This window comes from Neurospora crassa, linkage group IV (assembly GCF_000182925.2).
Source record: "Neurospora crassa OR74A linkage group IV, whole genome shotgun sequence".
NCBI lineage: Eukaryota > Fungi > Ascomycota > Sordariomycetes > Sordariales > Sordariaceae > Neurospora > Neurospora crassa.
Window position 1 is genome coordinate 1,056,340 of NC_026504.1, and position 71,426 is coordinate 1,127,765.

Sequence of the window (71,426 nt, forward strand, 5' to 3'; positions counted from 1 at the left end):
TTATAATCCTCAATATAGCGGCCCCCAAAGTAGTCATTAACAAAACTATCAAATAGGCATAGGTAGAAGTGGTAGTTACAATTAAGATAACCGTATAAACCGTAAATACACCCCAACTCGACTATCTAAACAAGAACGTTAACACTAGGTTGGTAACTACCGCCGCGATTTTAGCGGGGTACTTCCCAATCCCCGAGATAGGCGTAAACAGCCGCCGCCTATTAGTAGTAATTGTAGTAGCTAGCGATTTTCGATAGTTATCGGTATTATACCTCCTATTCCCAAGCGTATTCGTATACCCCTTATTATAATTATACCTTCTAATAGTATACTCGCTTCTTCGATAATTAATAAGTCGGAAATATTGGACGTCGGTATAAAATCCTTATATTTTTAAGTTACACCTAGTATCTAGTATTATTAATATTATTAAACTATTTATATAATTATTTCTAATTAATAATATTATTAATTTTAGCGATAAAGCAATTAGCAATACCTTTAGACATGCATTCATCGTCGTAGTCAGCGACACTTTCAGGCATACCTTCGTCGTATTCCGTAATATAGTAATTAGCGACATTCTTAGGCATGCCTTCGTCGCATTTAGCGATAGCTATACTGACGGTAGATTCTATAGTTATATAGAGAGGTAGATCGTCGTTCATATTATTCCTTAATATATTGTTTTTTTTATATAGTGGTTAATAATGATGGTGATGGTAATGATGGTGATGATGCATCTGAGTGGTGCATATCGTGTACGTGGCCCGTGCGCGCAGACTTTGCGATTATATGCGTGTATTATCTTGGCGGTTCAATTGGTAAGACTAAAGTCGCAATTGCCTTTGATATTTGCGATTGTAAGATCCACCCGTGCGTATATACTGACTTTAACTGATTGAAATGAGCAAGAGCCTACAATTATAACTTCCTTTCTGTACTATTTTCACGACTTGGCATATCGTGGCGCCCTACGGTAAAATGTTCTCCGACAGTAAATTGCGAACCAACGGTAAAATGTCGCTTACAGTCTTATAACGGTAATATAATGGTAAAAATCGATTTACCGCTCTACGACGGTAATGCGATTGTAAATAGGCTTCTATATACCCCTAGCTAAGTACGGGTATTATTTTAATAATTTTTAAAATTGACAGTCCTCTTTGCTAAAGAGGCGGGTTTCTACTTCCTCTTTGTAGAACCTTCTATTCAAATAATTATATTGATTATAATTGTGTACGCTATCCAATAGAGTAATAATTATAATAATACTAGTTAAGAATAATTTGTAAAGTAGGAAGTGGATTTAATAATTGTAATTGTAGATTAGTTATTAATAGGAATCTTATTGAACGAAGTAGCTTAGAATTAATTAATAAAGGTAGGGGAAGTCTAATTAGTTAGTTAAAGAAGGAGAAAGTTTAAGAAGGGGAGGAAGTTTGAGAAGGGGAGGATATTCAAGAAGAGGAGGATGCTTAGCAGGTTAATAATTATATATTTATTTAATTATTAAATAAAATCTAAATTATATAATACTTTTCGATTATTAAAATGAAATAGTAATGATAGTAAGTAAACTCAATTATAGTAGTTCTACTACCTTCGAAATAATATAAGTAGGGTAACTATTTGCTTATTTGTTACCTTCCCGTTTATAATCAAAATAGATAGCGGCAGGTCTTTTGCCTAGTAAATAGTCTTGTAAGACTGAATTTGGCGGGGTGTTATTAATAATAAAGGTATTTGTAAGTATATTAAGCGCGTAGGGTATACCGAAATATTTCTAGTAGCTTCTCTTTTTAGTGACCAATTTTAAAACATTAAATAAAATAGCGGGGTAGTATTAATAACGGAAGTTTAATAAATATAGTAATGAGGTTTATAGTATTAATTCGGGTTCCTATTTATAATATTTATATATATATAGTAGGAGTAGTATAAATAGGTCCCGGTCCGGGGGCAGTTAATTATAGGGGCGGGTATTAAGTTATTTATGTTCCTAAGGACTCTAGACGGGACCTAATAAATTAGTAGTCTTAGTAGGGGAGTAGACTCTAATAATACTATTAGACCCTACAGCCGGCTAGCCTTATAATTATTTATTGGTAAATATTTTATTAAATATACTAATACCTTAGTACTAACTTTATTTAATTATTACTACTATTAAATATTTTAAATGATTAAATATTAATATAATTTGCTTTTTGTATAATATAACGTAGTTACTAGTAGCTACATCTATTCTATTTATAACTCTCCCTTTTATAATTAATCTAATTATCATTTATTTATCTAGTTTCTAATTCCTTACCTCCAGTTACCTTTTATATTTAGCTTCCTCTTTATAATTAATTCTACTTTTAATTATATATCCAACTCTCCTTTATTTATTAGACTTTCTCTAATTATTAATAATTAAAACCGCCGACCTTACAATACCTTATTAACGAACTAAGGTATATAAAGGCGACGACCCCCCTTTGTAGGTAGATTATATTATTAATAGACCGCTACCACTTAGGGTTAACTATAGTAGACGCGTACCTTTTCCCCGGATTTACCTATATTAACCTAATTAACTTCAATATTTAAAATTAAAATTATTAAATTTCGCTCTACTAATTGATATTGATTATAATACAGTTATATCTAATACGAGGGCGGTATATAATAATAATAATAATAATCATAATAATAATAATAATAATCATAATAATAATAATAATAATGATCATAATCATAATAATCATAATAATAATAATCATAATAATCATAATCATAATAATAATAATGATCATAATAATAATAATCATAATAATAATAATCATAATAATTATAATAATAATAATAATAATAATAATCATAATAATCATAATAATAATAATCATAATAATAATAATAATAATAATAATAATAATAATAATCATAATAATAATAATAATAATAATAATAATAATAATAATAATAATAATAATAATCATAATAATAATAATAATAATAATAATAATAATAATAATAATAATAATAATAATAATCATAATAATAATAATAATAATAATAATAATAATAATCATAATAATAATAATAATAATAATATTAATAATTACGAGGATATTAATAATGAGGGTGATAATGAGGGTAATAACGAGGGTGATAATAAAGGTAAATTAGTCCTAATCCTTAAATATATTACTTAATTACGAATTAATAGATTTTTATAGGTATTATTAATTAAGATTTTTTAATAGTATAGATATTATACATATTTAGCGTAAATTTGAAAATCTTATGAATATAGACGACGTTCTTCCTATTAGGTTCGACGAAGAATAATTGCAGCTTAATGTCGGATATAATAAGCGGGAGTTTGACCGAGAAATATAAGAACTAGAGATAATTATATTTAAAGAGGATTTTGTAAATGAATAGGTGGCCGAATAGGAAGTGCCCGGAGCAGATATTCTATAAGGTACTATAACCCGTAGCCTTATTTTTAATACGTTGGAATTAATCTACTATTATTACAATCAATACAAATTTTTATCGGATTTTTATTTAGCCGTTGGCTTATATATTGTTATTAATAAGCGTTCTTAAAAGTAATACAATATATAGGTGGAAATTCTAGTCATTTTATATAATTGAAACGCTTATTTCTTTAATATTTTAAAGGTTCCGTAAGGAAGAAATAAGTGTTTCTGTCTAAAGCGGTCCAATACCATTGATTGCGGAGCCGGGGGCCCACTTTCTACCCGATTGGGAGATTCTAGGAGTTCAGCAAAACTCGAGGCCCGTACATTCAACTAAGAAATCGTCTTCCGATATTGCAATTGAAATTGCTCCTCAACCAATGCGTGCATCGAGCTGCAACCAGTCGCAAAAGTTTCGCGGTTTTTTTCTGATTATTTTAATACCTATAATGAATCTTCCTAATAGGTAGTTATTAAGAAAATAGAAAAGTAAAAAGTTGTTACTACCTATATAATTAAAAAAAAAGACTCAACTACCAATCGAGCTGGTAGCTTAACGGAGTGATTTAAGCTTAGATGTAATAATTTACTTCCTTAGGTTGTAAGTTCAATCCCATTTGTGGGCTAAAATTTTATTTTAGAAAATAGAAATTATAGTATAATTAAAAATAATTAGAAAATGAATTAAATAAAATAATATTCTAAAATAAAATGTGATGTGAAAGTAAATAATGGATATAGTACTACAAAAAAGAAAAGACAAAGAAAAAAAAAAAGAAAAAAAAAGAAAAAAAAAAGAAAGGAAAAAGGAAGAAAAAGAAAAAAAAGGTTAATAAAAGTGAATTAAAGAAAGCGAAAAATATAGACATATTAAAAGAAGTTAATAACAAATATATAATAAAAATAAAACCGAAAATTAGTATAAAGGGTAATAGGAAAGGATGTTTTTTATAAGTAAGAAAAAGAAAATATAAAGAAAAAAAATCTTCTATAATGAAAATTTTCTAAAAATATAACTTTTGTTTTTAGAAATAAAGAAGTAATTCTAAGCGTTTCACTGTCTTCGTTGGGTATATAAGGCTCTGCCCAAGGAAAGACTATGTTTAAAATAGTAGACCTATAATTGATATTCAATACCTACTAAAATAGTTAGAGATATTAAAAAATCGTATAATATAACGATTACTATTATTAAATATATATATAGCTAAAGTCCTATTACAAACTTCAAAAATAAAAATAGAATTAGCGAATTAGAAAAAGTAATAGTAATAATAGCAATAGTAATAATAGTAATAGGAATAATAAGAATAATTTAGATAATAAGAATAAGGGGGTAAAGGTAATTCTAATCCTTCTATAATATTTGGACCCCTATATTTTATAGACCTATACTCCCTCTTCCAAACCTTTTTCAATTTGGATACTACTTCGATAGTACTATATATAGGTATAGCGCATTTTATGGACAATCTAATAGAATTGTACTATATACTTTACTAGTTATTATTAATTTAGACTACTTTTGGCGAATATACCTACTTTATTAACAATTTAAAAGATAATAGCAAAGTTATTTTCCCGTCGGATTTTATTTACTTTTATTACTATATAGAGAGCGGTAAATACTATTATTACTTATTTAAAGACAACCCTAACTACTATATTTATATTAACCGTATCAAAGTTGTAGGGAAGAATTTTATATTGGATATCGAGGAGTATACCAGTGAAATTACTATAATTATTAACAAGTATATCGATATTAATATCCCTTTGTTAAATAACGAATTCCCTAATCTTTTAACCTATTTCTAACTTAGCCGATAAATATATTTCGAATAATATGAGTTAATTATATATTTTAATTAAAAATATTAAATTCTTTAGGAATAGGTTAATTAATTTATACCTATTATTATTAATTACTTTAATAACAATATTCTATATAATCCTAATCTACCGGTATAGACGGGAATGAAGGAAAAAAGGCGCTTTAAGAAATATACGATAGAGCCGGATATTAAATAGGAAGATAGGTATTTCTTTATTCGTTATATCCTAAACTAAACTAGCAAAAATAATCTAGATAGGTATTAGATTAATTTATAAGAATTAGCTATAAAGTTGAAAATATTTCCTCTTACTTTTATACTACCACTTTAGGCACAATTAGAAATTAAAGAATTCGGGCGTAAGATTTTCGAGGATTAATAGAATTGAGTTTATAGTAGCTTTAATATTCTCAACTATCTTATATTAATATTTATTAATAAATTTAGTATCTACTATAGTACTTACCGGTTTGTAATAGGAGTATATTAATCGCCGGCTAGGCTATCTTATAATACTCGAACTTAGAATACTAATATATTCCCTATCGTCTTAGGTCCCTATACTTTAAATTTTAATAACGTTATAAAGGCTCTAGGTTGTTTAATACCCTTAAATTAGGGCACAATTATAATATAGGTACAGGGACGGCTAATACTAATATTAGTATTTATATTCTATTATATTAGTAATATACTTTAATAAAATTAAAATGTGAGTGTAGTTAGTATGGTTAGCTATAAATCCTATTGTTTTTATTTTATTAGACCTGACTATATTATTAATTAGTAAAATGTTTTAGAAGGGTTTTGGTTAGAAATTAACTGCTATTATCATTAGTATATGTAGATGAGATACGAGGTCGATATTAATATTATTACTAAAGGTTATTAAGTAATATATAGAATTTAATAGGGAATTAGCTTAAATCGGCCTATATTATTCGATTTAACGTTATCTTTCGATGTAATTCTAATACGGCCTCCCGATTTAGCCTATTCTGAATATAAAGGTATTATAGTTGAAACTTATAAAATGCTTTTAGAAGTTTTTTTGATATTAAAGGTAAGAATTGAGTATAGTTGCACTATACGGTATTGGTTATTTTTAGCCGGTTGGACTTCGTTACTTTTACTTATTTCCTACCTTTTTAATTATATTTTGATCGACTATATTAAATAGTTTATCATAGTACTACTATTATTTGTAATATAGTTTGATAAAGAGTATATTGAATTATATATATAGGAAGCTTGGAAATCCGTTATACAACTAGACCGTGGAGATAATAAGGATAATATAGTAGATGTTCGGTTACTCCTTAGTTTTATTAAAATATTAATTGTTATAGTTTAGAGCAATTGTATATTAATAAATATTAAGAATACTATTTCCGAATATAGTAAAATAGACTATTATATTTTAGCTACGAAAAATTAGTATACTAAACTATACTATACCGCAGTAGAAGCTACCGCTAATAATCCGAAGTCGATAAATGTATTTAGATCCCGTGCCCGGCCAAGTTAATTACTTTCCTAATTACCTTCCTAACTATTATTATAATGATTATTGATATTGGGTATTATGAATATAGTAGTAGTAAGCGGTTTAAATAACGAAGATACTAAGAATATTATAATTAAAGACGAAGAAGGGGGTATAGTAGCTACGATTACTATAGAAGTAATTACCCTTCCTAAACGTATTCGGAAATATATTAAAACAGTACTACGTTCAAATATATATATTAAGGTATACTATACCGACCTTTACAAATATTATAGTCTACCTAATTTATTAAAACGCCCATTCCTTCACAAAGATTCGTCGTCGGGCCCAGACGTATCATAGATCATCCACACCAGAGGTCGTAGTGCCATGGGCCTACATCGAAGCGAGGAAGGAGCGGCGGTTCTATCTATAGTAGTCCAAATACTATTAATTACGGAGCCCAATGTCCCAAAAGGGAAATTCTATCGTCGAGCTAAACTCGAAGCCCGTACGCACAACTAAACTCGCATTTGACATCGCATTCAATCGGTCATGGCTCATTAATATCAATCTGCATCGACATACAAATGGAGTATATTGTGCAGAGTATTTATCTCAACATATCTCCCGTTTTTCGCAAAGATGCAGCTTAAATTGCGGTATTGCAAATAAAATCTTATTAAGTAGCTGCACAACCATTTTACAACTTTGCATACGACCGTAGTTTATATACCGGGCCGGTATATCTCCCGGCAAATTTGGTATTCCGGTAACTCGGTGTACCGGCTATACTACTATTTATATTATCGCCCAATCTACTACTTTCAATTATCACCCCTACTACTACCTTTAATTATTAGTACTAATACTCTTTTATCGCTATAACTATTATGCAATACTAAGAATTATCTAAAATTATTAATATCTATTAATTTAAAGCCTTTAAATAATTACACAACTGTTTATACTATTATTAGTAAAGTATATTCAATCGCACAATACTATTTATTACTTCCTCGTTTACGGGCCCTACTGTAGAAGGTACAATACTACTACCAATAACCGCTACTCTAAATTATCCTACTACCTTCCATCTTTCAATACCAATAAAGTAATTGCAATACTATTTACTTACTATCAACCCCACTACAAACTCGACCATCAACCAGACTAATGGAAATTTCTAGCACCTATTAGCTCCCTCCCAGAAGGGTATAAGAACCTCGCCTCCCCCTGCTTCTTTCAACTATCGAACTCTCTCCTCTTTAATATATTTAATACTTCACATCTAAGATCAACCTCAATACTTAATCTCAAATATTTTTTACTATCGAAATAATTTCAACTTCAATACCATCCCGCAGTAGCTTAGGCTTAACTATTCACCTATTAATAATATCGCTTCCCAAAGTAACTATTCGCTACTAAAACTAAACGCCGCATAAGCGGTTTGGAACCGGGTTAGTCCCCTCCTCCTATCTCCCCTCCTATCTACTACTAATATTATTACAATAAAATATTTCGGTATCTTTCATTGCCCGGCAAAATATATCGGTTATTAAATAGAATTGAAGAGGTATATAAATATTTATTAGTAAGTCCCCCCCCCCCCCCCCCTCCTTCCTTCCTCCTAAACACCTATCTAACCATTTACTAATACTTAACTTATATAAATTTATCTACCTTCTTAATTTTATTAACCTAATATCCTTATACTATTACTTCCTAATATCGATATCCGACATCGCTACTATCCTACCCCACGGAATACCCAATTAGCAATACGTAGGCTTTCAGGACGAAGCTAGAAGGGTAAAATAATTAACCTCACTCACCCACCTCGGAAACAAGTTATTAATTTGGACTAGGATGATACCTATAAGAGCAATTGGGGTATAGTAATAAGATTAACGACTCCCATTAGAATTACAATTCGCATTTAAAGTTAAATATTTTATTATTCAATTAACTTATCTTTCAATTATTCAATTAATTTATCTTTCAATTATTTAATTATATAAAATAGAAGCAATTCGGAAGTATAGGATATATAAAAAAGTCAAACTAATATAAACTTTTATTAGTAAAAGAGATCCTAGTAGTTATATAGTAATATACGATACTTATTGTAATAAGACGGTAAATTAATATTTTAAATCTATTCTATTAACCTTTCCCTTCCTATTAACCAACTAATTAACCGGTATTATTTACTTAATAGTAAATCCTTCAAAATGTATAAATCCTACTATAAACCTAGTATACCACATCGATCCACTACTTGCAAGTAAATAGTACCCCTAAGGGTTAAAATCCGAACTATAGGGGGTTGTGGGTACGATTTAAATTATACTAGTTAGCTATATAGCTAGTACTTGAGAATAATTAATATTTCCTTTATTATTTAGAACTAGACTCTTAAGCAAAAACGACAATCCTAAGCCTCGACTATTCGAACATTGGCCTCCAATACGCTATCCACCCTTATTAGCAACAAAAAACTTCCCAATAATATTCTATTATCCTCTCTAAACGAAGCCTATATATAGCGTACCCAACGTCCCCTAATCCTATAAGTATTCCTCAATACCGCCTATAAACCGCCTTAAACTCTAGTATTTTAATTTCAAATTCTAGTATTTTAAGGTCCAGTATTTCAAGGTCCGGTATTTTAGCGCCTAAATCCCCGTTAACGTCTTAACAACAAAAATATTAATATTTCTACTCAAGAATTATTGGAAGTTCAATAAGGCTAATAATAATAGGAAATTAGAATATTTAGCCCTTATACAGTTATAAAATAAGAATTTGAAGTAAGAGGATAATAACCGCAGTAATAGTAAATTATCTAACTATAGCCTAAATAACTATAGCCCAAATAATAACCGCCGGGGCAATAACTACTAGGGCAATACTAGCAACTATAATTTCTTGAATAATAATAATAGCAATAAGCCGAATATCCACAATAACGACTTCTTAAACAGCGGGCTAAAGAATCTCTCTAGGGATAAAGCTTAATAGAAACCGAATTTTAAAATAACTAGGCTATTATTATAAACGTTTAGAAGTAAGTAAAATAATGTATCGATAAATAACCTACCTAATTACTAATTATACGCCCTATTTAAGAAGTTTAATAACCCCCCCAATAACTATTAATTTAGTAGCCAAAATCTTACCGGTTTAAAATATATAAGCCTAAGTTTCAATAAATTAAGGATAAAGTTATATAATTATTATTGAAAGCTCCTAAGATTTTAAAACGAGGCAAATATTTATAAGTATAATTAAACATTTACAATCCCCTTACTTTTAATAATTAACTTTATTATTTATAGGATAATAAGGAAACTATTTAAGCGCATGCCGAATTAAAAGATATTCAACGTAATTACCGTCAACAAAAACGCAAATAAAAAGAGGTTTTACTAACGCCTTCTTTAACTACCCTCATTATACAATAATACCCAAGTCTCTAAAAGACAGACCTATCGCAATTTTTCGTATACTGGATATACAATTTACCCCGCTATACTCGCAATCGCCGTCCAGATGGTACACCTTATTGCATTATCTATATCCCTCTCTCTAACGCCAATATTTAGTTTCAAATAAAGATCTATGTTCGTTGCCATCAAGAATAGCCTCGTTAAGAATATATTGATCCGGTATATAGGGAATTAAATGAATACCCTAATTATAAGTAAAACTTACTAATTTAATCCGGTAATATCGCTTAAAATATTCCCAATAACAACAATATACCGTATTTTATCTATCTAGTATATTATTAACTATGCTACCCCGTTGACCGCGACCCCGTTACTAACTTTTATATTATATATATATACAACAATCCCAACTACAATATCCATAATAAAACTAAAGTCTATATTTATTACAAACAAGAATATCCCCGGCGGGATTTCTTTAATAGGTATAATATTGAATATAACTATTACCGGTTATACTAGGACTAAATTAACGAAAATAATAATTAGGATAACAATAAATAATATATTTACAACTTTACAAATAACGACAACAATTTCTTCGAAGAATTCGGTATTAGAAATCCTGCCTACCTTCCTAGAATAAAGAATCCTCTTAACACTCTAAATACTATATTTAATATCGATAATTATATTATTAATTATAGTACTATCAAAACCCCTAAATTATAATTATAGCCACTAGGTCCCTAACTACTAAAAAGAGGCCGGCTACTAGGTATAAGAAGACCTTTACGTAAACGTACCCTTGGTATGCAGTTCTTTAGTATAAGTAATATTAAGTACGAACCTAACCTGGTATTTAACAGTAATATAATTGCCCGAACTATTCCCGAAGCCAATTATTAAATAAATCTAACTTTTTATAAAAAGCTCGATATAGTAATTTAATAATATTATTAATATTATAAAGAAAAGTAATTTGATATAATAATTAATAGGGAAGGTATATATAATTAGTATCGCCGAGCCGATTCTAAATTATAACCCAACGACCCCTTCCTTTATAGTGCCGAAAATCAAATAGACTTTGGTACTTACAATAATAATAATCTAATATTTTAATTGCTACAGTTTAATCCCGTTAAAGAGATACTTATCTCGAGGGTCCATATCTTTGTTGGTAAGTTTTTCTTTCCTTTCCTTTCCTAAACTCATAACTAATATTGCCAAATATTTATACCTTTGGTAGTGCACAGCGTAAATATCGAAGCTATTGTATCAATTTTCTTCGAGACGTTTCGTATATTTATTATCAACTGCCCAAATTACTATAAGAAATCGATATTATCTTAGTCAAAATACAAAACGTTTATAATTAACGCTATATCATTAACCGAATTCAAAGAGATTTTAAAGTTAACCGTTGTAAAATCGAGTAATAGTTTCGCTTTTTGAAAGAACACTACCCTAGATATACCGATATTAATATTATTCAAGACCGCCTTAATCAACTACCGGAAGATAGGGATATACTCAATAATATTACTATTATACCGGCCGACGATATTGATATTAAGGACCTTAATAAAAACGATCAAGTATAATTACAAGAAATTTTTAATAAAATTAAAGAACTTAAAATCGCTATGGCGCTAAATCTTATAGGGGGGTTAATAAATAATATTAACTAATTAAGAGCCCAACTTCGTGGAGATGTAATACCGGATCCCAACTTTACCCTAGTATAGGTTGCAAATATACTAGATAACCAGCCGCCCGGAGATTAATAACCCGGTAGTCAGCCACCCAGTAGTCAAACACCCGGTAGTTAAACACCCAGTAATTAAATACTAATCTTTAGTCTAGCTCCCGCTCCGGCTCCGGCTTCGTCTCTAAACCCTAATCCTTCTATTATTTAAATCCTAGCGCCTAAACCTCTATCCCCCAGTTAACCTCCAATACCCCTACTAGCAAAACCTCGTATCTATATTCAATAAGGACCTCTTCGAAGTTAGCTTATTAACGAATTTCGCCGTAACCAGCCTATTATATCTTGGGCCTTCCCAACCCTCTTTCCCTACGGTACGGCTAAATACTTTACCCTTCGGCTAAGAGTAGTAAAATTTAATAATTAGGTTCAATATATAATAAGGTAGCATAATAACCGTTTTACTCGATATAAGCGGTTCCAATACGTGGCATTTAATTCTATAATACGTAGCTAAGTTAATGGTAAGAGTGTATACTACGTAGATTACCCTAGGTTCGATCCTAAAACGTTCGCCAATCTATAGCGCTTTGAGGATTATTTCGAAGCTCGCAGTAAAGAAGCTATTACTCTTACTAACTCTATTATTCAATTTACTAATATACTTCGAGGTACCCGGTTATATTAGATCTAGAAATTTTATAAACTCGCTTTATATATCAATTTCTTAAGTATACCAGCTATATTTATAATATTTAATATAGCTAATCTTTATTAGGATAGTTTAGTAAAGTATATATTAAACTACAAATTATAATTAGAGTTTAATAATAATAAACGTCGGGCAATTTCTCGAAGAAATATTCTTACTAACCCCTATATCGCTACCTACTATTTTTATAAGAAATTTAAACTCTTTAAAGAATATTTCCTTATCCCTAAATTCAAATTTAATAATTATTAGTAGAGGTTAGAGTTCCAGGCTCGAAGAACTAGCTATACCTATAGCGTTTATTAGGTAAATAATATTAATACCCTTAATTTCGCTAATCCAATAGTACGATAGGAATTTACTAAATTATAGGGCTACTATATTACTATATATAATCCAATACTTTACCGTATTAAATAGCCAAAAGAAATATACTTTAGCCTAGATAAGGACCCAGAAGGCGCTCCTCGTACCTAATATATAGAAGTTCCAGTTGCAACTTAGGATACCAATATCCAAATTGCTACCCAATATATAAATATTCCAGCTGTAACCCAATATACCAATATTGTAGAACCCGATAATCTTCAAGCCGATAACTCCTAGGCTCAAGCTATTAATTTATAAGCCTACATTGATAATTCACAAGTCTGAATTTAAGATCTTTAGGGTTAGAGTAAAAATCTAGATATTAATATTCTACTTAATAATACCCCGCCCGGAAACTAAAAAACTTAATATCCGGCTCCGGTTTATAGTCCGGCCCCCCTACCGCTTGCCGCCTAGGTACCTATCTCGGTTCTAAGAGATTATATTAATTGTACTAATATACTAAATCGACCTTATAATTAGATTAAGCTTATATTTAGAGAATTAATAAATATAATTAACTAATTTTAATGATATACTTATAGTAATGCCTACTATCTTCGAATTCGCTAGTAAGTTTGTACTCTTCTAAGTAATTGCTAAATTCTAGATTTTAAATTTTTAATTCCTAAATAGAAAGTCTATTATTTTTATTTCCCCCGTAAATTATATAATAATCCTCTTCTTATAATGTATATCAATCCTAGGTTTTAACTTTTTAATAGTAAGTGGAATAATACTATCCTTAATTAGTATAATCCGGGTATTATACTAGGCTGGATAGCTAATATTAATGTTTAGTTATATATAAGTATAAACGTTGTACTTAATTATATTGTTAAATATATTTCTAAAGTTAAAATTAGGATAAAGAGTTATATAGAAATCGCTACTAAAGTAATTCTTAATATTATAGTAAGGTAACTAATTAAGCAATTTATAGCAAAGTTTATAAATAAACTTATTACTAAGCGTAACTAATCTACTTAAGAAGTCTATTATATTCTTATAGACCTTCCTTTATAGGACAATACTAGAAAAATTATTATAATTAATTACTATCATCGTAATTATCGAAGTATTATTATTATTAATCCTAATATAGATCTTTTTACTAATGAACGGCGGAGACAAAATACCGCCGCTAAAGCCGCCGATACCGCCGCCGCTACCGGTCAAATTAATAATAAAGGAGGAGGTGTTTATATTAATACTACTAACCGTATTCAGTAAATCCAATCCCCCTACTAGAAATATATAAATTAAGAAGAGAGGTATACTAATGTATCATATTTCGAATTTCTTACTACCTTCGACCTTAGACTACAAACTAGACTTCTTATAGACTACGCCAAATTAAAGGTTTTTAATTACTTTCCTATATATAAAGCGGAAGAGAATTAGGCTAATTACGCCCGGGTTAAACTTATGCTTCACTACCCCCACCGCCGGCCGGATGACCTTTATACTATTAATAGTATATAATATAAAACCCTTAAAGAAGTATTTAATATATATTAATAAGAATATGAATATCTAAATAATTATTATAGTAAACTTCCTACTCTAGAACCCGAGGATAACTTTAAGCCTCCTAGTTAAGAAGAGGAAGTAGATAAACTAAATTAGGAAGATATTATAAGAGATATACCGAATTGTATTATTAATAAAGATCTTAATAATATTTTAGGACATCAGCCTATCGACCTTATCTATAATTAGTATAATAATTATATAGCTAGATATTAAGAATTTTTTGGTTAAGCCGGTAATTATTAGAAAGTACGGAAAACTAGTTTTAACCTTCCAAATCCTAAACCTATTATACAACGTATATATAATACTCTTAATCCCGAGTAACGTATAGTATTTAATTTATTCACCAATTATTACCGTATTATTTTTAATAATAAGGCTCCCTAATAGCTACTTCTTTAAATTGATGGTAAAGGCGGCACTAGCAAATCCCATCTTATTCGACTACTTTTTTATAAACTTATTAATATAGTTAGTAACCTTCCTAAACCCATTATTATTACTGCTCCTATTAGTATAGCTACCAATAATATTAACGGCTATACAATCCATTCCCTTTTCAAACTTCCATTTAGTATTGGAACTTTAAATAGTCTTAATAGTATTAAACTTTCTAGTATTTAAAGAGAGTTTAGAAAGTACAAGTATTTTATTATTAATAAAAAGTCTATACTAAATATAAAGAATATATATTTTATTAATAAAAAGCTACAACAAATGTTCCTAGAAAACTAGTATTGACTTTTTAGTAGTACTAATATCCTTCTTCTTAGGGATTTCTTCTAATTACCCCCTATTAGCCAGAAGGTATTATATTACTAAGAACCTCTTCGATTTATTAATAATCCCGATACCTAACTTAAAATAGCCGGAGACAATAATACCAATAGACTTCCTAACGAAATAGAGGAGTAAAAGCGCAAAAAAAAGGAGGGAAAGCTGGATTATATCTAATATATTGGCCGTACTTACTATTTTACTTTCGATTAGAGTATTGAATTTAAGTAAATTATATGCTAATAGGGTAATAACTAGGCTAGATTTCGTAAAGTATTTAAAGGTTTAAAAACCAATACCCCTATTATTCGTTATTAGGAATTATTATTAATTCGTTATAAATAAGTACTATTTATCAATAAACAATTAGATTTTACCGGTACATTACGTATTTATTTAATTAATACTATAATTAATAAGTATAATCTTATCTATTTAGAAGTATTAAATCGCCCAGCATTTGCTATTAAGGCCGCTAATAATCTATAGAGTATTAAAGCTAGTAATTATACTAAGGCTAGCAATTTATACAATAAATTAATTCTAATCATTAGTAATAAAGTTATACTTACAAAAAATCTCTAAATTAAAGGAGGGTTAATTAACGGTTCGATTAGTACGATTATTAATACTATATAGAATACTAATTAATATTATAATATTTAGTAAATTAAAAAACCACTATATCCATAAATATCTACTAACGTTATATCTTACAGCCCCGAAGCCGGCAATCCCCCTTTCATTATTCTAGTATACTTTCCCAACTACCGTAGCCCTCCCTATTTTAAAGACTACCTAGATATCGATATCTACGTTATTCCCGTCTTCCGAGTAACTCGTAAATTTCAACAAAACGCCACTCACTATACCAAAATCCAATTCCTATTAACTATTATATACGCTATTATAATATATAAGTTATAAGGCTAAATGCTAGACCGAATTGTATATAATATTTCTAAGAAAGATTTTGCGGCTAGCTTATCTTATATAGCCGTATTTCGTATTTAGACTTTACAAGGTTTTATATTCAATAAAACCTTCTCTATCGATACATTGCGTATTAAAGTAGATAGGATATATCGCTATTAAGCCCTCAATATTATTAAATAATGTAATTAGTAGTTAGTTCCTAGTTAACTATTACTACTATAAGGTCCCGAACGGACTCCTCTAGCAACTAACCGGGCTCGCCGAATAGGTCCTAGACTGGGTAATATTGGCGAAGATTCTAATGATGCTAATGACGGCCGGCCACCCCGGGGTAGGGGATTAAGGGGTAAATATAGTAAATCTCGTAGTAGATCGTTATTAAAAGTTCGCGGTATTAATATTCTTTTACTTACACCTGCCTCTAGCAGTAAACGTTGTAGTAAACTACTAGGTAGTAGAGCTAGTAGTATAACTCCTTCTAGAAGAGTTAGTTTAGGAAGGCTTCGTAATAAACTTCGTAAAAATACATTTAATAAACCTCTATAATTAAGAGGAGGATAGAACGATGTAGAAATAATATAGATATATTGTAATTATAATTTAACTGTAGCTTCCTTTATATATTTATAATATAATAAAGCACTTATACTGCTCCTTCCCAACTACAATTTTTTTATTTTAATATCTCTCTTTCTTTCTCCTTCCTTATATCTCTATCTTTCTCTCGTATTCAACTTTTTATTCCTTTTATCAATTATCAACTATTAACTATATTAATTATTTTCGAAGATAATAATTTTAAATTCGAATAGTACTTTAATAATATATTAAAAGAAGAAAAAGAACGCTATAATTTACTTACTCTTAAACGCTAACGTACTACTATTAGAGGTTAGGTTAGTACTAAAACGGTATTACCAGCTAAAGATAAACTTCTTTATAAGAAGAAGACTACCGCCGTTAAACTTTATCTCCCTATCCAGCTAAAATAATATATTACTCTCCTTATTAGCTATAATTCAGATTATTCTAATTCGGGATTTAGGTAGCTGAATCTCACTACCGGTTTATATAAAAAAAAAAAAAAAAAAAAAAAAAAAAAGAAAGGAGTTCAACTCGACTTATTCTACGTACCCTAATCGAATACCTTATAGTATACCCTTTTTCAGAACAACCATTAACGGTACCGAGAGATAGTACGTCTTATAGCAGTTTTATATCTCCTATTTCCCCGGAATAGCCTATATACAGTCAATATTAAGATTAGAAGATAAGAAGGATCTAAGAGAGGTTAGTAATATAATAATTAAGCGTTTAAAGAAGAAATAAGGCACAAGCAGGGAGTTGAACGCGCGAGCTCTTTAGACTTACACTAGTAGCAGTTGCGGGCGTCCCCGTAAACCGCTATACTACGGGCGTTCCTATAATACCCCCAGTAGGGTTAGTAATAGTAAAGTAGTTGGAAGTAGACTATATTACTTAATTGGAACGTTCTAGAGACTATTTGCTGTATTTACAATTGAGTTTATAGGCTAAATAATAAAAATCTAATAAGAAGGGTTAAATCTAGTAATATTTTAGTTAGTATTGTACCCTTAAGTTAGGATTAACTGCTAAGAACCTTCCTGTACTTCCCGTCTTAGTATTAGCGCTAAAAAAAATTGGCGGCGATTAATTGGGTATATTTAATTTCTCTTCTTTTTTTTATTCTAATTTAACTTCCAACTTCTCTTCTTTTTTATATTCTAATCTAGCTTTTCACATACTAAGAACATTAGGGTTAGGGTTAACTATTAGGGTTAGGGTTAGCTCCGGGGGTGTAGGGGGCTGGTGAGAGGCCCCCGCTTGTGAATGGTTCTCTTGCCTTACTAGGACATTAGGGTTAGGGTTAGTAGCCGGGGGTGCAGGGGGCCGGCGAGGCCCCTGCAAAAAAAGATATTATTTAATATTAAAAATAATAGAATATTTAAATAATTATTTAGTACTTTAAAGTAGTAAGAAATTCTTATTTAATTTAAATATTTAAAATCTTTTATTACTTTAAAGTAGGGTATATCCATGGGCGTTTCACTGTCTTCGTTGGCCACATCAGGCTCCGGCCAAGGAACGACTATTTTTAAATATATTAGCGGAAGAAAAGTATTATAAGTAAATTCCTATAAAATAATTACCTTTAAAAAATCTTAGCGCCCGCTAAGTACAAGTATAGGTACAAGTACAAGCACTAAATACTTAGTACTAGGCACTGGGTACTAGGTATTAGGTATTAGGTACTAGGGTACTAAGTATTAGGATATTAATATATAATATAAGCTACGAATTTAGATATAAAATTAATATTAGGATAATAGCCGATGTTGAATTAAATATATAATTACTTATAATTATTTATTTATTTATTTATTGTCTTATTACGCTAACTAGTTATACTAGTCTACCCAATAGGTATACGGTACTACTTCGTTCGTAATCTAAGGGAAAAACCGTATTATTGAAAATCCGGATGAAAACCCTTAGCTTATCTCTTTCCAACCCTAACCCTAACCCGAACCCTTCGTTCCACCTCACCGTAGGGGGCCCGGGGAGCCGTAGTTGCTTCTTTCGTCTTATCTTCTCTCAGTACGTTATTTCTTAATCCTGGTAGACTTCGTTGCTTCTAATTAGTCCTTTAGACCCCACCCCCTACCTAACGTTTCGGTAGCGTTTCTTTCGTTCTAGAAGCGGGTATTCTTCTTTTATCCTATCTTTAAGGTAGGGATAGGGAAATAGGGTTTTACTTTTATAATTAGAATCTTCGATTTTATTGAGATTAGTAAAATAATGTAATTGGTTAATTATTATATTACCGGACGGGTTCTATCCAAGCGGAACCGTAGCTTTGGAATGGATTTCGGAGGTAGGGTTCCAATTCCTAAACCCTATTAGCGGAGCGGGGAGGCCGGCGCGTCTTCGATTAGGATAAGATTTTTAATACGTGCCCAGTTACGTATACTTAAGGTTTTGGACTAGGGTGGGCCCCCATATTTGATTTTACTGTAAATGCTCTTCTTCTTAAGAGCGTTTAGTGGAGCGCCAGCGGGGAAGATCTTTCATCCAATCCGGCTGAAAAACCGGATGAAAGAGGGGGGGGGAGCGGGATTCGAACCCACGACCTTTCGGATGAAACCGAAAGGGGGCCAAGCTCAGATCTTCCCAACTGAGCTATCCCCCCACTTATAATTATTGAATTGAATAATAAATAATTTAAAAAAAACGGCCGAAACAATTAATAGTAGAGATATTAAACGGTAGATCTTTAAATAAAAGTATATAGTTTATGCTATTCGATTCGTACTATTTAATTTATTTGCTAAAGATATTGAATTAACCGATTAAATTAATTATATTATTAAGGAAGCCCCTAGTCTATTTAATAATTTAATTTACGAAAATAAGAAGTAGCTTAGTACGAAAAAGACTAAACTAATTTATAAGGAAGCGGAATTCAATATCCCCGACTCTACTAACAATATATATATTCGGCCTACTATTATTAGTAAAATAAAGGATATATAGCGAATTTACTACCCTATCGCTGAATTTTATTTGCTATTGTCTATTGCTTTAATATTTAATCTATTTCGTTGTACTTTATTTAGAATATATAATTTAAACTAAAATATCCTTAATATTCTAAGGTTTGTAGCAGATAATATATAGTACAGTAATAGGGTATTATTTATAAATAGGTATATATATTTCTTCTATATAATAGTATATTCCCCTAATAGATCCTTAATTTTATAGACCTATGCCTATTCCTATACTTATCCCCCTACTTATACTTCCATTACTATATTTGCCTCTATATATCTATACTGAGATACCGAACTCCCCGAGTATTAGTTGCTAAATATTAGAATAATTATTAGCGGTATTTATATAGGATCAGATGTTAATATAGGAGTTTAAATACTATATTTAATATAACGTATATATATAATTAGTATAAAGTCGGTATACATTAGTAAATTAGCATAGATATATATACTCTATAAATATACCCGACTATTAATATTACTAAAATAATCCCTAGGAATACGCTTAAATATTTATTATAACCCGAGATTGGGAAAGATAGTTAGCATAGGCTATTATTTGGCCTATATTGATATAGTACCCTTCGATATTATACTTTCGGTATTAGTAATTATATTATATACCGGCGTTCCGGAGCCCCTGGCGCTCCTAGTGCTAGCGATAATAATATTAATCATATTAACTATATTTTTACTTATAAATAGAAGTAGTACAATGAACGCTATATCTTTCTTATACTAATTAAAGTTAAGCCTACTACTTAGATTAATCTTTCGTTTAATTTACTATTTATCGAAGAGGGTAAGCCCCTAATTATTGGCTTACTAGTTTTATTTATAAATAGGGTATATATTATAGATATTTTGAAAGTCTACGAACGCTAAAGATATAGCGGCTAACTTCGTTGGGTGTTAGTGGATTGGAATATTATATAAATATACCTCTAGTTATAGTAGGCTATTTATTATCTTTATCTTTTTACCTTTAATATATTAATAGTAAGAAGGATTTATGGTTGGGTTGGATATTTATAGTATATTTAATTGCTTTATAATTATAGCTTGGAGGTGGTGGTGCATACTAATTAATATTAACGTTTTATAGTATCTAGTTGTCACGATGCCGACCCAAGGGGACTTGGAAAAGACGTAATATTGCACGAAGAGAAGAAGATCGGAAGAGAGCAGCGAAAACTCTACTCTCAGACTATATATATAAGCCAAGTGGAGGTATGACTAATAGGACGGCTGGGCTTCGGTACCGGAACGCTAAGGGTGCCAAATTATTATTATATAGTACCGTAATAGTACTTAGGCCCCTAAAACGTAATTAACTTTAATTATAAATAAAATAAGCCCTTAGGGGCCCTATATTCCCTCGCTAATATAATAGCGTTATAGTCGTAGGGCGCCAAAGTATATTTAGATCCGTACGCCGCTTACCGGGACTCGTTACCCCTAATAGTAGTTATAGTAGTAGAGCGCCCTTAAAACGGTAGCGCGCTAGTCCTAATCCGTTCCTAGTAATATAGAGCCCGCGCGTTGTACGTACCTCTTACTTCCCTCTTCTCCCTCTTATCCCCCTCCCTCCTCCTCCTCTCCTTCGTTCCTTCTTCACCCTAATAATAACTATACTCTATTACTTCTTCTTTTATTAGTATATCGTTATTAAAACCCCTTTACTTTATTTTTAAAGAAGTATTGCTTTTATATTATTACTATAAATAGAGCTAGAACTTTTAAGAAAAAAGTTATATATTATACTATTAAAATAGTTAAGGGTTGTATTACTACCTAAGAAGCTACTTTAATGACTCTTATACTTAATTTAGGTTGTATACCCTACTTATGTTATTATAATTTTAATATTAAGATTAATAGTACCGAGCCGTTGAAGATTTAGTGCCTTCTTCCCTTCGGTAAGAAGAAGAAGTACTACTGCTACTACGTCCTTAAGGATAATTGCGACCCTATAAATTATTTTATTATATTCTAATTTTAGTGTATTATTAATGAAATAAGGCTGTTGTACTAATAATTAGCGACTATTCCGACGCTACTTCTTTAATTACTTAGGCCGCCTCTTTTTAAGAGAAGGAGGACGGTAAATTTATTTGGAATAAGGCGATTTATGTAGCTATTACTACTGAAACGAAGAAATTATTTAAGAACTTTACTACTATTAAGGAGGATATTCGTAGCGATTATAATTTAATTAGTACTAAGAAAGCGATTAAGAAAATTATAAATAATAGAAGGAGTGCCGGTGGAGTGTTGCTAGGGTTATAATATTGAAATACTAATAATATATTAGCGTATTGAAGTATAAATTGCTATTAATTTGCGTTATAATATATTAGTAATTATTAGCGGCCTGCGCCCCGCTTATAATACGCTTACGAGAAAGTACTATACTTAGGCCGAGGATATAAAACTTTGTTTACTAGAGGGTAATATTAGCTTTATTTAGTAGTCTATAGCTAAATTCTAATTCCGTTCTAATATTGAGGCGGAGGTTTCTTGTATAGCTTCTACTATTAAGGACCCTACCCCTGAGAATATAGAGGAGTTTATTGGCTAGATTATATTTAATTATCCTACTTAGGCTTGAAATTTAGCGGTTCTGTTCTATTTATAGTACTTTACTATATTAGTTCCGAAGTAGTAGTATTATAGAGATAGGAATTTGGGTTTTAGGGTTTTAATTATAGAAATTAATTAAAGTAATTATATTGAAGTACTTTAATAATAGTAATAGAAAGGTAGTAAAGCCGTAGTAATTCGTTATTAAATATACTAAAAATAATATTATTTCTTTGTAAAAAACGTAAGGTCTATATAGAAAAGAAAATTATTAAGAATAACTGTAAGAGAAAATTATAAGGTTCCTTAAGTTAAGGGTAGGGCGGCTTTAGTTACGTAGCCGGAGGCTCCTTCGGCGAATAGTATTATTCTAAGGTTCCTCTAGTATTCTAATTCCGTCCTACTATAATTGGGGGCCGGGCTTCTTTAAGTTTCGATAATAGAAGTCTTCGATATTGCTAATATTTATTTAAAAGTCCTTAGTTAGGCGCTAATTAGGATAGTAGGGTTTTAACTATTTAATCTTATATTTTAAATTACTATCCTTATCCTAATGAGAATTTATAATATATTCGAAATACTACTCCTCTTCCTTAGGGTTAATAAAAGAAGCGACGACATTATAGGTTTGTTAATTTAAAATGTTATTAAATATATTCTAGCCTAAGAGGCCCTCTTAGTAGGGGCGGACGAGGGAGATATAGAAAACCGGAAAAACCTTATACGAAGCGTCTATAATAATAGTAATAACTTAGGAATATACCTTTTTAATAGTAAAAAGGCCTGCCCACTTATTAGAAAGCTTAGCGACGGGGCTACCCTAATTCTAGTACCTTATACTAACCTAAACCTTATTACTTACTTTATACCTAAGTATATCTAACCTATATATATTAGCGTAATATTAGTAATATTCTTAGGCCTCCTCTATAAATAACCGGACCCTAGCGGTAATTCTATCCACCTACTCTTTAATACTATACGTATCCAATAGCTCCTAATATTACGCTAATAACATCGGGCCGGCCCTATAGCGTAATAGTTTAGTACCTATCCTAAGGTATTATTTATAGTTAGCGAAAAATAGGGAGAGGCTAGTAGTCTTAAAAATGTAATTATTAGTTGTAAATTCTATTAAAAGCAGCTACTATAATTAATTATCCTAATAATAGGAATAGAAGGTATAGAAGTACTATTTAATATAAGTATTAATAATCTCCGTTTGGCCGTTAATTTCGGGGTAAGTAGAGGAGGAAAATTTCTACTAAACGCCTAATAAGCGGCAGAACTCCTATTAAAAAGTAATAACGAATTAGGTACCCCGGTTGGAAATAATAGAATCGGGCGTATTATAAAAGCGGTAGACTTCGCGTAAGAAGGTTATAGTAATCGCCCTAACTAATAGGCTATATATACCGACGTAATAGTGTATCTTTATAAAACGATCAATAATAACCATTATATAGGTATAGGTATAGTTACTTACTTTTATTACTAGGAGGGGGCTAATAAAGTCGATAGAAATATTGGACTAATTGCGAAATAATACTAGTATTAGTTCGAGTAAGCTAGGAGGTAAAAGGCGGAAATTCTTTGTTCGTATATAGAGATAGCAACTTTGGATAAAGGTAGCGACGTTTTAGAAGAGGTTCGGCTACGTATATATCCGCTGCACGAAGTTGTAAATTTTAAACCGCTTAAGGTGTTCCTCCGGAGTAGAAGTATAAGTATATTGTAGAACCTATAGCCGGGCTTTAGGGTAAAGGGGAATAAAAATCCTACTTTTAATTAGGATCCTATTATAAGCTACTTTATAATTGGTTATAATAGTATTAATAATTTTTCGGAGCCGTTTTGGGAATGCGCTGCAACCGGGGTCCTAGAGCGCCGCAAGGGCTATTAGAAATTCTAGCGAAGCTAAATAAGCTATATTAATATAATTATTAATAAGGGATTCGACGTTGAAAATAAGGAGTCTCGCTAGCGTCGGCTTATTTAAATCCTTACTTAAGCCTTATCCTACAGCCTAATTCTCTTCCAATAAGAGGGTATATATATAATTAATAATATAATTATCGCCTATATTCTATTTATTAGCCGGGGTACTACTGGGGAGGCGTAAAAGCATATTAAGGATAGTAGTATATATTCCGGGGTAATAGGTAATTTTAAAATAAAAATCGTTAAGGAATTCAAACTACTAAACCTACTACTAATTAAGGAGTTTAATAAAAATAAAGTACTATAAGCTCTTATAGTCTATAATAACCTCTACCGGGTCTTTAGTATTTTAGAATTCGGAGCGCTATTCTTCGAAAGCTTTAATAATAGCAAATAATTCTTTATTATAAATTTTATAATTATATTCGGCCGGAAAATATTTAGAGGAGAAGAAGGCGATAGGGTACTATTTCCCTTCCTTATTGATTTAAAATAGTACGCTCCTAAAAATCTAATCTAATATATCTACTTCGAGGACTATTTTCTAATTAGGGTTATAGTAGGCGAATACTAGTACTAAAGTAAAAGCGGCCTTAAGTTATTCAAATGCGGCTATAGCCGCTAGAATTAGGGGTAAAGCTTATTTATCTTTTAATATAAATATAGTAAAGAGTTAAGCAATCTTCGAAAAACCTTTAATAAAATAGTAGTAAAAATTCGCGAATTTAATAAAGCGTTAGAAATCCTTAAGTATTTTAGGGGCGCCCTAATTAAATATAGCACTTACTTTCTCCGGGTCTATACGGAGGCCCTCCTTAGAGATAATTAAATTTAAATATTTTATTTCGTACTTATAAAATTCGTATTTTCGAATATCTATAATAAAGCCGGCTTTATATAGGCGGGAAACAATATCCTCGAGGTAGTACTTATATTCCGCCTTCATTTCGCTATAAATAAAAACATCGTTTAAGTAAGTAGTAGTATATTTATTAAGGACGTTAAAAAGTATATAATTAATATAGTACTAGAAGGAAACGGGGGCGCCCGTTATACTAAAGTTTACAACGAGGTATTCGAAAAGTCCGAACTTAGTAATAAAAGCAATCTTCTACTTATCTCCGGAGGCAATCCGTAGCTGATTAAAGGCTATTATTATATTAAATTTGTTAAATTACTTCGCCTTCTAGAAGGCGTCGATTATTTCCCTAATAAGGGGGATAAGGTACTTATTTTTAATAGTAGCGTTATTTAATCCCCGGTAATTAATATAGATATAAACGCCTCCGTCCGGCTTTTTAATAAATAAAATTAGAATAGTAGCGGGGGAGGAGTTCGGGCGGATAAACTTAGTAGTAAAATAATCGTCTAAATACTTACGGATAGTACAGAATTCTTCTTAGGATATAGGGTAAAAACGGTAGTAAGGGGGAGTCTAGCCCGGAATTAAATCGATTTTATAATTAAAGGGGCGGTATAGAGGTATTATTTTGGTAATATTAGGGTTAAAGGCTTTCTACTTCTTTTAGAGGTATTTGGGGAGGGCTATAAAAATCTTTTACTAGATCGGTAGCAATTTACTATTAATATACTTCTAAATATCCTCCGCTAAAATAATTCGGAATTATAATTATTCTACTACCTAATCCCTATAATTAATAATTAGCTAGGAGAGGGGTTATACGGTCGGCTATCCTTAGAGGATTGCTTAAAGTATAATTTTATTAAAGTAATAGAGGAGTTAGTTAAGGTCGGTTAAATCGCTAAATCCGGAACTAGGAGCTTTACTTGCCTACTCCTTTATAAAGCAATATAGTTAGTCTAATATATAATAATAGATTTCTATATTAGGCTCTTTATATAAGAGGATAAAATTAATAGTAAATAGAATACGAATAAAAATATCCTAAGGCTAAATATAGCTACTTAAGTATAATCCGTTAAGAGGAAGAGGATTATTTGTAATTAAGGAATAAGTATATAACGATTTTAGTTTTAAAGTAGGTCGGGATTTATTATAGGGGATAAGTATTATAAATCCTATAGTAGTTAAGAGGTTTATTATAATAAGTATCGGATCCGGGGCGGCGTACTAAGCGGGGTCGGGTTAGGGCGGCGCCTCTATAATAGTAAAATTTAGTAATTCTATAGACTTAATAGATTAATTAATCGCCAGGTTATACTTCTTTAATTAAGGAAGGCCGAAAATTACATCCGGGCCGCCGAGCGGCTAAATAAATAAAGCGAAGCAATCTATAAATAAATTAATAGAATATAATAAAATATAAATATATAAAATTTCGCCTCCCTCCTAACTATTAACTAATTAAAGGGTATAGGGCTAAGAGAGGAATATTATAAGAATATTATAATAGTATATAAAAGTAGAATTAATAAAACTTATTAGGGAGTAGCCGGAATTAATTATAATAAAATAAAGGATTAATAAATTAGTACTAAAATAAAGCGAATTCGAAAAGGAAAAATTAGTATTAGGTCTTATAGAATATAAATACAAATCCTCCAAATCCTTCGAATTAAACTTCTAACGGCGATTTCTACCGGAGGTTAGGCTTTTCCCATCTCTTAAAGGGAGGTTAAGACAATAGTAAAGCTTATAAATTTCAATTTACCCTTCACTATATATACTATTATATAATAATTAGGAACGCTACAATATATATATAAATTAAGCTTCTAGTATTTATCCTTCTCAATTTAGAAGATAAAACCTTTCTAGGGGGCACTAACCTTTCTAAAGACTATAGGGTTATTAATATCTATAGAAGGAGGGGGGTACAATAGTATTAAAAAGCTACTACTTTAGTACCGGTAGTTATTAATATTATTAATTATAACCCGGAGGAATTCGACTTACGTAGCGAAGTTGTTGGCTGCTAAGCGGACTATAATATTAATTAAAGCGTTTTGGAAGGGGCTATTAATTTTAAATTTAAATATATTGATGCAACAACGGCCGTCGAACTTATATTAATCGGCTAATTTAATAAAGGTAGTAATAAAGCTAACAAATAATATATTACCCTATTTAAAACGGTCTATCTCCTATACTACTTTAATATAGACGTCTAAAGTAATATAATAGGAATTAAAGTAAGTAAGAATATTTTAGAAATCGGAGAGTCCGGTTAGCTAGGTTGAAGCGTTATAAAAATTAAGTATAATAATATCGATTTTAATCTAAATATAAGTATAAATATTATTAGAAAGGTATTGGGAAATATAAAGGATATAGTCGGTTAGAGTTAAGTAAGTAGCGAAATTGAATACGAATTTAACGATTAATTAGGACTATTAATTAATATACTCTTCTTAGCGCTTAAATAGTAATATTTTAATGCTACTAAAAATAGAGGGTTTAGCGCTTCGTAGACGGGTAGTAATAAAGGTATATATAATATATTAGACCTAATATACTAGTGCTATAGTACCGCCATTCGGGTATTAGGCACGGTTTTTAACTTCAGCGAGCCGCTATTATACCTATTAAACTTACGCAATTATAATAGTAGCCTCTACTATAGCCCTAATAAAATCCTACTATATTTAGGAAGTAGCTATAAAGTTTCGGGTTGTAGCGCTCTAAATTTAATTAACTATTTGCTAAGTTTTTAAAGCCTCCTACTAAGTAATATAAAATTCGCTATATACCCTACTAAAGTATTCTTTAATAACTATAAGGTAGAGTTGGAGTTGGATAAGAACGTTAGGGTCCGCCTTTAAAATAGAGGCGAAGCTAGAAAGGTCCTTAGGGATATTCTTAACCGCTTTATAAATAAAAGGGAAGGTATTAAAGCGGAAAAGGGTACGGGTAGTTACTTTGCGGGCGGGTACTATACTAGAAGTAGGCGTAGCTATATTTAAGGAGTTTGTAGAGTTATTTATAATTTAATACGGGGTTGCGGTATAGGAATGGTTGGTAGTATAGGGTAGGAATTAAAGTACTAAAATTATTAGGGCTAAGTTAATTATATAGTCGGGGTCGTCCTATAAGTAATATAATAGTAATATAACGTATACGTAGCGTTGGAATAATAGGTCTAGGGGTTTCCTAGGGGGTAGTCGTAGTAGGGTAGGGTTAGATTGTAGGTATAATATAATTCGGTTAGGATAGAGTAAAGTCGGTACCGATTCTAAAGTAAGTCGAAGCGAAATAATTTTAATCGTCGGGCTATCGATTAGTAAAAACAGTATAATATACTATTATAATACCGACCTAAGGGGATTTGGAAAAGACGTAATATTGTACGAAGAGAAGAAGATCGGAAGAGAGTAGCGAAAACTCTACTCTCAAACTATATATATAAGCTAAGTGGAGGTATAATTAATAGGACGGCTGGGCTTCGGTGCCGGAACGCTGAGGGTGCTAAGTTATTGTTATGTGGTGCCGTGACACTAGTAATAGAATTAATTAATATATATTATTTATTTAATATATAATACCCCTTCTACTAATAATTAAATTCCTTTATATTGTTGGATTGTAATATAAATAAATAGTATATAGTGACTAATAGTAATTTATATATTAGAAGTCTATTTGTGTATGTATTTTGTGTATTAGAAGTCTATGTGTGTATGTACTAACCCCTAAATAGATGTATTAACTATAGAGTTTTAAACTATAGTATTATATTAATTATATTGTATTGCTTATATTAATATATAAGTTAGTGTATAAGAATTACTTAAATAATTAATAACGAATTGACTATAGTTTTAAATTAGAGTATCTTATTTATTGTATTTCGCTTATTGCATTTCGTTTATTATATTGTAATTATTGTATTATAGTTATTGTATTATATAATTACATTACTTAAATTAATGTACAAGCGCTAAATTGATTAAATAGTTCTAAGCTAGGGCATTATATCGCATTGCTCAATTGTATTGTTTAATTGTATTATTATAAGTTGAATCGTCTATTATAGTATTTTATTTATTGTTTATTAGGCCGGGGCGTAGCGCCGGTCGCCCGGTAGCGCGGGTACTAGGCCGGATATAAGTATAAGCGCAGGTGTTAGGGTTGGGCGTTAGGCTGGGTATTGGATAGTGTGGTAGATTGTGTACGGGTGGGCGGTAGGGTGGGCGGTAGGTAGAGGTAGATTCGTAGATAAATGTACGTTTATACACCTCGCTCGCGACTTCCCTTGATGATTTTTCTATTTATTAGGACTAAGTTAGAATCTTTACGCCCGTTTGGGAAAGTGCGATGTTAATTTACTATAAGAGATTAATTTACTATAAGAGGTTAATTTACCGTATAGATTTATAGACGGTTTATGTACGGTAAGCTGGATTGTATAGTAATGGGTGCAACTTACGGTCGGCTGACGGTAAGCTGATGGTATCCGGCTCTGGGGGTTCCGCAAGTAAGTTTTGTACTTATAAATAATAGTAACTATTAGTTTTTAAAAGTTCGTTATTAAAATTAGTAAAGAATTCGGAGAAGAATCTATTATCCTTCCATTTTATTTTAGTAAGGTTATTAAGGGTTTGATTTTAGGTGTAATAGGTATTAATAATTTATTAGATTTATTCAAGTAGTTCGATTGGGTCTTTATTATTAGAGAGGGTATAGGTAATCCAATAACCCTCTAACTACTATTATTTATCGGTTAGTAAAGTATTAATTATTTCAATTTACGTAGTATCGGAATTAGTACGTAGATTGGTTTTAAAGTTTGTATTGTACATTTTAATTAGTTTGTTATAATAGAAGAGAAAGGTAGTAGGCTTACTATTCTACTGAGGGAGTTCGAGTAGTATCTATTAATATAATTTACTAAAGTCGTTATTGGAGTCCTTATTAGTACTGTCGTCGGCTTTGGACTTCCCTTTATCCTTGCCGCTACTATTAGAGAAGTCCTACTTAGTAGGATATATAAATTTAAATTTAAGGGTAGGTTGGAAATAAATAGAGAAAGGGATTATAGACTTAACCTTCCCCTTTAGTTTAGGATTTACTTATAGAGTTTGGAGTAGATTGCCGAGTAGGCCGGTAGTATTGGAGGGGGCTCTAGTACTCTTGACTGCTAGAGAATTGTAGGAAATTTCTATATTATTATTAATATTATTATTATTATTCGGTATAAAATAAGAGACTATTCTAATACTAATATACGCTACGTTATTAACTATAGGCAATCCTTCCTTCTAATAGTTAATTAATAAGAATAATAAAACTTAATGTAAGGGGATAGTAGAGCGATATGTAGGTGCTGGCCTTATGTGGGTATATTAAGGTTCTACGAAGAAAGAAAGAATAAAACGCTACCCTCCGGGTTGTTCGAGTGCTAGAGTTTAAATAGTTGTGTATTTTAGTAACCGTGTACTCTGGTGGCTGCCTTGTGGCTTGAGGCAGTTAGAGAATACTTTAGAAGACCGGGTGCCGGAGGCTGTATTGCCGTGGTCTGAGTTAGCTGGAGTAGTCTTACGCGGGCTACTATTTTAATACTTAAGTCTAGCCAGCTAGAGCCAGATGCCTTGTCGGGCGCCAGTCCCATGACAGTACCGTAGCTCGAGTTAGCTAGAGCAGTCCCAACGCGGGCTACCGTCTTAGCACTCAAGTCTGGCCAGTCAGAGCCAGATGCCTTGTCGGGTGCCAGTCCTATAATAAGTAAACTCAAAGTAGTAATTTAGAGGGATTAGAGATTGAAGTAAGTGAGGATATGTAAATTATCATTAAGGAGAGTAATAGACTCTCTTACTATGGTGATATGAGTAAGTTAAACCCGTGGATTAGGTCGTTGGACACACAGTGCCCACGAAGCTTTGGCTTTGGTGGTCTGTGTAAGATACCTGACAGGGAGGTAAAACTTTAGCTCGCAACCGCAGTATACACTAGGACTTAAAATAGGATATGTATAATAAATAAATAGACTGCCCTCTTACCTGCCCTCAACTCTAGTAGGTACCGGGCCGGTACTACCGGCTAGTAAAGGTTTCTATTAACCTTTATTAACCACCTTTACAAAGGCGCCTATTTATGGATAGAATAGAGCTTTCTAGAAGCCTTGTAGCTACCTATTTAAGGATAGCTGTAGGGCCGCCTCTAGCCCACTCCTTCCTAGGCTATCGCTTTCTATATAGAATACTAATATAATAGTCTTCTTTAGGACTCCTTCTAATAACCCGTACTAAAAATATTAATAAGAAAATATATACTAAGATAATTAGTACCCTTATTTTCTTAAAGAAAAAGGAGGAAAGAGTATTAGCGTTTAATTAGAATAAACCTACTACCCTCAAGTAGAGTTTCCCTAACGTGTAGATAGTATTCTTATAAAAATTTAGGAAAAATTAGGGGCCACCCGGGGATTGAACCCGGGACCTCTCGCAACGATGCTCAGGATTGAACCCTAAGCGAGAATCATACCACTAGACCAGCGGCCCTCTGATTTGTGGAATCTTGCACAGAAACTCAGTATCTATATACCCACCCGTAATAGGGTACCGTCACAATAACCGTTCTCCAACGTTTCAACTACATCATGTCCCTGTGTGGAAGTATACATACCTACCTAGGATCATAGGTTTCCAATTGTAATACCATATAACTAATCTTAGGCAGGAAGTTACTATTAGTTGCATCATTGCAGACCGGAGGAGTGCACGTGCCCAGGCACTCGGGGTCCATTGGGAGCAACTCGGAAACAGGCGTGCGTGCCTGCCAAGCAGGCCAAGATGAGATGGACGGGGACCCCTGCTGTGTCGTCGGTACCTGCTTTGCATAACACGCCACCAGCAAGCTACCGGAAGTCAAGGATCCGGGATCTGCTGATTCGAGCTACCCCTTTTCCCCATTCTATATATTCTTTTATTCGTGTGTAGCCGCACGTTCTATTGTTGACATTCCGCTGCATGCATCGCACGGGTTTGGAAAGATGGACGCAGCTTTGGATATTCTCGATCCTCTTGTGCTGGACAGACTATACGCATACCTGTTGCCAGCCGACGATAGCGCGCTGGGCAATGGCTTCGACAACAGCACGTCTGCATTTTCAAAATCGCCATTGCAAACTTCTTGCGAGTCGGCATGGCCACGGGACAACATTCTTCGACAATGCGCTTCCATCCTGTTGATCACCCAGGTCGGTGCTACGCTCCTATACTGGGTGTTTAGCGCCTTCTCGTACTATTTTATCTTTGACCGCCGTCTCGAGTACCACCCGCGCTTCCTCCAGAACCAGGTACGCCAAGAGATCATCTCATCCATGACCGCCGTGCCTTGGATCAACATCATGACCCTGCCATTTTTCCTGGCGGAGGTGCGCGGAAAGAGCTTGCTCTACACTCGCGTGGACGAGTATGGCTGGGCATGGATGGCCATCTCAACAGTGCTCTTCATGATCTGGAATGACCTCATGATTTACTGGATTCATCGGCTTGAGCACCACCCCAGTGTCTACAAGTACATTCACAAGCCACACCACAAGTGGATTGGTAGGCGCACACCCCCTGGACGGAATCCCAGCGTTTTCCAGCTAACACGACATAGTGCCGACTCCGTGGGCAGCTCTGGCTTTTCACCCACTCGATGGATATGTTCAGTCCCTCCCTTATCAGTGAGTTTCTCCTGTCCTCTGGGCTCCATTGTGGGCGACCTTTTAACGTGTTGATAGTGTGTTTGTCTTTATTTGTCCGGTGCAAAAGTACTTGTATATGGTTCTTTTCGTTCTGGTGCAGGTGTGGACAATTCTCATCCATGATGGTGACATGATCTCGGGCCACTGGCTTGAAAAGTATATCAACAGCCCGGCCCACCACACACTGCATCACATGTATTTCACCGTCAATTACGGGCAGTATTTTACATGGGCCGACAACTACTTCCAGTCGCATCGGGCGCCTCGTCCTGATTTGGATCCGCTTCATGATGCACTCAAGGTTATGAGAGAGAAGGGGCTGGTAGACGAAAAGGGAAATCCAATTCCCCAGAAGAACAAGAAGGACGAGTAGATATAGTGTGACGGCTGACGGACGCTGAGGATCATCAGTAATGGATGAGGTTGTACATGCGATTGTTGTGTTAAAGCGTTGAGAGGCGAGAGGACTCACGTACCATTTCCTAGAAAACGCCTGCCGCCCTTACACAAAACATACAACTGCTACCTCTACTAGTGGAGCTAGCTAACTATAATGTTTAAACACTATTACACGAAAGTACGGTACTTTCCTTACCTCTATCTTTTAAGTAGCCACCTACCTGATGTGGATGTCTCATCTGCTGTGCTTTATCATTGATCAGATACTGGAAACCTTGCCCTAACCCTAACCCATAAAGCTGCAGGCGGCGCTTGCTTGCAACTCTGAACACCAGCACCTGCACAGTACGGTCCGTAGGTATACAGGGCACCGACTGACACCGTCATTCATTTAACTGATCAGCACTGTTGTTGTATACAAGCATTCAGATGCATCCTTGATGGGTCTGATATAACCTAACACGCGCAGCTCCCTGCACGTCTCCGGCCATGCCACGACAACTGCCCTGGAAAGTTATACCAAGTCAAAAAAAGACTGCTGCTGCTCCCGCCTCAGAACCCAGCGCAACATCACCTTCGGCTCGCGCCGCGCAGTCATCAAGCAAAGCGAAGCTGAAGCTGAGCACGAGCGCAGATGGGCTCAAAATTGTACCTGGCCATACAGCACGAGGCTCAGACACTAGCCGTCGTCCACATCTGCCCCGGTTCCCATCGACATCGCCGCCACCTGAGCCTCCGAGAGAGGAGTTTATGATTGAAGGCCTTCGCTACGATGATAGGTATCGCATGGTGGAGGACGAGTTTCTCTCCGTAGCCGGCGAGTTTACTCGCCATTTGCACGCCGCCGAGTACCAGCGGCTGAGGAACCTTGCGAGTTCCAGGAATGCTGAGACCATTGATGATATCTCACGTCCTGTCACGGGCGCACCAACGAGTGCTGTAAAACGAAGGCATGCCAGACTTGAAACGGCTGCCAGACAACAGAGAGGTTTAGCCAAGGTCTTAGGGAAACGGGTTGATCACAACTCGGACCCCGAAGACAAGCCCTGGACAGGCACCTCGCTGCAGGGCCTAATGGATAGCCCAAGGAAGAAGAAGGTCCCGTTACACCGCTCATTGAGTTCCCTGAGCGCTTCAGCTGGGTTCCGAGCCGCAACCCGTTCGAATCCGTCACTGGAACTGGCCGTGCATATGCAAGGGAGACTAGGCAACCGAAAGCCACCAAGTGAAGACAAGGGCGACGACAGCGAGGATGATGACTCGGCTTTGGATGGGCACACATCGTGGTCCCCAAAGCTCCATAGGGCTCGAGTTACCGAAATGCCGTCAGTCTCAATGCTCTCTGCCCGGAATACCACCGAAAGTAGACCATCTCAGACATCGGCGCATGCTTCGCGCGCCTCCAGTGATCAAGGCACGCGGTTAGACAGGACTTCGCATCCCATTGCTCCTTCTCCTAAACAAACCAACAGGCTCAACAAGCAGGAAACTTCTAGCGACCAGGATGAAGAGGAAGACGACGCTGATTTGTTCTCTCGAGTTCGTTCCCGCAGGGCAGCCCAGCGACGAAGACCCGGCTCTCCGGTTATCAAAATCGAGGTCAAGACGGAGGACAGCCAAAGTGCCACCTCATTGCACGAGATACCGTTTCTCTAAATCACCAGTGGATCTGATGACTGCGGTGCCAGGTATCAGCCACATTATTCCCCGGGTTGAAGCATGATCAGAAGATTTCCAAGTCTTACCGGCCAAAGTATTCGCCAAACTTTAGAGCTTCCTCGACGAGCAGAATTGGCGAAATCTTGACCATGGAAGGCGACAGCCTTGCGCTCTGTCACGAACCGAGCAAGCTCGTCCATGCCAGCGCTGCCCAAGGCGCTGAGTGACTTCCTCTTTACCTTAGTACCAAGAGTGGGGGTGAGGTGAGTTACGGTGGTGCCCTCGGAGAGAAGGTTCTTGTACGAGATTTCGGCATTCTTGCCGTGCTCGCAGTGCTCGAAAGCCTCCAATGGGGGGGCTTTCACCCTGGCTTCCAGGTAGAGGGGTAATGGGAATACTGCAGAGGACGATCAAGTCGGTATTGGCTCCATGGAACAGCAAAATATGTCCACCCTTTCCATTCGCAGGGCTTGATAAGTTGCACCTTAGCGGCCTGGAAGCTTCTTTTATCAGATCACTCAGCTTCTTTGTTGAAGGCAACAAGGGGGGGGTTTTCATAGACGCCTCTGTGATGCACAAACTTGAGCTTCACGGGGTTCACCCTGGTATAGTCTGCAGTGAGCAGTTTCCTCCTACCAGTCAGGACGGGTGCCTGATTCCTTCTCTAAAAAAGTACATGGCATTAAACCCACCTCCTCGAGCTGTTGTCCGAAACGAAATGGGTTCATCGTCCGCAGGTTTGATAGGAGATGCCCATGATGCAGGCTATGGATGATATTGCGTGAGCAAGTTATGTTCAATTCAAGATTGTTGCCCAGTATGAGTAATGCAAATAGGGCTCAGGATTACGGCCTATTGCTTTCAACTCAATGCGAACCGGTGCCAATCCGGTACCTTGTCGGAGGACACGAACGGCTGTTAAGTAAGGGTGTAAGAGGGGTGTAAGAGGGGCTGTTGTCTGGGCCTCCAGAAGTCAACCGAGGAAGTGTACTCACAGACCGCTTAGCCGTCTTACCAAGCCAGCAAGGTATGCGTTGTCATTCAGAGCGTCTGGGGAGCAAATGTCGCGTTCTATAGGCGTGCGCATCATTGAGCATTGTTATGAGCAGGTGATGTGAGACGCGGAGTGAATATGTGATTGCGTATAGTGGTGATTGGAGTAGGGAGCCCATCATGGCCTCTAACGGTAATCAATACGTGAGAATAGGCCAAGATGCATTTATCAAGAGTCGAGACTGCCCGCGAAGCTGACATCGGGTAATTAGTTGTCGACGAGAAAGATCGGGGAACAATGACCTCTTGAACTGAGTAACGGTTACGTGGGACAGCTGGCACCATGTATCATTCATTGACCTATACCATATTACGGAGGATATTGATGGAAGCAAATGCCAAATTCATCATGAAATCCCTCTAAATCTTCTGCAATTTGTTACTGAGAATCATAAATACCATGCATGCCTTGTGTCTCGAGATTGCCTGGTAGTATCCCCCTGATTGAGCTCAAATTGGGCTTTGCGAAAGGCTTGGTCCTGGCCCCGGGAAAGGGGCGGAGAGGGGGGATATAACGGGAAATGATGAATGACTCAACGCCCCTTCGCTTCCAGCGCTTCTACTGTTGCGGACTAATTCAACCTTCCATCATGTTGGATCCGTGATTCATAAGGCAGGAGCATGTTTCGACACTCGATTGGTTTTCTGGCGCTTATCTCGTCCTCTCTAACTTTACGTCAACCTTGCTCATTGTCCCGTCACCTAGCACTGTCATGAGTGCGATCTGGCACATCAGAAAAGTGTATGCCGATAGAAAACAGGGAAACTTGAAGGTTTGGTCGAAAACTCTGACTTGCTTTCTACTCGAGGTGTGTGTACTTCGTGCACCATAAAAAGACCGCTTGAATTACGCCCAAGATTTCCGCCTATATCCACTTCACATCTGCCTTCCTCTTGGAATAATGGAATCCCTTGGGTCCCTTGGTAAGGTACCCCCACACACCGCTGATCAGTCGAGCCGTTAACCAGGCAACTCATTGATGTACTGAAGATGTTTTCCACCGTACGGTTTGTGTGCATGTCCCACAGCATAGCCCTGACCTTCCGAAGCCTCGGATATCAATGGGGATGGCTGGAACGAGGCAGGACTTGTGGTGGCTGGAGAGAAGGCCGAGGGTGATACCGTCTGTCCGTGTAACTCTGAACGCAAAGACCATGGGCGGTCGGTCTGGGGGTCGAGTTCACTGATAATCGGGGACGCATGTAGATCTTCCGAGTTCCCCTTTGGCGAGATTGGCGACTTGGACTCCTTTCCTAGCATATCATCGGCCGTGTTCGCAGACCCGTCGGCACCAGACGGGCTGTGTCCATCCTCTGCTCTTCGTCGGCGGACTACAAAGAAGATGGCAAGGCCCACCAGTGCCAAAATAACCGAAGCAACGCTAACTATGCCCACAATGGCACCGGTACTGAGGTTCGAGGAGTCATCGGTCGAGGAAGCTGTTGTGGGTCTAGGTGGAACAGCAGATGGAGCAGACGTGGAAGAGCCCGTACCAGCCGTGAAGGTTGCCTGGGAGCTTGCTGAATCTGGAGAGGAGGTGATTGTCTGGACTGAGGTGGTCCTGGGCTTGTGGTATACCAAGGATGGGTCGGATACGAGCCAGTTGAGGCTGCTCTCGTCCAGATGTGAAGGAAGTTTGACGACATTGGGGATGATGCTGGCAGTGAAGGTTTGGAAGGCAGCGGAGACGTCGGTGTTGGGACAAACTTTGTCCTTGTCACATTTGGCTGGGGGTTTCGTGATGTAATCCGGATAGTCGTTGTTCTGGATGCACGGCATCCACTTGAAGTCATCGTCACAGTAGATAAGGCCGGACCAGACAGAGGCATCATAGAACTTTTGAGGGCAAATGGGATCTTCATAATCTTTGTCTGTGCAACCAGCGACGTAGGTGGTGAAGAAGTCTGCATCGAAACATGCACCTTCCTCGAGGCACATGTCGCCGAGCTGGCAGCACCCGACGTGGCCAAGAGCCGCATTTCCACAGGCGACATAGTGGTTTGGAAGGGCGATGGTCTTCGAAGAAGTCTTCCTGTAACAGGTGCCGTTGCTGATGTTCGGGTCAAAGCCGTCGATGGGGCCGCCAAGGTCGCGAGGAAGAAGGCGAAGGCTGACCATTGCAATCCAGGCAGTTGCCCCTGGGTACTCTGTGATGCAGTGGTAAGCAGGGCCGGCAGAACGAGGGGGACTGCTGTGAAAGATAGCAGGAGCGCAAATGAAAAATGGTCGGAGATCCGGGTAAGGTCGAGGAGATTGGCGAGGATTGATGGGGCTCGTCAATCTGGGCCGACAGCAACTTGAGTTCGATTAGTTCTGTCAAGCGTTGCAATTTCACGCCACCATAGGTACTCTAGAGATCCAGTATTGCAGTGAAAACGGAAAGAACGTGCGAGGAAGGAAACAAGGGAAGTGAGGGAGGTGGACAAAAGGACACATTGGGCAGGCGAGGCCTAGAAGAAAAGGCGGCCAGACTGGACTGAAGGGGGCCTCCTTCCCTGAGCGCCTGAATGTGCTTGCTTGATTGAAAGTTTGATGAAGGGTGATCATGCAAATTGCCGTCTGTTCCATCATGTTGTCCACCTAAACCTCCACGTTTCCACCTTGACGTCCCTTGTCTGTTCGCCTCGCCCGCTCGCCGCCCCCAGCGGACCTCGCCGCCAGTCAATCTTCAAGCACCTTTGGTCCCATGCGACAGTACACACTGCCAGCTCATGGCCTGAGTGCGTACAGTACGACCGCCTAGGATAACACACTGCTGCGCTCCAGGCTTGTTGACTGAACAAATGTTGAGGTCGATGCGGGTTTCCGTTCTGGAGAGGAAAGAGCCGCAAGAAACGAACGATGGTGGTGAACGGGTGGCCTCCATCCTTTGCCATCCGTCATCCCCGGGTTGCCGACTGGTACCCGTGCCCGACCAGTTGCCGAGACAGCAGCAATTTCAACACCAAACCTTACTCGGCAGCCTAAGGTCGCGTGTACAACCCATATGGGATAAAAAGAAGGGATGAAATTGATGAGCAAAAACTGCCATTAGAAGTCTGTCTCGCCAGTGTTTTCCACCGCCTTGGGGACGCACTCAGCTGGTCTCTGCGGCATATTCACTATTCGACCAATTTGGCTGCCACAAATGCTTCGTCAGGCAGACCTCTTCGTCTCGGTCTTCGCATCGCTTCTGATAAGTGCAAATGCCCATCATCAGGTTATCCATCCCGCTGCCATTCTTCACCTGTTGTGCGTCATGCTGCTGAGTCTTTGTGACAAGTACTGGCAAGTCATGCTCGTCCAAGGGGTGCTGATGGGCTTTGCAATGGGTGCAGCATTCAAAGAGTTTGACAAGAAGCGATCAGCCGCACTGAGAGTGGTGGTTTCCGGATCCTCTGTTGGCGATATCGTCATCCCCATTGCTTTGTCCCCGCTGCTCAACAACTCCAGCTTCGGGTGGTCCGTAGGCATCACAGCCCAGGCTTCCTCGTCATGCCTTTCATGCTCTTCCCTTGCATGGCCGTCAAGGCCCGTCTGCCCCCGAGAGATACGAACTTCTATATCCCGGCCGCTTGCAAGGCAACCAGATGCATTCTCCTTATCGCATCTCCGTTCTTCATCTTCATTGGTATGTTCACTCCGCTCTTCTTTATACTCACGCCGAAACACCTGCTCGCTATCCTGAGCGCCGCCTCGACGTTTAGCCGTGTCATCCCTGGTATCTCGGCCGACAAGTACGGACGACTCAACCTTTACGCCCTTGAGGCCATCTTCACGAGGGTCATTATCTTCTGCACGAACTCGGCTGTAAGTGGCGCAGCGCTTAGTGTCTATTCGGTCGTGTTTGATTTAGGTTCGGATCTGGCACTATTATCTCCGGGGCATCGGCCGCCTTCCCCATGAGCACCAAGAGCCAGCAAGACATAGGAACCTTTATGGAAATGGGCATGGCCATCAGCGCGCTTGGAGACCTGATCGGTCCGCAACATCGGCCAACATGAGGGCTTCTCGACGTGTCCATGTTTCGTGGTGCCATCTGTTTGCTAGAAGGTTTTGTTGCACTTACGACCAAGCTGGCCACTCCTGAAGGCATTGTGGGCAAGGTCTGAATTGTTGTCATGGGCCACGGCTGTGAGCGCACCATGGATGCACATACACTGGTGTTGGGATCTGTGACGCAGTTAGATCCTGATATCAATAGCCACATATCGTGTTTCACTCAGTCGATTGCCTTATATCGAGAAGACAAGAATCACGGCTTGCTGGTGCAAAGCTTGACATGGCAACATAGGGCGGCGTAGTGGAGTTTTATTTTTTATTCTTTTGTAAGGCTGCACACAATGTTGATCTGATGATCTGCGTCCGTGACGTGACTGGTCAATTGCGGGGTTGCGGTTTGGCGTTCCCACACTCAAACGCCTGTGCAGTCTTGGCGGACGTGTGCGTGTACACACACACACAACTTTTTGGCAAAACGGACCATCGACAAAATTTCATTTGCTTATATCTCTACCAAACGAGGAGATGAAAGAGAACCGACTTGAGATTTAGAATTAGAGTACTTAAAATTATCAAGAGAAAAGTTTTTTCTATAGGATAATTGAATTCCTTCATCTTCGTCTTTCGTTTCAGTAGTCCATTTTGCCAAAAAGTTGTGTGTGTGTGTACACGCACACGTCCGCCAAGACTGCACAGGCGTTTGAGTGTGGGAACGATCAGGAACCCGGCGAGCTTGATATCCACTGTTCCAGGAGAGAACCCCACCCCACTGAAATTCACTGGCGTGGCGTGTGCTTCACACGTTACTCCACCAGTAGCAGTTTGCGGTTTCCCCAGATTGAATAAATATACTATGGACTATCTTCAACTTCAAAAAAAGTCTGAGCCTTTGGACCCGGGAATATTTGAGTCCCGAGACAGTAGACCAAAGGAAGAAGCAACAATCGTCCCGACATCAATATCAGCACCGTTTTTCATGAGCTGCATGCAGACGGGCTGATTTTGGCCGACATTGTTTAATTTTGGTTTCCCGGCTTATGTGTGTCTCACAACTGCACCAAAACGTCTCGACGACAAACCGAATACCCAAGGGGTGCGGGCAGAGCTGGAGACGAAAAGGGGACACACCGGAGGTCAAGCGGCGGCTTCTGCTCATCCGAAATGGCTCGCCGAACCACAAGAGGCATAAAGAAGAGCTACGTTGAGGCACCTATTGTTTTCGATGATGAGGACGAGCCAATCCCCGTCACATCCAAGGACTCCGACGATGAGGATTTCACTGCCCCGGAGCCCGCTCAGGAGGAAGAGGATGACAAGGATGAAGAAGCCGACATGGCCGATCCTACCAGTGAAGAAGACGAGGCCGAGGACGATGAAGATGATGGCGATGCTGACGGTAAAAAGAACGATGCGTCCTCCCATCCCAAAAAACACCGTAATACGGGCGCTGGCATGATTCAGAGCCGCAAAGGCTTCCATGACATTCCCCATTACCCCCTCGAGACACGCATTGTGACCCGTGTCTACGCAGGTCCCTTGAGGCGATATGCGCGGTATAGTGCCCTGCGCGACTCCATGTACGGGCCCGAGTACAACCGCATCAAGATCATATGGGACTTGGAGATACGATGGGCCGAATTTCCCGCTTTGCCACCCAGGTACTTGCCTCATGAACCCCAGGGCATCTGTCCCAGCCCATGGCTCGCGCCTGCCTTCGAGCGTACACAGGAACAAAATGCTGCTCGATGGTACAATAACTACTACGCCAAGAGTCCCAAGGTACAGCAATGCCATTTGCTTTCTAGTCATGAGGGGGAGCATCTAATTCCTCAAGCCGGAGGTGATCTTGTTACCTTCATTGGACCCTGGGATCGCCAGGGAGAGTTCCGGTTTGCCCAGGGCCAGAGTTTAACGATAACGGCTTCTGGTCTCCCAACGAGCACATCCGAAGACCAAGACGAAAGATCAACAGGCTGGATGCTCGACATTGGAAGTATTCCGCTTGCCATGGGCTGGGCTCCATCTCTTGTCAATGCCAAGCAAGTTCTCGCCATCGCAAGCATACCCTTCGCGGATCAAGAACCTAGGCGACAAGAAGACGGTGCAGATAAGCACCAAGACCCCAGTGCTATGGCTGAAGGCTGCGTCCAGCTTTGGGAGTTCACACCAAAAGAGGCAGGTAAAACGCTGGCTCGACCTTCCACCACCCCAGCGCGGCTGATCAGGACATTGTGTTTCAGCTGGGGCCGGCCAAAGCGACTGCAGTGGTGCCCCGTGCCTTTTGAGTCAGTCGGTAGTTATGGGCTACTAGCTATACTTACAGGAGATGGAAAGGCCCGGGTTATTGACGTCAAGAAGGCTGAAGACGGGAGCGCTCCCGTTTACGGTAAGTCAGACGTAGTTAAATGTTTCCTCCATCCGATATTCTGAGGACCTCCTGGCTAATAGAACGCTTATTTAGAATGGGTACAATCGCCTGTTGTCACCCTTGGTATCGATGATGACTACAACAACAAGGTGACTTGTCTAAGCTGGGTGAATATCAACCGCATCGCCCTCGGTCACTCGGATGGGTCTGTCACACTGTGGTCCATTTTTCCCCGAAAGATGCTACAAAGAGTCGGAGTACACACCACGTATGTGATCGATATATGCTCAGCCTACCCGTCAAATCCCTACTTGGTCGCCTCGATTCCCGTCGGCGGATGTGCAACCTTGACCGACCTGTCGCAGCCAAGCTCCGAACTCACATACTTCCCTGTTCCCGCTATCAGCTTCCAGCCGAACATGCTTTGCTGGAACGAGTCCATGCAGGGTTTCATGGCTCTCTACCCATCATCCACGCCCAACACGACGATTGCGTTCCTACACCATCGCTTCTTTTGCCAGGCTCGTAGTATCTGCACGGGTCCGAACACTATCACTTGCATTTCTGCCGGAGCTACGCACCCGTTTGTGCTGGCCGGCTGTGCAGATGGCTCGCTATTCTCTTGCAACGCTCTGCAGAAGCTCTTCAAGCAGAAGGGGGAGCCTTTACAAAAAATCAAGGTAATGGAACACGAATACAGGCCGATTAGACGTCCTGAACTTCAGGAAAAAGATAGCAGTCGTCCCGTCAGAGGCGCGGTCCGGATCTTGCAAGGTTTCCTACCGGAGCCCAATGACGATCCCAGGACGGAGAAGCGCAAGGAGCTGGACCGGAAGAAAAAGCTAGAAAGAATGAAAACGGCGTCTGGAAAGAAAAAGGGCCGACCAAGGAAGAATGGAGGCACCGTAGAGGATCTAGATCGGGAGGCCGAGCTCGACGACAAGCTTGCATCGCGCGTGGTCACCCATGAGCCGCTGACCAGGCTAACGACGATTGTCTGGAACCCGAACATGCAATACAGCTGCTGGGCGGCGTGTGCAATGGCTTCGGGTATTATCAAGGTGATGGATCTTGGAGTGCAGTAAACTAAGGATCCGTTGACTATGGCGAGCCACGGAGGGAGTAATGCCCAATATACCAAAGCGGGAAATGACTATCAAATGATCCAAAGCGAAGCATGATTACTCTACGACAATCCACCGGACGGCGAAATAGGGTAAGCACATGGACTGAATAATACGTGTCAAGCTCAAAGTTAACCCTGATACATAACAGCGCCAAGTGTACCAATGTAACAAGTCGCTTCTTGTTACATTGGTCAATTGACCTCATTTGCCCCGAGCAGCATCAGTTTCGAAAAAAAATGATTAAGTCAATCACTTTATCCATCCATCCATCGATCTATTTATCTATCTGTCTATCTATCTCCACACACTCTACCTTCTAGTATGCAGTCAACATGCCATAGTACTTGTATCAGGTCTCAGCAGGTGCCTCCCAAGACGGCGTGATGGTAGTCGAAAGCCTTGGCCATACCATGTAAATGAGTGGCTGCCGCCAGAACGACAAACACATGGAAGATCTGATGGGAGCTACCCCAAATGTCAAAACGACCGGGATACCGACATTCAGGCCATCGAACCTGGTGTTTGCTCTAGTCAGAACCCGGCAGTAAGGATAAAGAGATATAAGAGTTGAGGACTTACAGCATACAGGAGGGCGCCGAAGATATACATGGCTCCTTGAAGCATGACCCATCTGAGTCCCATGAGCTCATCTAGTTGGGTGAAGGAGGTGAAGGTCAAGGCGTGCAAGATGGGGACGACTCCGGATGCGCCGAGACCGACGAACATCATGGCACGGTAAGGGCGCCAGGCGGGAGTGCGAAAGTGTTCAAACCAGGAGATGGTGATGCACCCAAGACCCAAGAGACAGATCTGTAAGCATAGGATGTTTTGTTAACACCAGTTTGACAAGTGTATCATTCTCTTTTCAACTTACCATGCTCAGGTAAAAAGTCAACAAGGCAGGATAGCAAAAGAAGCCATAGTACATGGTTGGCACATAGCTCCCGACAATGAGAAAGACGATTCCAGTGTAATCCAGCTTGTTTCCCCACTTGGCCACCTCGGGGCTGTGGTTGGACAGGGTATGGTACGTAGCGCTCATACCCAGGCAGCAGAAAGCGCCCAAGAAGAAACAGGTGAAGACGAGGACGTCCGACTCGGAGGCGGACGCATATCTTGGGGCAACGGCATTGTAGAGAAAGAAGCCGCCAAAGGTGAACGAGATAGCGCCTAGGAGATGAGTCCAGATGTTGACAAACTCATTGTGCAGGTAGAAGATGGACCAGAAGGATTTCTGAAAGCTGTTGGAGGTGCGGCGGTAGCCCGAGTGGATGAAGTGGTTATCGCGGCGCCAGTGGGGGAGTTCATCCCACAGCACCAGCAGGGCGTCCTCGATCCGGTGTTCGACATCCTTGGCGCTTTCCAAAAGGGAGTCGGCGGCGGAGGAAAAGACTCTGGAGGCGGAAGCGATCGAGGCGGTCGAGGGCCGGCGACGTTCCCGGAGTGAGACGCCAGGCTGCCGAGGGTTGGAGTCCGCGTCTCCGGTTGGCATAGTGCCCTTTTTTTTTTTTTTTTTTTTTTTTTTTTTTTTTTTTTTTTTTTTTTGTTATTCCCCTTAGAGAGTTTGCGTTTTCGCGGTATTCGTTTGGTGTTGGTGTTGTGGCTTGTTTAGAGACAGTGGTTGTCAAGTATCAAGATGTAGATTGATTAGAATCAATTTACTAGTACAGCTATACTTGTAGACAACATTGTATGCACAACTGTCAAAGGCAGATTCCAGCTTTCTGTTGAGCTCATGGTGGTTTTGGTGGGCTGTCATGTTTTCATGATCCTCGACTGTTCTACTATCAGAGATCCGGGTGGAACCTACTTCAAAGCCCATGTGCCCCCACTGGTCCTCCGAACCGTGGTGTTACTCCAGAGGAAGCTTGGAGTAGCCACTACAAGAAACGAGGTAGGTACACTCGGCGACATACATCACTCTTCAAAGCAATGGCGTTACAAGCTTCGTATAATGGAAAAGCTGCTATCAGACTAGGTATGTAGCTAGTAATATTTTACCACTACGAATCACTTGCTTCGAAGGAAGAAGCGCTTGTTGGGAAGAGGTAGCGTTGTTTTGTGTCCGTCGTAATGCATCTTTTTGTTGGGTGAATACTTGCCGTGTCAGGAGTTGAGGCACGGTTCTCCGGAGCTGACAGCTGATTGCCGCCTGGTAATCGCCTGGCACGATGGTGCTTGGGCGCTGTACAGTAGTGTGGAGGTAGGAACGCATATCGGGTAAATACGACTTCACTGAAAACCAACACACTCTCCGACGAAGTGAAAGAGGAAGGATCGATTCAATGGAAGCGATTGATATCTGCCCTCCTGCCTAAAATGTCCCTCATAGCATGGATGCAACTTTCATCATATGATGTCACCTTTTACGAAACCTGACCCTTTTTCCTCTCGCCAGCTCATCCTCCCGCATCGATGGTTCAGGTCCTTCGCAGCCCCTCTACCATAGACAAAAACCGCCCATTTAGCGTCAAGCGGACAACGCTCCGTCGCCGTTCCCTATCTACTCATCTAACTACCACCTGTTCAACTGCTCCTCAAATGAATGGACCAGGTGTGCCATTGGCCTCGAGCTTGTCAATGCAAGTGCATAAATCCATTCACTACCGATACATGTCACATTTCTTGCCTCGTCGCCCAAACATCTGCAGTCAGCTCAAGTGCCGACGGGAGCATGATGTTCCCCAGGTCAAGAGAGGCACAAAAAAACTAACGGAGACACGAGATGATGACCTAAACCAACCCACCATTGTGTTCCCGACAGATTCCCATATGACATCCGAAGGGAAATGACAACCACCGACTCCGGTCATGGCCCGTCCAGATGGATAAGGTCGAGAAGACAACCCACACGGAGTAACCTCATCTCTATTCTTGGAAACCAACCTTGTGTGTTTCTCCGTCTCGACCCTTCTTCAGTATACACCTTCGTTATCACGTTGGCCTGGTTGGTCTGCGTCTGTCCATCCCCCATATTGAGGTGGCGATCTTATGTTCGACAAGGACAAGTGTCCGAGCAAAGTTCAAGGCACCTTCATGTTTGGTTCAGAGATGCCATGCGCCCACAATTACCCAAATTACGAGAGTGCGGAAGACCTACGGATTAGGCGTTGAGACAGTCTGTGTCTACGCGACGAGAGACAGCTGAGGACTGTTCGTGAAAAGCAGACAGACAGGTCGCTGACTCTCACCACTTCACCACCTCGGCATCATCAATTTCTTACAGAGCAAAAGCGCCCCGAATGTGACGCAGTTTTCGTCTCCCAACTCCTGCGACAAATGTTACGGGCCGCCGGGGCTGTGCGCTGCAATATCTACCACCATTCATACATGAATCACGGATGGGAAGCAGCACGTCGCCCACGCCAAGTTGGGTCAGGGTGGGTGAAAACACTATGTCAGTCCTAAAATAGCCCGTCCCCTTGCTCTCATCCACATCTGCGCCTAAATCCCGACCAGAGCATATTTCGGTTGGCCACGGCCTTAAGTCGCCACTCAACCCAAAACTGCATGCGAACGTCGACTTCACGTTGTCAATGTAAGGGTCTGCATGTCCAGCTACGAGTCCGGGCCACGGGTCAAGAGAGCTTGGGACCTTGGGTCCTTGGGTGACGATGCCGGCCGGTCGGGTAAATCAAGCGGTTTATATCACAACCAGGCCTTCAGCACCTGGGATATCATTTATCCCATATTACCTCGATATTGTCGCCACCAAACTTCTATCACCATGTCGCCGTATCGCCACCTCACCCACGTCGTATGCTGTTCCGCCCGCAGGATCGGACGGATCTAATCCAAAATATCGATATCGAAATGCTATTAATATTACTTGGCTTCAAGCGGAGGTTAATGAAGGCGGCAAGCGTTCCTGGCATGCATCGAACGATGAGCAACCGACAATGCCATGCCTATATCAACAAGGCCAAGATCCGTACAGTACTTCGATCACGCTTAGAGTTGTTCTCTACAGACATGGGCTTTGCCCAGATTTGACGAACACCAACAACAACTAGCACCGGCAGTCCTCCCATTCCTCTGCCACCATGGTCGGATCAAGCCTCATTCTGCCACTGCTCGGCTTTGGTGTCGTCCATGCCTTGCCAGCTTCTAAGAAGGTGGAGGAGCGTCAGACCTTCGTAGGAGGTGGCTGGAGCGATTTTCCCGGTGACGGCAACGCCCCTCCAACGTGCTCCATCAACATCCCCATCTGTCAGCAAGCCCCCTGCATCTTCTTCCCCAATCCGGGTGTCATCAGACCCGGTAAAGAAAAACGACAAGTTTTGGGACCCGGCTACAGCGACTTTCATCCCGGTGATGGTGACGAGATCCCTATCTGCGAGATCTCTCTTCCCATCAGCGAACAACCCCCGTGTATCTTCTTCCCAATTCCGGGAGAGATTACGCCAGGAAAGCGATCATTCAGCCTCCCGACGGAGTATGCCACCAATGCCAAGCAAGTGATCCTTCAGCTTGAGAACCAGCTGGTGGCTCTTCAAAACAAGAACAACAAGACGTCTGAGGACATCGCTGATATTCGCGCCATCAATACTGCCCTTAGGTACTTGGCGAATATCGATCAGATCTTCGCACCCCCTGGATCCGAGACTGGCTTCACTCCCGGCAAGCGGTCATTCTTCCTGCCTGGCGATTACGCGACCGACACTAAGAAGGTTATCCTACAACTCGAGAAGCAGTTGATTTCCCTTCAGAACAAAAAGAACAAGACTGATGAAGATTTGGCCGATATCCAAGCCATCAAGTCTGCACTCAAGTATCTAGCCGGTATTGACCAGATCTCTGCACCCCCCGGAACTGAGACTGGTTTCGTCCCCGGAAAGCGTGATGCGCCCTCTGTTGGCGCTTACGCTTCAGTCTGCCCGGGGCTGGAAGGTGCCGAGATTGCTCTCGAGACTCTTTTGCACAAACCCAAGCCAACAGTGCAGGAGTACATCATCATCCAGAAGTTGACCAGCTTCCTTGCCGGATGTGGCATCGCCATCGTCAAATCTCCCGATGGCACATGGACTATCATCAAGCCCTCCGACAAGAAGCGAGGTGTTGTTACCAAAGCCGTTGCCGCTCATCAGCCTGCCGCAGACTTTGACCTTGCCGGATTGGAAAAGTCATAGAGGGATGGAGTTCGATAAGGGGTTATTGCAGAAGAGGCGTGCAACGTTGGTGCCCGCGGGAAAAGAGGTTGCCGGTGAGTCGGACGCAGTGGGCAATGGCGGAGCGCCAATAATAGGAGCGGCTCACAGCAGGTCATGGAAAGGACGGTGTGCCTGTCGGTGTTTACCGCCGATAACCTGGGTGTAGATGGAGAAGAAGACCTTGGCCATCCCTTTCTCGATGTTTCAAGGCCGGAATTTACTACTATCTGTTCCATCCTTTCTTTTCTCAAGTCGGAAAGTTCTACATGTTCCTCGGTTCTTTTTTTTTTTTTTTTTTTTTTTTTTTTTTTTTTTTTTCCTTGTTCTTGAGAGTATCACTAAAGGTTTGATTGATCTCTTACATCCTGACCCAGATCGCTGCGCCTCGAGAGCACGTGCCTCAGCCCCCGTAGACTGTCAAGATCGATCCCATTCCAAGATATCAATCTAGTCCACGACGGTAAGTCTCCGGACCCGAGATGGTCTCCAGCTGATTCCGCGTATACCCCCATTCACCCCTTTCCCGTCATATGAACATTGAAATTTGCGTCAAGTGCCTCATCAATCCAGGAGCATTTGATGTTTATATCCACCCGTCGAATAAGTCAAAGGTTATGTGTTCCAGCAATTCACTCCACTGTCGCCATAAAAAGTCGCAACACGCGCGCTTATAGCCCATGATATATGATCTGACGGCGGTAGTCTCCGAGAATTTGAGGTCAAATTTTATACATGATAATCAATTCTGCGTTCATGCATGAAGCCATGCGATCACAGATGTACACACTCTCGTAGAAACGGAATGCTACAAATTGAGGTGCGGAAGGTCAAGTCAGTGCTATCGTCCGATGGACAGCATTGCCGCAATTCACCAGCCAACCTTACCCAGCAGCTGCTCATGACTGGGAAAAAATAATTCTCCATTGACCGGTAGGCCACATCAGATTACTCAGAGCGCCCTCCTTCGGACGCTCGGAGCATCTTGGCTAATGTATGAAGTGCCATTCCAGTTACGATGATATCCACCAGGAGAGTTGACCGTCCGCATTCGCTCCCGAGCCTTCGAGGAAGACATCGAATGGTTGACCCTGAACATTGAGTCAAGAGACCCAGCAACCTATCTGCTACCTACTCCTACACCACCACACGGTTAATCACATACACGGCTGCTTATCCTACTCAGAGATAATCGGAATCGCCAGCATTCGTTCAGGTTCGCTGCCCGCTTATAGCTACGGCTACCGCCTTTGCTAAGCTGGGTGCCGGTACCTTCCAGGTGAACTTAAACCCTGAAGCCTATACTAACAATGGTAGCGCATAGGATAGAATGTGAATCAGTCACCCGGTGGTGTGACTGCTATGTTCCCTTCCCAGACACGGACCCCCAAAGATGTCTCTTGGCCCGGTCAGGCTCGAGTCAGATGTGATATCAGCTTGATTATCATAGGAAACACTGAACCCGTAATGACGCAGTGTGCATTCTTTCATGCCGAAGACATGCGGCAGAAATTGATGGCCTCTATTGGTATGGTTAAGCTATCATGCTACGTATCCCAAAGCATCTAACCTGACTTGTGTACTTTCATCAGAATAAGTGACGTATAATCCATGCTACGGATACGGATCCGGACACTCGTATGAAAGACGGCATACAGACACGGTTTCCTAGCGCTGGTAGGTCGATGACTACCACCATGAATAGTTATCTGCCTTCACAGAATCGAAACTTAATCTGTCGTGATCATCAACTGCAACTCATGACTCGCCGAGGGAGCACTACTTGCCGTATGCGAACAAAGAGGAGGTTTGGCTTCGGCAGTGATCGTCTATAGTTGTCTCACTTAGCCGACCGATTGAAGGAGTTCTGTCCTGCCCACAGCACATATATGACTTATAACATACCTCTAAGGTATGGCGCTTAAAATCGCTTGTGCCGGACGGGTGCGGTTGACTTGTCGGGCTGGATGAAAACCTGACTTTTGGTAATCATCGTGTCCCCGTAACGTTCCCGTGCCTTTCGGTGCGCCACCTCGGTCATATTTTCCTGCCTCTCTTTGTTCTTGGCTGCAGTGGCAACTGCCGAAATTCGACTGTTGGAGTGGCTGATTGACAAGACCCAAGTCGAACAAGAGTGGCTCTACTTATGTACCCTTCGTCCTTCTTTGTCTTTGTTGGCCTGTTCCGAAAGCCATTGCCAATGGTTCGGACTCTGCCATTAAGGCGAAAGAGCCTCGTTCATCGCGTCACGCGTATTAACCAAGTCTGAGACAGATCATGATCAGCAGAACCGTTCCCACACTCAATCGCCTATACAGTCTTGGCAAGAGGTGTGTGTACGTGCACACACACACACACCGCACTTCTGTATTGTACAACTTCGTCAAAATTTATCATTTCACAACAATTTCTATATTAATTTAAAGTTATTTCAATGTATAAAGTAATTACAATACTAGTAATCAATTAAATCCATCGTAATAATACCTCCCAAAATAATTTTTAATTTAAAATCCACCGGCGTAAAACAATCCTATATTTAAAGCGGCGTACTAATAATCTACTTCGACGAAGATTAAAACTAGGAAAATCCTAGCTCAATAATTCTATAACGCGCCTTATCCCGCCCTAAAAAGAAGAACTATAAAGCTAAGTAGTTTATTAAAATTATTCTTAAGATTATTCTACTTAAGAAGAAGGCTATTCTTATTAAGACTACTATTAAAAAGACCGCCGTTACAAAGGGGAAGGCTACTATATTAAAATTAAAGCTAATTCCAATCCTAGTTCTAAAGCTACTATCGTCCCTCCTAAGCCTGTAATACCTATTAAAATTTCTAATAGTAAAGAGGATTCTAATAATAATAATAAAGTCGAATAATAATTCCCTGTCTACTTTATTCTTAAAAAGCGGACTCTTAATATTTTATTTTATCTATTGGGCGATAATAATAGCGAAATAGCCTCCCCAACTAAATTAACTACCTTAATACTATTAGTCCAACCCTACGCCGCCCGTAATCTAGTCGCTATAATACTACCGCCGCTGTATCCTAAATACCTTAATTTAATATAAGTCCAATTTAATATAGTTAGTTTATATAATTCTTATTAGCCGTATTAAATTACCTGTTATTGAAGAATGTAATTTATTTAAAGAGGTTAAGGTTAAATAAAATAACGGCAAATTCTATAAATAGTAGTTTAGAACGATAATACTTAATAAGATCCTATATATATAGTAAAGTTATATAGAAAATATTATTAGTAATAATATAGCCGTAAAGACAAAATAATTAATTTCTTTATATAATATTATATATATCGCTGCTATTTATAATAACCGCCGCGCCTAGGTTATTATATATAATAAGACTATTCCTAAGAAGGATTTTTATAACAAATATAATAATATTAAATATAAGACCGTTATAAAGTTATACCTCTACTATACTAGCTAATACTACTATTTTACTATATTATTCAAATTTTAATTAACTAACCCGCCCGCTAGTAAAATCCCTACTACCCTATCCTCCTATAGTAGTATACCCTCTACTCCTACCCCCTCTCGTAGTTTAATTAATTCTTTTATTACTTTAACCCTACGAACGGTCGATATACCGTTATTATAAGGGTTATAGATTCTAATTGGTATTAAGAAGTTTAAGCGCGTTATAATAAATATTATATTAATAGAAGTTAAAAAGAATTTAGAAGAAGACCGGTAGCGAAAGGAGTATACGGGGGTAAAGCTATACGGTACTGTATATTAAGAGCTAGTATAAGTATAGGCGTATAGTCTTAATTATAAGTATAAAAATTATAATAAGGCTATTAAGTATTAGATATACTATATTATAAATAGGAGTATAATTTATTATAACCTTAATATTAAAAATATAAGTAAGTAGGTACGCGCTATATCGTTGGGGAAGGCTATAATAATTAACCCGCTATTTAAATTGGTATAAAATATATTAGGTAATAAGATAGTAACCGCTTCTAGTACTAGTAATAATAGTAATAAACGTAAGGGGGGAGGTAACAATCTACCGGTTAATATTAATATTATTAATAATATTAATAGTAGTAATAGCAGTACTAATATAGAGACTATAAATAATCTACTATAAATTACGTTAAGGAAGGACGATTTTAAAGGTTTATACTAATTATACCCTCCTCCCCTATACCTACTATACCGACTATTATACTAATACTTCCCTCCCTACTTTCAATATCCTTAAATCTAACTACTTTATACCGCCGGTAATTCTATTACTAATTCAATAATCGCTAGTAGCTATAATTATAATATAGTAGGTATTTTCCCCCTACTAAATAAAATTGTAATTATTAATTCGTATATATTATTAGAGTATTTTACTATTGTATTTTATAAGTACCCAATTAATTATAAGACTTTTATTATTAGGTATATTGATATTAACCCTCCTCCTATTTCTATAATGATTATAGTATTTATTTAGTTATTAGTACTGCTATTAATTGTATTACCGTTGGTAGTAGGTAAGGAGGATAAAAGTAAGGAGATTGGAGATTCCCTAATAAAAGCCGGAGAATTATTTATATTACGTCCGCCTGTACCTTCGATTTTTAATCTTCGTTCGTTATTACTACCCTCCGCCCCGCTTAATTGGCTAACTAAAAAGATTATTACCAAGTTCTTTAAAATATTCTATAAGTATTATTATATTGGGTTATTAATTAAAATAATATTAATATATAGAGCTCTAATTACTTTAAGGAATGAGTTTTAGAATAAGGAGGCGCCGTCCAATATACTTACGCTTAGAGAGTAGCCGGTAAAGTAGTTTATAAAGTTAGAATTTAATTATAACTTCTATATAGTATTTAGGGACAGTATTAAAGACTTCCTTAAGACCGAATACACAATACTAGCAATATAATTAAACTATAATAAATATACCCTTTAACCCCTATTACCGTAACTTAATTAATTAGTATATACTTTAGACCTGCGATTTAATACTATACTTAAATATAGTATTATTAAAACTCTCGCTTCTATAGTAGGTAGTATTACTATTAGCGGTCCTAGTGAGTGATAATGATATTACAAGTCGATTTATAGTGAAAATGGGGGGTTTTTAGTATTTTAGTATTATTATATAGATAAATACAATTTCTAATACTTTTAGTAATTCTAATATTTCTAATATTTTTAGTATTTTTAGTATATAATTCAATTTAATATATATAAACCTATCTCTCCCTTCTATATTCTCTACCGCCGCCTAAATACAATACCCGTCTCTCTATATTCAATTAATTCGTTAATATATAATTCACTATACTCTTTATTAATATTATTAAATTAATTTATTATTAATTTTACATTTTTAAAATAATTATAGATTTATTATATTCTATACCCTACATCCTACGCTAGTCGTTTAAAAAACGCAATAAAATCGTCGTTTAATATCTTGTTACTGCCCTCGTTATAATATACCCTCTTAAACTATTATTTAAAATTGCTAAAATATATTTCGATAGGGTTAAATTCGGGAGAGTACGGTAGTAAATACTATAATAAAACCCCCTTCTAATTATATATATATTAGAATTCGGTATAGGGGTACCAATTAATATTATTTATTACTAAAATACTATTATAATTAGGAAATGGATTTATTTTAAGGAGTAAGTATTTTACTATTTAATTCTAAACCTTAATTAAGTCTATTGCACCTCTAAATACTAATATATTAAATAGCCTATTTATTATAATAGTTAGGAGGAAGTAATACTATATACTATATATAAATTTATTTAATACTATTATAATAGCGCCGCGAGGTGCCTAACTAATACAATAAGTACTGTCCCTTCAATCTATACCAAACTCATCACAGAATACAAATATTTCTATAATAAATAAAGAGATTTTTAATATCTATTTAATTATTAATATAAGGGATTATTATAATACTTTTATATAAAATCGCTTTTTCTTCTACTTCTCTTATCGAAGGTACCGCCGTACGGTTCCGGTCGAAACGTATATATTATACTCGTTAGCTAGAAAGGTATAAATTTCATCGAAGTATAAATCGGGTTTCAATATAAGGAAGTTTATAACTTTCTTTACAATATTAATTATAGTTAATAAAGTATAGGGAGTAATATAATATATACTATACCTTAAGCGCCTATATAGGAAGTTTTCTAATATTCCAAGAAGCTCGCAATAATAAAAATACTTTATTAATATCTAATAGAATATATTTATATTTCTACGCACTCCTTATACTTACACCAGCAGTCTTAGTAATATTATTAGGATATTTATTATTTACTAGTATTATTATTATTAATACCTTCTAGCGGGTATTAGAGTAATGTACTATATTAATAATAGTTTAAAAGATAATGTAAATATCAAAATAAATAACTGTACGACGTAGAACATTAAAATATCGACTTTTTACACTAGTTTTAGCCAGATTTCGATGTTAAACAATTAAGTTAAGTCGTATAAAGCGATATCAAATAGCCAGATTTATCAAATGCGGTGTGTGTGTGTGCACGCACACACACCTCTTGCCAAGACTGCACAGGCGATTGAGTGTGGGAACGAGGATCACACAATGGAGTTAAGAAACTACTCATCTCGAGTCCGAGACTACTTAAATTATCGAGCTAGTACATGGCTGTCCACCAACTATACTTCAAACGCGTACTACCTCCGAGCCTCGAAACACACCACCATTCCATCTTGTAGTCTTTGAACAAAGACATGAAAGAGGAGCCCAAAGCCATGATTGAGCCACTTCGATCGAGTTTCAATTGTGTTCACTTTCCCGTCTCACGGCTCGGTGGCTTCAGCCTCACTCTACCGTCATCTAGGACGACCGAAGCTCGAAAATGTTATTGTTTATGCCTTACCTTTGCCCTGCCTTAACATCTTGGTAGCTCCGTATATGGGATGTGCAAGTTTCCTCACAGGAATGGCTGCCATTCTCAACCAATATGTTACTGGTTCCGCACAATTTCTTTCCGGAGCCACCTAACACCTCTTTGAACTTGGTACCCAACCGAGGTCGACAATAACGCGCAGAGTACTGCATAGTAGTGTAGTCTGAGTCGGCTGCAGGTGCCGTCTGCTAAGACACGGCGCGGCTGAAGGTGGGCCTTCCTGCCCCCGTTCTCCCGGAGCCTCCGAGACAACGGTAAGCTGCAAGCCTATGTTTGTTTTGTTTCATGGACGGGTACCACGGCCTTGCCTGGCTATATGGTTTTCGCTTTTGTCTAGGAATTCAGTGAACCCTACATGGAAGCCAAGCGTGTCGCTCCATCTGGCGTAGGGGAATCATGTCATTGGTGGGCGTAAAGAATAACAGACACGCAAACACACAATATCTGACCACTGAAACATCATCATATGGTTACTCCATGAGGGTGAACAAACTGAGTGTGCACGTTGCTAACAATCGGTGTAGATACCTAGAGAGTAAGATCACCTCAAACCAATCAGCATCATGTGCTGCAATCAGTTCATGTGTCTTACTATCAACTAAACCACCACAAAACAGCTGAAGTTTCAAAACCAGAACTTAGTGTACGCCTAGTGTAGCTGCTATGCCTCGCTGTCATGCCTCGGTGGGAGAGCTGATATTGCTTGTGCATTGTTGTGCTGCTGACAGGCGGCACAGTCCACACAAAGAGCCTGTGTGCATGGCGCCAGTGCATGTGCTTCCTTATGCCGTGACTACACCTTTTAGCCAGAAGCAAACGGTGAGGAGGTGGAGGAAGAGGCCGAGAAACGGACAACCCGGCACACCCAACTCAACGGCAGCCAGGCCCTTCCGTCCCTTCCCCGCTGTCCATCTAAACTGCACACGACCGGAAACGGTTGAGACTGACTGAAGACAGCCCTCATAAGCCGGGAGCCGAGATAAGAATTCCCCAGGGGAATGGGGGGATGATTGATACGATAGATCACCCAACCCACATCGTCCGGGGTGAAAGAGGCCCTTGCCCGAGTCCATCATGGTCTACTTCCCCAATAACAGCTCTCGTGAGCTCCAGATGGGGATAGATGGAGGGGTGAGACACAGACACAAACATCGTGAGGCCACAGGCCGACGACGACGAAAGCACCAGTAACATCATGGTATCCGCAGTCAGTAAGTTCATGAGACGGGGTCCGAAAGGCTAGACTGCCCTTTGCCTCCTTCACCGCCAAGTGAGGGAGCATTTCCCCTCTTCCTGTGACAGATGATGGGGAGTTAGCGGCCGAGTACCCAGCAGCAGGAGACAGAGCTCCAGCCAATCCTGCTAGATAGGTAGTAGCACCGATGAGATGCGATGGGGTGTTGATGGATCACCGACCGGAGGCTGAGAGCGCGCGACCATTTCTCTCTCTCTTCCCCCCTCTCTTTCCCTCTCGTTCACGCTTCACGGTACGCCCGGGCCAGTGGGGTCGTATGCGAGATGCATCTTGGAATGGACGGTTGGTATGTGGTGTACGTATTGTGGTGGTGGTAGTAGTAGTAGTGATACTGGTGTCGACGATAGTGGTTGGTGGTAGGGTATGTTATCCAGTCCCAGCTTTATGCACGACAACAACTGTTGTTCATGCCGCTTGTCGGCTATCCCACCCAACCATCACTCAGAGTGCCTTCACACCCACGCACGCCCATGACACTGAATTCGCGGAAGGTGCCGCATCACGATTGGTAAACAGCTCCGAGAGGCACGATGAAGCCAGGTGTAGTTGACTACATACTTGGTAAAGTACGTAGCACCCAGCAAGAAGTAGAGATCAGAGAACGGCCGGCAACGACGATGATGGCGATGACGCTGAGACAAGGAAGGGTCCGATCCAGATTGCAGCCAGTGCAGTCTCCCTTATTGACTGGACGAGAGGAGCGAAAACAGACGCCGTCTCATCAATCCCTCTGCCACCGGCCCCAGCCCCAAGCCCTTCCAAAGCCCCAAGATAATGCGCTAATGCAAACACTTAAATAGCTTGACCCATGAACGCGCGGAGCGAGGGCAGTTGCTTTCTTACCCCATTCTCCTGATGCGGTCCAAGCTCCAACTGTAAAACTAACCAATGTACGTCGGCCCAGTTTGCTAGGTTTTGTCGTCCGAGGTATCATATTTTCAGGCGCTTTCCCAGCTTTTCTGGTCTTTCGTCTCGTCTAGACCACTGCCGATCAATGATGTTCAGTGGGATGACCCATTGGGACCCATTGGGACCCATTACATGGGACTCCGAGATCTATGCTATATTAGTAACATGGCGGCAGATGTCGGCGTTTTTTTTCTTTGGTGTGTTTGAGAGATGGTGATCCGTTTCGTCCGTTCCCCTTCCGGAGGTCTCCATCAAATCATGCCGCTCTGGCATGACTGCACAGAACTGCAGTACTGCGTAGCATGTACGGGGAATGCAGGACAGCGTAGCAATACAGTATGAGACCGGTGATCGTAGAGCGACGCCAGAGCGGGAACAATGCCTTGGAGATTGCCCAAACACCGGCAGGACTTGGTGATAATTCCCGGTCCGGTAGCAGAAGCCGCCGCACGTACGGTCCTTCCGAGATGTCGTGACGGACTTCCGGCCGATCAAGTTACTGACACAGCCAAAAGTTTCGACCCAAGTTGACGTGTATGGCTAAAGAGACAGACGTATCTACACTGTGACACTGGGAATGGGAGAGGCGCGATAATGTCCACTTATCTGGGTAACCCATCGGTTGCTGGCGGCTTTGAGGAGTGAGATGTGCGATTTTGCTTGGTAGATTCCAGGTCGAGATGTTCGATACATAATGAGAGCCTGACTTACATATGTAGTATACTGCGTAGTTCTAACTGCTGAAATCAGGTGCTGTTGTTAGCATGAAGCTGGTATCCTCGTAGGCACACTAACACAAAGTACATGTAACTGTTATCGATACTTGTGTAGTGCACACTAGTGGTCTCGATAGACTAAGCCGTGGAGTGTGCTTGTTGCCGATCTCAAGAGCGAAGGTTACACAGCTCCGCAACCGAACACCCGGAAGTCCAAGGAATGCCCGACTGTAGTGCCGACAAACAGCTACGAGCCTACGACGCCGTCAACACGGCGTGGAACTCGGGTACTGAATCAGCTGAAGACAACTGTCCACTGCGCTGCAAACGACCTGCAATGCTGACTCTTGCGGTGAGTATGGGAGTGAGCTAGTGGAGGAGAATGGACGACGGAACAGCTCATCAGCTGTCTATAGTGTACTGATCACAAGGATTGAAGGAGTAGTGAAAGAAAGCTCTTTGTCTGAATGGAGACATGGATGCAAAAGACAACACAATGCCTGATTTGGTAATGAGAAAACAAACACGTTGGCAACTAGCAAAGTCGATTGGCCAGAGACAAGAGCCATTTTCTGAAAGACCTGTGTGAGTGGCTACCGTGAACGCTTCACCGACTTTCTGTGCTGTTGCTGCAACAGCTGCTGGCTTCTGGAGCTTCTTGCTAGCCAGCAGTAGTGCCAGCTGCCAGCCCAAAGTCGATGCAGCAGCAGTAGCTTGTTTGGGCCCAAGCTGGAGGGGTACTGTACTGTAGTGATCTCAGTGGATGGCTTTGGAAGTTGGGCGTTGGAGAAGGCATCAACAAAACTGGAGCCCCTCCCCCTCCCCAGAGATTCTCCGTCTCCGTCCCGGAGGAACGAGACAAGTCGGAAACCGTTGATCGATCAGACCAATGACAGGGGCAATTCTACTTTGTGAGATAGGAGTGGATTCTCACTATGAACCTACTTGGCAGAGTGCCCAGTGGGGTGCTTCTGGAACTCTCTTGCGTTCTTGCTCCTCCATTTCTCGCTCTGTTTCGGCAACCACCTCCAGCTCCTCCTCGGGCTGCGGCTTTGCCCTGCCATTCATTCCATTCTTCCTTCTTGTTTTGTTGTTTTTCTCTTGGGCGGGAATTGGATCGGGGACCCCTGGGTCTTGTTGATGCCCCTGACCTTGTCGTTGTGACAATCAACAGTCCACGATCCACATTCATCAACCAAGAGGCCCAGCCAGAGGAGCCGACCGGCCGGCGTCGGCAGGATGTCTCTTGTGGTTGCTCTTTTTGGGCTATTTTTCGTATCTCAGAATGGGCCATGGAAATGGAGAAAAGTGAAAAACAGAGAAAATGAACCCCACTGTATCATCGTGTTTTTAGTGTACACTAGGCTTGCTCCCCACTGTAAATCCTTCCCGCTTGCCGGCCCACGCCGTCGTGTTCCAGCTCCAGGGCAGAGGTATCAGTCAGAAGCGAGTCTCCACATTTGGGCAACTTTCCGGGCCCCAGACTCAGAGTCTTTTTGTCAAAAGACCGTCCCAGCAATCATTTCCCCCTCGCTTGCGTGCAGTGCCGCCAAGTCAGTGCACACACATGGCCGCACGTACTGTAGTGTAGTGTACTGCGTAGTTAACTGTACGTGGGCACGATCTTGATTTCCCGAACAAGGATATCCACGTCTTGTATCAAGTGTGATGATTTGAATAAAGGTCAATATCACAACGTTGGAAATGAATCTGTTGGTTAGAAACACGCAGATTGACTCCCGGGAATGGCATAGTGGTCGGAGCTCAACAGCCATATTCGTCAAAGATTACCGCGTGGTAGCTTGTAAAGTGCTGAGAGTGATTTGATATTGATAATGTTGGAATGAAGGGGCCATGGGGATCTTCCCAACCACCAAGCCCCTTAGGCATATTGCCCGCTGGATGCACTGTGCCGCAGCAATGATGATGATGATGATGATGGATGACGACCGTCGACCGTCATCACCAGCTCCGGAAATTGATTGTTGTTGATCCCGCTGTAATAAAGAAGTCGGATAAAACGATGGATCGCCCTCCATAGAGGGAGGCATGACTTCCCTATTGGGATGGGTGGATGGAGGGGCAGATGGGACGCTCGTCGTCGAGGATATCACCTGCTTCCTTCCATGCCTTGTTGCCTTGGCCCTGTTTTAGCCTTGGCTTCTGCTTTTGCCTCGTGTGTGTGGGAGTCGGGAAGCCATGATTGTCTGTCTGTATGTACATACCTAGGTATATCGAACCCTTCTTGCAACGATGATGAGGCCCTCGCTTGCCTCCAGCCTTTCCTCTGAATGGAATCCTTTTCCGTCGCCCCTCCCACACTCCCAAATGTCTTCTTGGGTCCAAAGAAAGTAACCCCCTCCAACCAATCATCGGTCTAAATGCAGACAGTCAGCATGTGAAGCAAGCCTCACTTTTCCCTCTAATTCGTCCCTCCCATTTCATCTCAATTCTCGACTTTCTCACAGGCGATCAGGCGCAAAGCCAGGGTGAGAAATGCAGGTGCCCGCCCGCAGCAGCAGCAGCAGCACAGACTCGCACCCCCCCCCCCCCCCCCAACCGCCCACCACACACAACACTTTTTCGTCCCTCTCGTTTTGAGCTCGGGCCCAGGAAACAGAGAACGAAAAAAAAAGCAGGGCGAGGTGGCACCAGCACGAATCAACCAATCACCATCCTTCACATCTCTCAAACAGGTCAATGTCTCATCTCTCTTCTGATGCTCAATCGTCGTCCTCGCTTTCTTGCGGCTTGCTTGCTTGCTTGCTTGCTTGATACCATTCTTCCCAACCACCAACAAAAAACTACCCGAGACTACCGACAGTGAGAGGAGAGACAGAGGGGTCCTTTCTCCTTCCTTCGATTCAGACCCTTTCCGTTTCTGGTCATGGCGACTGGTAGCCGTTTCATTCTATGTATTGCTTCAGTTTAGTTCAAGTCCCCTCTTTTTTCTATTTTTCATTTTTTCTCTGTTTTCGATATCGTGCATGATCCAAGGTTGAGACAACACTCACTCACTCACATACCTGGGATTTCGTTCTACACCTGTTTTGGCTATATCCTGCAACGCTACTGCATAATGCCTACAGGAATGAGGCATCGTTCTTGCTTGATCTTGGTATCCTTTCTCGCACGAGAGAGAGTGTGTGGACATATCATGATGCAGCAAGGCAGATAGACAAGGAAAGAACTGGCAGGCGCCCGCTCGATTGCCATCGGGCGGTACGCATAGGTTCTACCGAGCGGTAACAGGCAGGGGAGTGTGGTAGCCGCATAGGAACTGACTGCCTGGTAGGGTCATGTTAACTCCACATTCGAAGGGCGCAGGGGCAATACAACAAGCGATCATGTGTTGAGACATCTACCATAGTATCGGACTCTCCGAGCCATCCGTCTCGACGTTCATCTGTTTGTTGTCGCTTGCAACGATCTCTCTAGATTAGGTAGCTATGTACCTTGTTTCTTCTGGCAACTGCTGGGCGCTGTTGGAAACGCTGGGAACATCTGATAGTGGAGTGACAGTGGGTGGTGTGGGTATTTGTTAGTGAGTGATTTGTGACCTTGTGAAAGATTGCATGTGTCACTGGATGTAAAAATTCACAAAGTCGTCTGCGTCATGCATGTCGGCGTCCACACGAACCCCTGAATGGGCCAGCCCGGCGCACAACCGGCCCTTTTGACCCACCGGCACTCGTTGCCCGGGTGCCCAGTAAGCCTACGGTACTGGGAGGGCAATTCAGGAGTGCTAAACATTGGCGGAACTCCCGACATGCAACTATCACCAGTGCCATCTCACTGCAAAAGTGCCCAAATCTGTGTGTCCGTCGGTTTGTCTCGACCATCATTTGTATTTCTCTCCTCCCAAGCAACCGAGTTAAGCGCGGTTACAGGAATTAAAGCAGCTCTACTAAGCACCTTTCTTGATCTAGACAACCCATTCCCTATTCACTCTTGTACTATCTTTGTCTTCCCTCCGTTCCAAGCGCACGGAGGTTTTCTCCAAGCAGGAGTGTATGCGAAAAAAAAAAAAAAAAAGGTATTTCGTCTTTGCGCGTCAGAACCTTCTCCAAGGTCGCGCAATAAAAACATGCTCGTGTTCCATCATTTATGTCGTTCATCCGTGTCTTTTCATCAACTCCATCATGACCCAGCAAGAAAAAGGAAAAAAGGAAGAAAGAACATGTGAGAAATCAGAAGCCCACTTGCCAAACCGACTGTGTCGAGATTTTGAATAGATGAACAACGGGAAGTGGTATCATTCAGCAAAAAGAATTGTATGTCGCAAGGAGCCTGCGCCTCAAACTCATAACAACGCTCGCTAAACACCACTCCGTTTCTTTCCCGAACTCCGTTTCTCTATGTCGCGCCAGACGGAAAACAGACTTTCTGCCTGCCGATTAAAAAAAACCAAGAGTGGCCGACAACAGCGCTTATCGAGGCATAAGACGCTGACATGACAAATAAGGGAATGAAAAACACATGTCTTCTGAACCCCAAAATAGAGCGTAACGTTGCGTCGTGAAACCTCCAGATCTTTACATTCCTCCCCCGGGTTTTGTTTTTGTTGCGCCGAAAACGTAAAATGACAAGTTTTCCACCCCAGAAGAAAAGAAAAGGAGGAAAAAAAAAAAAAAAAAAAACATATGCAAATGATAATGGTCGACCAAAAAAAATCGACCCAGTTTTCCTTCCCAACCTTTCCCCGCATGTGAAAAGTGCGGTTGACAAACCCCGAACTCCAAACAGTGTATCGAAAAGCACAGGAGCCATCCCACCCCATCTTCGTATGTGTACAACCACACAATCTCTTTCAATGAAAAACGTACAGCAAAAACGGAAATCATTCCCACTGGGAAAACTTGCCGCTCCTCTTTATCCCGGGCTCCTGGGTATCATAATCCGGACAAAGACCATCATCTATGTGGTGGGATATTAGTTTAATCGAGAAGGAAGAAGTAAAATGAAATATCTCCGGCGTCCGAGTTTGCCATCGGCTGTAGCATGGAGACATGAGAAGCTGAATGAGGTGTAGCCTTCTGGCCAACCCAGAAAACGTATTGCGAAATCTTGCGACCGACTAATAGCAGCCTTGGATATGCGCAAAGAAAGGTACCTGGTGGAAGGGAGCGTGGTGTGAATGCGTATAGTACTTGATCGTTTCCCAAAGGTTCCCAGACGGGTACTTGGATGGCGCATAGTTCGGCTGGACCGGAATGGGCATCATCGGCTGTTGGATAGGCTGTGGGATCGTTGTTGGGTAAGGCTGCTGGAAGTAGTCGTGTTTGTACTGCGTCATCACGTTGGGATTCTCCAAAGGTTCAAAGATCACCGGTTCTCTTCCCTGCAATGGCTGCTGAGGCGGAGGTGTCTTGATCTCGGGAAGATCCGAAACCAAGTCATCATCATCGTCCTCCTCCAGGTCCTCAAGACTCGAGCATGCCGAGGTAAGCGACCCATCATCCGAGGAGCAAGTAGAGCCCTCATCAGACATGGAGTCCGACGAAGAGGGTGACATGGGCGACGGGTATTCCTCGGCGTCAACATATGTAGCTTGTTGCTCAAGTGATGCGGGCGACTGGGTGAACCTGGAGCAAGCAAGAATCCGAGTTCGCAGCTCGGGCAAGGTGATTCTGTGGTCAGGATTGGGCGTAAAAATCCTTCCCAAGATGTCGTTCAGTTCGTCCGACACCGGGAGAATGGTCTTGAGGAAATCCTTGCTTTTAACGAAGGCCCGGTAGGTGGAGTCCTCAAAAGACGCTTGCTTCCATGGGTTACGTCCACAGGTGAGATTCACCAGGATGACTCCAAGGCTCCAAACGTCATTCGGAGCGCAATAATAGAAGGGCCTCCTTGCTGTTTGGTCCAGGCACTCTAAATGAACAAGAAAAGGAGCAAGTCAGTTCGTTGTCCAGGGGGGGATCGGATGGAAGATGAGAAATGAGAACGAGAAATCGCATGGCCAAGATGGGCTAGGGGGAGATTGACATCAGAAAGTTCGCAAAAACTTGAAAACCTACCTGGCGACATGTAAAATGTTGAGCCACACCCGTAGTCCATAGATGTTGCCTGTTGAATTGCGAGGCCGAAATCTGCCAACTTGACAGTTTCGCCGTTGTCAGAGACGAGGATGTTCTCTGGCTTCAAGTCCCGGTGGTAAATTCCACGGCTGTGGCAGTGTCCTACGGCATCCAGGATCTGGAGGAAGACACTCTTGGCGAGCTCATCCTTACCAACATATTGCCCACGTTCGGTGATGTTATAGAACAGATCACCTTCCGGGCAGTACTCCAAGACAACGTAGATGCAGTCATGTTGTTCGATGATCTTGACCATCGAGACTACATTAGGGTGTCCTGAGGCCTGGTGGTGCAAACGTATTTCCTGGCGTTGAAACGTAATCTGGCGAGCATCCAGCGGGGTCCCATCGGGGTTGAACTTGCTGAGGCACTTGACGGCATAGCGAACATTATCCTTCAAGTCGACGGCTGAATAAACCACACCATATGCACCAGACCCCAAGATCCCTGAGAGTTGGAGCGAGTTGGTGATAAACATGCCTAGTCGGTCTTCCGCTGGCATCGGAACATAGTGATGTTGCTGTAGCTGGTGAGGTGGAGGGAAAATATACTGCTGGTCGAATGGTGCTGGTGATGCCGGCGGAGTGAGATATCCAAGCTCTGACACATGATGCATGATCTGTCCTTGCTCCTTGACTCCTGATACTAACTCCTTTCGGGCCTGGTTTAGGTTAAGCCGACGGTGAATGGGCGCAAATTTAAGTCCGGGAAGGAGAAGAAATGATGAAAACAGCAGACAGGAAGAAAACAGAAAGACTGGATTAAATCCTGCTCCTGGTTGGGTATATCCTCAAGAAGACCAAAGAAAATGAAAGTCCGGGTCACGTCCTTTTGCTCCTCTGGAACGGATGGAATGGCACTGGCTCGAGTTTTGTCCTGATGGTTGGCTGTAGATCCTGAACGTCCAGGCTCTGGGTCGCAAACAATCCAAATGTTGACTTCGAGTGAACGGGTCAACGAGTATTGGGCGGAGGAGGTATGTGTTTGTAAGTCGTTGGTTGAAGGTTGTTGAGTTAACAAGGGCGGGATATCATGGGAGTCGTTGACGAAGTTGTTGTAGAAAAGGATAGTCTTCACGGACACTGAGCCTGGAAGAAGGACGGGGGAGTAGGAGGTGAAAAGACGATGCCAAGTGAAGTGAGTGTAGAGAAAGGTGACGATGGTGAAGGAAGCTAATAGCACGAGGCAAGAGCGTAGGTAACAAGATGCGGACCGGAGATCATAGATATTTGACGATACTCTCTTTCACTGGCTGGCGGGCGTGCTTACCCTGCCGCCCCGTTCTCTGTCAAAGGATGGCATGGTGCAATGCGACCCTCTTCGGCTTGCGTGTCTGGGTGGCTTGATTGGTCTCCAAGTGCCCCATGTCAGGCTGGCCATTCATCCACCCGAAGTCGTCCCCAAGACTGTGTGCAAGGGTGGGTGAGTACGAGGATACCGCGGTACATGCAGGGTGCGGTCGGTACGACGGTACGATGGAAGGTACTAAGGCACGGAGGGTGTGAGACTTGGGGGACTCTGTGAGAAGCGCCGAATTACCCACACCCACTCACCTCCCTCTCTCCTCGCTGTCGGTACCCTCTTCTGCCTCTGCCTCTCTATTGCCGGACGCTGTGGCCACCGGTCGGCTCAAACCAGCACATCCTTGCCGTCGAGTCTCATGGGACCACAATGCACCATCCTATTCTTAATCTTGGGTGGATGGCACTAGAGCGGAACGAGCATGGCGGCAGATGGTTTTCAAAAAAAAACAGTACATACACCGCTACTATCTTTTGGTGAGCCGGTGTGTAGTTCTTCTTTGTTTTTCTTACTTTTTGGCACCACCTGGGCGGGAATGAGGGTAGATGAGGTTGAGGGATTAGAGGCGTGTGGGGCGTCTTGGAAGGTCGCGAAGGTCCATGGAGCACCAAGGAATGGGCCTGCCTGCTTGGGGCGTCCGCTAATGCGCAGCAGAGTGAATTGTGACGACGAGCAATAATGAGGACAGGGGTTGTCTGACACAGATCATTCAAACGCCCTGTGTCACTGCCTCTCCATCTTGCCCATGCGGACTAACGTCCAATGCTTGATCATACACACACACCCCATTTTATCCTTGCCATGCGCCCCCAGGCCGTTGATTGCTCATCAAAGAGGCGAATGGGATGTGCAGGATAATGGGATGCTGTCCCTGTCAGAAAAGAGGGGGGTGAGCCGAGCTGCTAGTATGAAGACCAGCACTGAGTGCAAGACGGAAGGATCAGAGCGGCATCCACCGAACCGCATCGTTTCGTTCAACAGGGAGAGGGCGAAAACTGAAAAGCAGAAGAGCCACAGCCCAGCGCGCGTGACAGCGTGTGACGCACTCTGCGATGCCCATTCCCGCTGATGAATGAAGTGTCCTTGTTGCTGAGAGCAATGCTTGGTGGGCCCGTGGCTTTTGCCGATTTTATGTTTTCACCGTTCAGGTGAGGAAAACGTGTTTTATGTCCGTTTACCCACAGGAGACGTTCTTACAGCGGAAACACACGCACACAGCCATGAACGCAGACGCAGACACTTACGGACTGCACGTGAATCTCAGTCCCTGAACGAGACCGCCTGCTTGTTACCTGTCATCCAATGCCTTCCACCCGTAGCCGCGCTGATTCAGTACTCGCCAGCAAGGCATCGTCGCTCGAATAGACCGGAAAACGTGTCGGTATTCATTGTCAACGGGACTGGCGCTTTTTTTTTTTAGTCGTTGAGGTTGATGAGGTACTGTTCAGCAGGCCAAAGCCTGGTTTGATCCGCCTGTCCGTATTGTGAACACTTGTGTATTGATCTAGGATATGTTCCTTAACATAGCTGCAAGCTGGCGTAGGTGGTTCTGGCGGATAAGAAGGATTGAACGGTACTGTTACCGATACGTGTAATGCTGATAGGAAGTGGCAAAAGTTGAACAACGGGAAGGAAGTTTGTGATTGGCATGCGGCATGTTTCTGACGGTTTCTGAAGCCGCAACACAATGCGGCCAAGCGGCTCCAGAATTCCGATGATGTCGGGGCTCGCGGGGGGCTGGTGGAAAAGTGTATGCTGACGAATTCCTCGCCTTCCCATAAGCGACTAGAAAGAAGCCGTACCGTATTGCGCGTCAACTCCTCTCGCTCACCGCAGTCACCTGGACGCCCCAACGCCCCTCTGGCAGGCACCGTTAAAGCAAGATGGGCGGCCTTACGGCGGTCATCATCCATGCCGAGCCTGTTTTGCCCTGTTTGATTCGACCAAGACTTCTTGAGAAGGCTACGGATCCATGCCTGATTGGCCATGCAGCCTTCGCGGCCCTGATTCGAAACCTTGATCCATGGCCATTATGTATCTCGGCTGAAGTGCAAGTGCTGCATTGAGCAGATCGGCTGTGATAACGCCCGCTGAAAGACCAGCATTAATCACTGTTGGACTCGTTAGTGTGCATACCTAACAACAACGTCAGGGCTTTTTGTAAGATTATGAAATATCAGCAAAGTGCATGTAGTGTATACGTAGGCACTGAATGGTACTGGTACCGGCACATCCCGCTACAATGACCGTTTCATGGGAGTTCAGGATAGTGGTGTTGTGCGTGCTTGACACATTGGATGAGCAGGCAGCTCAACTTATTATATGCCTCGTGACTAGTATGGTGTATAGTCTCTTACAGGCATCCCGTCGAAGCAGGGCGAGAGCCAATTCCGATATTTTCGCGCGGAGATGCTCAAGATATCGGACGACTCAGTGGGCGAGGCGTGTGCGTCAAGAGCTCTGTGCTGATACGGAATTTCAGGTAGTGAGGCTCGGGGCTTCCATATTGGGTATAAGTGGTAGGCCAGTCCTGATTTGATGGCTGGACTCGCTCTTGCCTGGTGCTTTGGGCACTACTATGTCTACCTAGGTATTGCTGTATCGAAACGTATGTGGGCCGTCATATGTTGCCAAGTAAGTGGAAAGGGCGAGTCAGGCTCGTCGGGGCATGTCCAAGCTCTGTCAGAGTAGTGTTCTGAAGTCGAGCCAAAGTCGAATCTGACGGAGGGTCTGATGAGAACATGGGTGTAGTGTTTTAGCGCGGCGGATTTTCAGGCTTCCTGGACGGGCCTGAAGTTAGCGCAGTCAGTTGCGGCTGGCTTCCAGAGTTTCCGGAGAGGGGGTAAGATGGGAGGACATGGACCATGGGCTGGTTACAGAAGAGGAGGGTTGCAATTCCTCCATCCATCTATCGATTTGCGGACATTAGACGGCGGGCGGTGGATGGAGATGATCGATGGCCGGAAATGAAGGCAATCAAGTGGAATATTATCGGTTGACACATTGTGACAATGGCGGATTGGAAGTTGGGAGAAGGAACCTAACTGGATTGGTCAACAGAGTCGGGACGGGTGAAGAAGGCTGTGTTGTTTCTCCTCGTCGTCTCAGAGACTGGATCAAGCCTTGCTTGTATTGTGAGTGACGTTGGTGTACCCAAGCGAATGCGAGTCTGAGACCCACTTCTTGTGTGTCACGTGTGCTAGCCATTCTTAGCCTATTTAAGTTAGCTTGGTGGAGGGGTCTTCGGATCTCTCTTCTCTTCCACTCTTTAGCCTACTTTAAACCAATAAGAAATCATCACTTTTTATGGTGGACTATACCGGATTGTTTAATGAAGTATCAATCTTCATTTCTCTAATTTATCTAATCGATCGAACGAAACGAAACGAATTGCTTTTCTTTATTTTTGGAACTTGTTGTTTTGCATGCTGTACAACGTACTAGGAACGTTACCGTAACTAAACTTTTGATACGATATTGATACTATATCCGATATTATATATAATACTCCTATATTTAATTTTATTAAATCTCGATATTCCTTAATAACTTTAGATAACCCCCAATAAGAATAGATAATTAAATTATTAAGCCCGTCTTAAACTTCGTATCCGAATACTATTTAATATTATTGCCGAATATTAAGCTAAACCTCCGACGTACTTTATTGAGAAAAAATAAGACTTCGGACAGAAGACCCACCCTTTAGGTACTTAAATTTTAAAGTATTAGTTTAATATTTTAAATATTAGATAGAAGATAAGATCAATATTACACTTCAGTCTTAGTATTACTAAGTTTATACTCTAAAGATTTAAAGTTATAAAGTAGAAGTACCTTTTTACTTCGTTTAATTTTTTAGTTATTATTAAGTAAAATTTTAGTATAGATAGACCGACCTAAATTGGGAATTCCAATATATATTCAACCCTAATTATTTACTATACGTCGGGGGGTTTTAGCGTTATAATTATAGGGCTTCTATAGTAGCCTCCGTTATAACATTTTAATTCTTTCCTTTCCTTTCTATAAAGTACTTGTAAGACCTCCTTACATATACTAACATTTTGTACGCCGCTAACCTGGAATGGAATAACTAATTATTTAATATTAGGGATATAGAATTCGTAGAGCCTTTAATAATATATAAAGAAATTCCGGAGGGATTGGAAATTATTGAAGATCTTTTAATTAAATTAGGATTATTATTCTTCGGAATAATAATAGTACTAACCTTTATAGAAGTATCCCCGGAAGGAATTATTATTAATATAATTCCTATTAATTTACTAATTACTATTCCTCTTATATTTCTATAAGAAGAAGAAGAGACGGTACTATCGTTACTATTGTCCGATATATTAATATCCTTAAAGGAAAATTCCGCTTTCGTTTTATAATTAAATCCCCCCTTGCTAATTAGAATATAAAGAAATATAGCGAATTTAATATAATTATACTTTGTAGGATGGAGTATTAATAATATTAGTAAATATATTAAGGAGATAGAAGCGACGCTAACTTTAGTAGGAATCGATAATATTAATTAGGATATAATATTTAAGACCCAATTCTAGAGAGGACTAAAGGGCGATATAAAAGTATAGTAGGAAGTAGAATTGGAGGAGAAGGAGAAGTTAGGAAAAGCGAATATTATATAGGCGGCAAGGGTTAAGTAGGAGACGATAAAGATAGATTCTAATATTATATTAAATATTATTAGATTTAGAAAGAAATTTAAAGAGTCTATTAATAATTATTTTAGAAAAGTAGAGAAATTATTTATTAAGGTCAAATTAAAGGAGTTGAGGTTTATTATAGCTAATATAGTATTAAACAGGATAGTAAAAAATAATTAGAAAGTAGCGGGAATTAATAGAGGAATTAAATAGAGGTTGGAAGATAGATTAATAGCGTTGGGATATATATTATTAATAAGTTTGGGTATAAAAGAATTTTTGGCTTTATTTATAGAAATTAAGAAGGTAGTAAGGTTATTGGGGGTAGAGATAGTGGCTTACGAAGAGTTGGATAGTAAGGAGGATGGTATAGTGAAGTTGAAGGATATAGTAAAATTATTTAAATAATTCCCAAATCTTGGGATTGGAGGATATTAATAGTAATTGCAAATACTAATAATTATAGTTTATAATATAAATTTTTATAACCCTAGTAAATAAAATAAATATAATAATAACACGGGCTATAATTCTAATAATAACGAATATAATTCCGGAGTATTGGAGTATAATAATAGCGGTAGTAGAAATTACTAAATACTAACGCTTAGAATATACTATAATAATAGTAATTATAGTAATAGTTAATCCCACCCCCTACTTAAGATTTTTAATTTTTAGGACCCGTAGAAGTTCGGGCTATTACTATATAGGACGTACTAGTATAATAATTGCGCGAACCTATAGGGTAATTATATAAATTCGTAATATCCC

The 71,426-nt window shown here is 40.1% G+C and overlaps 9 protein-coding genes, 1 non-coding gene and 1 pseudogene across 11 annotated transcripts; 5 read left to right on the top strand and 6 right to left on the bottom strand.

Moving 5' to 3' along the window:
* Positions 1–19,423: 19,423 nt before the first annotated feature.
* Positions 19,424–19,510, bottom strand: NCU15148 (annotated as a pseudogene). The gene has a single exon. The product of its transcript is annotated as a tRNA-OTHER (tRNA).
* A 12,220-nt stretch (positions 19,511–31,730) lies between these two features.
* Positions 31,731–31,820, bottom strand: NCU15149. The gene has a single exon. It is a non-coding gene; the product is annotated as a tRNA-Pro (tRNA).
* A 411-nt stretch (positions 31,821–32,231) lies between these two features.
* Positions 32,232–33,691, top strand: NCU04983 (lathosterol oxidase). Its single transcript, XM_953157.3, has 3 exons — positions 32,232–32,870; positions 32,926–32,992; positions 33,050–33,691. The coding sequence occupies exons 1-3, from the start codon at positions 32,312–32,314 to the stop codon at positions 33,384–33,386; spliced, it is 963 nt and encodes a 320-aa protein (XP_958250.2). The 5' UTR covers positions 32,232–32,311; the 3' UTR covers positions 33,387–33,691.
* Positions 33,692–33,766: 75 nt separating this feature from the next.
* NCU04984 (hypothetical protein) lies at positions 33,767–35,068 on the top strand (the record flags this gene model as incomplete). The annotated part of the gene is made up of 2 exons (XM_953158.2): positions 33,767–34,737; positions 34,885–35,068. Exons 1-2 carry the CDS (start codon positions 33,902–33,904, stop codon positions 35,066–35,068), a joined length of 1,020 nt encoding a protein of 339 aa, XP_958251.1. The 5' UTR covers positions 33,767–33,901.
* Positions 35,069–35,070: 2 nt separating this feature from the next.
* Positions 35,071–36,179, top strand: NCU16750 (hypothetical protein). Its single transcript, XM_011396065.1, has one exon. The coding sequence runs from the start codon at positions 35,421–35,423 to the stop codon at positions 35,844–35,846; it is 426 nt and encodes a 141-aa protein (XP_011394367.1). The 5' UTR covers positions 35,071–35,420; the 3' UTR covers positions 35,847–36,179.
* Positions 36,180–36,403: 224 nt separating this feature from the next.
* Positions 36,404–38,311, bottom strand: NCU16751 (hypothetical protein). Its single transcript, XM_011396066.1, has one exon. The coding sequence runs from the start codon at positions 38,241–38,243 to the stop codon at positions 37,086–37,088; it is 1,158 nt and encodes a 385-aa protein (XP_011394368.1). The 5' UTR covers positions 38,244–38,311; the 3' UTR covers positions 36,404–37,085.
* A 1,036-nt stretch (positions 38,312–39,347) lies between these two features.
* Positions 39,348–40,200, bottom strand: NCU11067 (hypothetical protein; the record flags this gene model as incomplete). The annotated part of the gene is made up of 3 exons (XM_001728220.2): positions 39,348–39,937; positions 40,039–40,078; positions 40,174–40,200. 3 exons carry the CDS (start codon positions 40,198–40,200, stop codon positions 39,348–39,350), a joined length of 657 nt encoding a protein of 218 aa, XP_001728272.2.
* Positions 40,201–40,968: 768 nt separating this feature from the next.
* On the top strand, positions 40,969–44,262 carry NCU04986 (hypothetical protein). Its single transcript, XM_952919.3, has 3 exons — positions 40,969–42,492; positions 42,568–43,690; positions 43,750–44,262. The coding sequence occupies exons 1-2, from the start codon at positions 41,268–41,270 to the stop codon at positions 43,557–43,559; spliced, it is 2,217 nt and encodes a 738-aa protein (XP_958012.2). The 5' UTR covers positions 40,969–41,267; the 3' UTR covers positions 43,560–43,690; positions 43,750–44,262.
* Positions 43,809–45,528, bottom strand: NCU04987 (hemolysin-III channel protein Izh2). Its single transcript, XM_952920.2, has 3 exons — positions 44,476–45,528; positions 44,181–44,411; positions 43,809–44,116 (listed from the first exon to the last, which is right to left on the bottom strand). The coding sequence occupies exons 1-3, from the start codon at positions 45,091–45,093 to the stop codon at positions 43,958–43,960; spliced, it is 1,008 nt and encodes a 335-aa protein (XP_958013.2). The 5' UTR covers positions 45,094–45,528; the 3' UTR covers positions 43,809–43,957.
* A 1,573-nt stretch (positions 45,529–47,101) lies between these two features.
* NCU04988 (hypothetical protein) lies at positions 47,102–49,030 on the top strand. The gene has a single exon (XM_952921.3). It carries the CDS (start codon positions 47,645–47,647, stop codon positions 48,728–48,730), a length of 1,086 nt encoding a protein of 361 aa, XP_958014.1. The 5' UTR covers positions 47,102–47,644; the 3' UTR covers positions 48,731–49,030.
* A 13,355-nt stretch (positions 49,031–62,385) lies between these two features.
* Positions 62,386–65,905, bottom strand: fi (fissure). The gene is made up of 2 exons (XM_952793.2): positions 64,612–65,905; positions 62,386–64,465 (listed from the first exon to the last, which is right to left on the bottom strand). The coding sequence occupies exons 1-2, from the start codon at positions 65,285–65,287 to the stop codon at positions 63,672–63,674; spliced, it is 1,470 nt and encodes a 489-aa protein (XP_957886.2). The 5' UTR covers positions 65,288–65,905; the 3' UTR covers positions 62,386–63,671.
* Positions 65,906–71,426: the final 5,521 nt, after the last annotated feature.

Coding starts and splice junctions, on each gene's coding strand:
- NCU04983 (XM_953157.3), top strand. CDS start 32,312: ATGGACGCAGCTTTGGATATTCTCGATCCTCTTGTGCTGGACAGACTA. Junction 32,871..32,925: donor GCCACACCACAAGTGGATTG/GTAGGCGCACAC, acceptor AACACGACATAG/TGCCGACTCCGTGGGCAGCT. Junction 32,993..33,049: donor GTTCAGTCCCTCCCTTATCA/GTGAGTTTCTCC, acceptor ACGTGTTGATAG/TGTGTTTGTCTTTATTTGTC.
- NCU16750 (XM_011396065.1), top strand. CDS start 35,421: ATGGGGGGGCTTTCACCCTGGCTTCCAGGTAGAGGGGTAATGGGAATA.
- NCU16751 (XM_011396066.1), bottom strand. CDS start 38,243: ATGGTCAGCCTTCGCCTTCTTCCTCGCGACCTTGGCGGCCCCATCGAC.
- NCU04986 (XM_952919.3), top strand. CDS start 41,268: ATGGCTCGCCGAACCACAAGAGGCATAAAGAAGAGCTACGTTGAGGCA. Junction 42,493..42,567: donor CGGGAGCGCTCCCGTTTACG/GTAAGTCAGACG, acceptor ACGCTTATTTAG/AATGGGTACAATCGCCTGTT.
- NCU04987 (XM_952920.2), bottom strand. CDS start 45,093: ATGCCAACCGGAGACGCGGACTCCAACCCTCGGCAGCCTGGCGTCTCA. Junction 44,412..44,475: donor TGACTTTTTACCTGAGCATG/GTAAGTTGAAAA, acceptor CTATGCTTACAG/ATCTGTCTCTTGGGTCTTGG. Junction 44,117..44,180: donor TCGGCGCCCTCCTGTATGCT/GTAAGTCCTCAA, acceptor AGCAAACACCAG/GTTCGATGGCCTGAATGTCG.
- NCU04988 (XM_952921.3), top strand. CDS start 47,645: ATGGTCGGATCAAGCCTCATTCTGCCACTGCTCGGCTTTGGTGTCGTC.
- fi (XM_952793.2), bottom strand. CDS start 65,287: ATGCATCATGTGTCAGAGCTTGGATATCTCACTCCGCCGGCATCACCA. Junction 64,466..64,611: donor AACATTTTACATGTCGCCAG/GTAGGTTTTCAA, acceptor TTGTTCATTTAG/AGTGCCTGGACCAAACAGCA.